The 70,040-nt window shown below is 57.8% G+C and overlaps 1 protein-coding gene and 2 pseudogenes across 1 annotated transcript; all 3 read left to right on the forward strand.

Annotated features, from left to right (window-relative positions):
- The first annotated feature begins 2,689 nt into the window (after positions 1-2,689).
- On the forward strand, positions 2,690-8,845 carry LOC149120349 (MAP/microtubule affinity-regulating kinase 4 pseudogene; annotated as a pseudogene).
- Positions 8,846-21,962: 13,117 nt separating this feature from the next.
- LOC149120350 (MAP/microtubule affinity-regulating kinase 4 pseudogene) lies at positions 21,963-27,738 on the forward strand (annotated as a pseudogene).
- A 14,444-nt stretch (positions 27,739-42,182) lies between these two features.
- Positions 42,183-43,850, forward strand: LOC138846857 (uncharacterized). The gene has a single exon (XM_089321966.1). It carries the CDS (start codon positions 42,183-42,185, stop codon positions 43,848-43,850), a length of 1,668 nt encoding a protein of 555 aa, XP_089178092.1.
- Positions 43,851-70,040: the final 26,190 nt, after the last annotated feature.

Genomic DNA, 70,040 nt, shown 5'->3' on the forward strand with positions numbered 1-70,040 from the left:
GGTATACATCCGGGAGGGCTGCTCTACACCCGGGAGTCCTTTTCTACATCCGGGAGGGCTTCATCTACACCCCGGGAGGCCTGGTCTACAGGTCTACAACCTGGGAGGCATGGGTTAGACTTGGGGATGGCAAGTCTACATCCCGGAGGGTTTGGTCTACACCCGGGAGGCCTGGTCTACAACCAGGAGGCCTGGTCTACACCCGGGAGGGATGTTCTACATCCCAGAGGGCTTGGTCTACACCTGGCAGGCCTGGTCTGCAGGCTGTGTTTGATCCTACAGGCAGCCTTGAGGAAGTCTCTGCTGCCCCTGAACCCTGTGTGGTGCTGGGCCCTGCACTGCTCTGGGGGGCTCCCTGCACCCTGCCAGCTCCCCTCGGGCTCCCTGTGCCCTCCTCTTGCTCTGGGAGGCTCCCTGCCGGCCCCCCTCGGGCTCCCTGCAGCCTTCCCTGCTCTGAGGGTCTCCCTGCACCCTGCCGGCCTCCCCAGGCTCCCTGCACCCTGCACTGCTCTGGGGGGCTCCCTGTTACCCCTCTCGGGCTCTCAGCTCTGTTCGCCCTGTAGCACCTCCCTGCTCCACCAGCCCACTGATGACGCGGCACAGAAGCCCAGCAATGGGCCTTCTGTCCACTGGTGCCCTCCGCGGATGTGTGCGGGGCTGGACCAGGCTGGAGCCAGGGCCTCGTCTGAGACTCCTGCGTGACCAAGCCTGGGAGCATCCCAGGTGCATTAGCTGGAAGCTGCCTCGGAGCCGAGCAGCCGGGACTCAGGCCAGGCATGTGGGTGAGGGCATCCGATTGGCAGCCTCACCTGCTGTGCCGTGGTGCCTGCCCGGTTCCCTTGTGGATGCCAGTTCGAGTTCTGGCTGCTCCACTTCCGATCCGGCTCTCTGCTGTGGCCCGGGAGGGCAGTGGAAGCAACCACGTGGGGCACCGGGAGGGAGCTCCTGGCTCCTGATAGCGCGGCTCTGGCTATTGCAGCCATCTGGGGGTGAACCAGTGGATGGAAGGCCTCTCTGTCTTTCCTCTCACTATCTATAACGCTACCTCTCAAATAAATAAAATCTTTAAAAATAAATAATTAAATATTAACAAGAGCTAAAAAATGTAATTAATCTATTTGAAAGACATACTTTCAGTGGGAGAAACGGAGGGAAGGGGAAAGAAGGGGATGGAGAGAGCAAGAGTGAGAACAACACCACTTTCATTTTGAAGATCTCATAAACACGTTTCACAGTCTGCATTGCAAGAACTCAGGAGCCTGGAGGAGCGACAATAGGTCCCTTATCTTCCCCAGGAATCCCCCCTCAGGAGGAAGACAGGGGCTGAGTGAGGCTGAGGCTGTAACCTGCTGTTCTATGGGGAAGGAAGCCTGGCTTGTTTGTGCAGCGTCTCCAGCAACATTGTTTCTATTCTCTCCGTGTGCTCTGAGTGTTTCACCTTCAGAAGACAGAGCAGCAGGCTGATGGTGGGCAGCACCACCAGAACTCAGTTTGCAAATGCTCAATTCCTCTAAAGGGACACCTTTATGCCTCTGTTTTTGTTTTTGAACATACAAGTACATATGTGTGTGAGTGGACGTATACATGAGTGAGGGAGCCACCATCTGTTCAAGCCATGGCAGAGCTTGGAAATCTTTTGGGACAATGAGCTGAGCCTGCCTGGGCTAAGATGAGCAGTTGACTCCTCTTACTGGACGTCTTTAATGGACAGGAACCAAGAGGAAATGAAAAAGGGGGTGGGAATAGAGACTGGAAGGATCAGTGCTTCTATACGTGTGTTGAAAGAATAGAAAAAGCCTGAAGAGGACTGTGCTAATTTATCAAATCCTAAGTACCGATCTCCACCACCAACTTAAGCCAAAAGCTTTTGGGGTCCTTTCTCTTTAACCAAGTAGAAAGTTTCTTGAGAAAACCAGCCTGGTGTGTCCCCAGCTGTGATTGGTCTAGAGCCTCCTCTGCCCTCAGGGGGGCCATTGTGATGTCATTCCAACTGCCTGAACAGTTTCCTGCTTGGGCTCGGTTCTGGTCAGTTGGCCCAGGAAGCTCTGTGGAGACTGCCTGAAGGATTGGACGACATCACTGGTTTCCCCTTGTCCTGTCATTTGTGGTGTTGTTTTGTCTCGTCTATTAGTTCTCCTTACCGTAGTGGTTCTTTAAGTTTTTCTTCTATTTTTTTTTTTGCTATTTTGTCAATTTCTCTCCCCCTCCCATTTTTACATTGTGTGCTTGTGTATTTTCTGTAAATATTTATTTATTTTTTGTTTTTTCTTTCACAGGCTAAATGTACTTGACGCTGTGTTGATTTTGTCCTCCTTGTGTTTTCTCCATTTTCTGACTGTTTTCTCATTTTTTGATCCTTTGATTTAGATAAGACTGTTATAAGACTTATTGATTAGCATTGTTACCATAGTTACCATAGTTGGTGTCGCTTTACATCACCATTTTTAGTATTCTCTGTGTTTTAAAACTTTTAATTCTTAATTTTCATACAGTGTTAGTGATTAGTATACCATAGTTCATAGAGTTAGCATAATCTATTAGAAATATTAGCATATTGAGTTGTTAATTTTGGTTTCCATTTAGCTTGTTTGATTTCTATTTGTTTCCCAGTTTTTGTTGTTACTTTAGGGGACTAGTAAGAGTTCCCAGTGTCAGAATGCAGGGTGGGGGGTGGGGTGGGGATCCCACCATGGAAGGCCTCACCGCCTTCAGCAGTGAGGAGGAGGTCCTGGATGGGTACCAGGTCCTCAGGGTCCTCGGCCAGGGCGGTTTTGGGCTGGTGATGCTGGCCTATCATTGGGAAAGCAGGACCCAGGTGGCTGTGAAGGTTGTGGAGAATGGTGGCCAGCACTCCTGCAGCTTCCAGCAGTTGTGCACAGAAGCAGAAATAATGAAGGGGCTGCATCACCCTCACATCATTCAACTACTGCAGGTCAGGCACACCACAGACAGGGGCTACCTTTTCATGGAATACGCAGTCAGGGGGGACCTTAGATGTTACATGGTAGAACGAGGGTACCTGCTGGATGGAGAGATTCGTCAGCTATTGAAACAAATTCTATCCGCTGTGCATTACTGCCATTCGCAGCACGTGGTGCACAGGGATTTAAAGTTAGAAAACCTGCTTCTCGACGCCCACCTAAACATTAAGTTGAGCGATTTTGGTCTCAGCTGCAAACTGGCTGGTGGAGAGCGCCTGAAGAGTCTGTGCGGGACCTTTGCCTACTGTGCGCCCGAGGAATTCTTAGGTGAGGAGTTCTGCGGATACAAGGCTGATGCCTGGAGTGTGGGCGTGATCCTGTACGCCATGGTGGCAGGCTCACTGCCTTTTGTTGGAGAGGATTGTGTGGAGCTGCGGGCAGCCATCCTGTCTGGATACTACAGAATCCCCCACTATGGAAACCCAGAGCTGTGTAACCTGGTGGACAGCTTACTGACCCGGGACCCTGAGGCCAGGCCCACAGTGGCAGACATCATGGGCCACCCCTGGCTCCATGCAGGACATGGAGCACCTGGAACCATTGATGAGTTTCTGTTTCTTCCCCAGGAGCAGGAAGTCTGGGAATTCCCATGGGGCCTCTGCCCTCCACTGTGGCTTCATGAATGGGATGACCCCTTGCCCCCTGTGCCACGCTGGGGGATCTCCCAACAGCAGGGCTTCAGCATCCCAGAAATACATAGACAGAGCCAAGTGGAGCCTGCAGCACCTCCTCAGGGTCCTGAAGCCCTAAGCTCCCTTGAGGACCTGGGATTGAAGCTGGGCTATCAAGCAGGCTCCCTGCCACCCAGGCTCCCAGCCAGTGCCTTGTGCCCAGGACTTCAGCAGGATCACAGCAAAGGGAAGCCCACGCCTCAGGCCATCCCTGGTGCTCAGAGCTGTCCCGCTCTCCAGTGCCTCCAGGGACACTCAGGCTGCAACAGCAGAGCCCGTGAGTGTGCCGCTCTCAGCTCCCAACCACTGGTGCTTGCAGGAGACCAGTCGGGGCAGACTCCTTGCCGCCATGGGACTCCCAGTGTGAGCAGCAGTGAGTCCTGCAGGACAGACAGTCCCCAACGGGCCGTGTGGACAAGGAGCCCCGCTGCCTGTGCAGTCCTCAGCCAGGATGCTCTGACCTCTCTCTCCACCACACTGAGCACCAACAGCAGTGGGGCTGATGGAGAAGTCAGGAGCTGCTCCCCGGGTGCCTCAGAGGAGCAGAGCATCCCAGGAATGCAGCAGCAGGAGGAGGAGCAGGAGGCAGGGACCACAGACAGGCAGGCCAGAAAGGGCAAGGGGCGCCTGGGGATTGGCAGGAGGATCATCCAATGCTTCAGCTGGATGTGTTGTGTCCTGCCAGCCCCAGAGGAAAGCCCTTGAGTGCAGAGAGGAAAGTGGCCTCTCAGTAGCCTCTTGGGAAATGCCCCCGAGGAGGGGCCCTTCCCTGAGGAGTGTAGCAATGAAGGGTAGTCAGGGACTCCTGTCTGGGAGGAGGGCAGGTGAGGAGGCAGTAAGAGAAACTGCAGGCAGAGAGGGAATATATAGTGTTACATTTTTCAGATGGCCATCAGGAAACATGTTTTCATGGTTAGGGGTCATGACCTTTTCCTAAGATAGAGGAACATGGTGTTGGATTTTGTTTAGAATTGATCCATGAATATCACTCCCTAGTTAAACTTCCTGTACCCAGACCTTATTGGGCCCCTCCCTTAGTCCCCCTTCTGGCTTGCAAGAGTATGATTTTCTCACGAAAACCTATTTTGCTTTTTCTCCCTCACCCTCATGATCCGTGTTGGGATTATGTGAGAGAAAGAATGGACTTGAACTTCCTGCAGCATCGTTGGTGCCGTGACGTGGATGGACTCAGCTCCATGGGAAAGGTGAGTAAGGCAGACTGCTCCTCTGGTGTTTGGAGAACCCCTGATCTTCTACATGGTCATTTATCTTTTAGATTCCCCAGGTCTCCGAGCCAGTTCAAAGCGATTGGTGTGGGATGCTGGTTGTAAGATACAGGGCCCACGTTGGATGACACTCTTGTCCTCCTCCCACTTTATTCTGTCTTTGATTATTGCCTGCACTCTCTGCTCAGGCGGCTCTCTGCCCTGGGAAGTCTTCTCACCCTGAGTTTCCTTCTCCAAGCCCAAGTTCCCAGGTCCCTGGATGAGAAACTCCTGCGACAACTTAGAGCTCCTAGATCTGAACTGAGGAGCCTGCATTGCAGACCGAGGTGGCCTCTCCCATTGAGCTGCCTTCTTGTGTGCCCCAAAGAACTCAGGACCCACATGTCTGGGAAGAAGTCACCTGGCACCTTAACTCGTGCCCATGCTTTCCGTTTTCCTGCCCAGGTTTTTCTTTGGCAAACAACATGTTGGAAGTCATTCCTTCCCAGAGCCATGCTCCTGAAGGTGACTCCCAGGGAAAATTTCTATCCTCAGGCCACACCCACGTTCCCCCTCTGCACATTCAACAGTTCTGCACTTGCCCACCCTCAAACTTTGGCCACAAGAGAGTTAGTTGAGACCCCCTTTGTAGAGCCTCATTTCCAAGTTCAGACATGATGCAGGGACAGCAGGAGTGCCAGAGGACAGAGGCAACGACTGCTAGGGGCAGCACGAACCTCAAAGACTCAGCGACTCCTGGGAGAATGGGGGGGGGTCCTAAAACTCAGCTGCTGTGGGGGGGTGAGGAAGGAGGAGGCAGCTTCTGGGGTCCACGTGGTGACCTAGTGATGAAGTGGCAGTGGGAGTGCCCAGGGAAGGAGCTGGTGGGGCCTGGGGGCCGTGTGGTGGGGCCTGGGAGTTACAAGAGGGCCCAGATAACCACAGGGGAGCCCAAGAAGAAGTAGGAAGAATCCTCGTGCAATCACAGGGAGGCTGCTGGGGACCGTGCTGGGGGCCCCATGACGGGTGGCTCCTGGTGGCTGCACTGGGGCATAAAGATGTGGCCTCACTCGGTGTGCCTGAGGAAGCAGAAGGAGGCAGCCAAGGCAGGCCATGAAGTGGCAGGTGCTGGGGAACCGTGCGGGCTGCCCAATGCTGCAGTGACAGCAGGGGCGCACAAAGATGGAGGCAGTGGCTGCTAGGGACCACCGAGTGACACCAGTGACTTATTGGCAGCAATGGGAGCCGGGCCCAGCCGCTTAAGGTAAGAGGTGAGCAGGGTAAGGCCCTGGAGGGTGAGGAGGGCAGCTGGGCCAGGTCGTGGAGGACAAGGAGGGGAGCAGGGTTTGGCCCTGATGGTGTTGAGGTTAGTGGGGCCTGGCCCAAGAGAGCAGCGTGCTGAGAGGGGCCCAGCCCTGTAGGGGGAAGAGGAGAGCGGTGCCCAGCCCTGGAGGGCGAGGAGGAGAGTAGGGTCTGGCCCTGGAGGGTGAGGAGGGGAACAGGGTCCAGCCTTGGAGGGCAGTGAGTGGAGCTGGGCCCAGGCTGTTTTCAAGGTGGGGAGCAGGGTCCAGCCCTGGAAGGTGGCGAGCAGAGTGGGCCCAGGCCTTGGAGGGCGAGGAGGCAAGCAGGGCCCGGCCATGGAGGGTGTTGAGGGTAGTGTGGCCTGTCCCTGTAGGGAAGCCCTGAAGTGGGGCCCAGGCTCTGGAGTGTGAAGGTTGGAGTGGGTCCCAGGTTCTGCAGGGCAAGGAGAGGTGCGGGACCCAGGCCCTGGAAGGCCAGGAGCGTAGCAGGGGCTGGCCCTGAAGGTGTGGAGGGAAGCGGGGTCTGGCTCTGGAGGGAGGACAGGGATGGGCCTGTGGGGAGCCTGGCTGTGGATGGGGAGGAGGGGAGCAGATCCAGACCAAGAGTGCGAGGAGGAGATTGGTGCCTGTGGGGAGCAACTCGGACTATACTGTTACTGGAATTAATACTTATTCTATACATCTGCTCTCCACAATATGGCGCTGGGAGAGGATCAAACAGCTTCTACCCAGCTGCCTCTCACCAACTTGATTGACTGAGCTGCAGGAGCTGATCTTGCTCCTGATTGGAGGAGAACAGCGTACTCGGCATGTGGGTAGCAGAGTTGGGATTGGTGGAAGAGGACTATAAAGGAGGAGAGAGACAACATGCACCAGGAACATCTAAGGGGAACATCTATCTGAAGGAACACCTGTGCAGCCCCCGAGAGAGCCGGCCGGCGGTGTGCCGCTCCCCCGCGGAAGTGGGGAATGTGGCAGGGGGAACCGCCCTTCCACGGAGGTGGAAGGGTCGGTAGCCACCCCGGGAAGAACCAGCAGCAAACCCGGGGAGGGCCGAGCAGACAAAAGAACAGCGCAGGGTCCTGTGTCGTTCCTCCATGAAGACGGGGAGCGACAGTGCCAGCCCTGGAGCATGAGGAGGGGAACACTGGCCCTGGAGGTGAGGAGGGGAGCACAGTTTGGCCCTGGAGGGAGGCCAGGGCCGGGCCTGAGGGGAGAAGGGCCCGACCCTGCAGGCTGAGGAGGGGATTGGGGCCCAGCTCTGGAATGTGGTGAGGGGAGCAGGGCCTGGCCCTGAAGGACAGCAATGGGAGCTGGGCCCAGGCTCTGGTGGGCAACTAGGGGAGTGGGGCCCAGGCCCTGGAGGACAAGGAGAGTGGGGCAGCCCTGCTGGGTGTCTAGTGCCACAACTGAAGGGAGCAGGGCCTGGCTCTGTAGGGCATGGAGAGGAGAAGGAGCCCAGCCCCAGAGGGTTGCCAGGGCCCTGCCTGAGGGGATCATGGCCCTGGAGGGCAAGGAGGAGAGAGGGGCATGTCACTGGAGCGTGGCCAGGGCCCTGCCTGTGCTCTGGAGCCTATGTCCTGTGGCCTGTGACCTGTGTCCTGAAATCTGTCCTGTGTCCTGTAGCCTGAGTCCTTTCGCCTGTGTTCTGTGTTGTGTAGCCTGTATCTTGTAGCCTGTGTGTTGTGTTGTAGGCGTGTGTCCTGTGGCCTGTATCCTGTGTCCTATGTTCTACAGCCTGTGTCCTGTAGCCTGTGTCCTGTGTCCTGTTTTGTGGCTAGTGTGTGTGTCCTGTGGCTTCTGTCTTCTTTCCTATAACTTGTGACCTATAGCTTGTCCTATAGAGTGTAGCTTGTGTGCTGTAGCCTGTAGTCTTTGTCCTAAAGCTGGTGTCTCTTTGTAGTAGCCTGTGTCCTGTGTCCTGAGCCTGTGTCGAGTGTCCTGTGTTCAGTGTCCTGTAGCCTTTGTATTATGTCTGATAGTCTGTTTCCTTTGTCCTTTGTCCTATAGGCTATATCCTATCCTCTGTGTCCCATGTCTTGTATCCTGTGATCTGTGTCCTGTAGCTGTGTCATGTGTTCCATATTCTGTGTCTTGTAGCCTCAGTCCTGTGTCCCGTGTCCTATGTTGTGTAGCCTGTGTCCAGTGTCTTGTAGCCTGTGGCCTATGTATGCAACCTGTGTCCTGTGGTCTCTGTCCTCTAGCTGGTGTCCTATGTCCCCTAGCCTGTGTCCCGTGTATTGAGCCTGTGTCCTGAGCCTGTGTCGAGTGTCCTGTAGTCTGTGTCCTGAGCCTGTGTCCTGTGTCCTGTGTCCTATATCCTGTGGCCTGTAGTCTTTGTCCTAAAGCTGGTGTCTCTTTGTAGTAGCCTGTGTCCTGTGTCCTGAGCCTGTGTCGAGTGTCCTGTAGTCTGTGTCCTGTGTCCTGAGCCTGTGTCCTGTGTCCTATAGCCTGTGTCCTGTAGTCTTTGTCCTAAAGCTGGTGTCTCTTTATAGTAGCTTATATCCTGTGTACTGAAGCTGGTTTCTTGTAGCCTGTGGACAATGTCCTGTAGTCTGTGTCCTGTGTCCTGTAGCCTGTGCCCTGTGCTCTGGATCCTATGTCCTGTGGCCTGTGACCTGTGACCTGTGGCCTCTGTCTTGTGTTGTGTAGCCTGTGTCCTGTATTCCGTGGCCTATGTCCCGTAGCTGTGGCCTTTGTCCTGTGGCCGGTGTGCTGTATGCTGTGGTGCAGGATATTGGATATGGCTACAGAACACAGGTTACAGGACACAGGACAGAGGCCACAGGTCACAGGCCACAGGCTACAGGATTCAGGGCATAGGCCAGAGGAAACAGGACACAGGATAGAGGACACAGAATACAGAACCAAGGACACAGGCTAGAAATCAGGCTATGGGACACAGGACACAGGCTACATGACACAGAACACAGGACATAAGATAGAGTCTATGGGACACAAGACACAGGACATAGGCCACAGGACACAGGCTACAGCACAGAGGCCACAGGCTACAGGACACAGGACATAGCCCAGATAACACAGGACAAGGGATATAAGACACAGAATACCGAACACAGGACACACGATACAGGACACAGGTTACAGGCTCAGGACATGGGCCAAAGGCTACAGGACACAGGTTACAGGCTACAGGAGACAGGACAAAGGCTAAAAAACATAGGACACAGGACACAGGCTACAGGACATAAGGACAGGCTACAGGACTCAGGACACAGGCTATATACATAGGACACAGGTCACAGGACAGAGGCTCAGGACAGAGGCTATGGGACACAGGACATAACTACAGATCAAAGGATACAGGCCACAGGCTACATGACACAGGATTCAGGCTACACGACACAGGCTGAAGGAAAGAGGGAACAAGACACCGGACACTGGTTATAGGATAGAGTGTCCTGTAGCCTGTGTCCCATAGCCATTGTCCTGTGGCCTGTGGCCTGTGTCCTAGATTGTGTAGCCTGTGTCCTGTGTCCTGTAGCCTCTGTCCTGTGTCCTGTAGCTTGTCGCCTATGTCTTGTGTCCTGCATCCTGTGTCCCGTAGCCTGTGTCCTCTAGGCTGTGTCCTGGTTCCATATTCTGTGTCCTATATCCTGTGTCTTGTGTCATCTGGGCTATGTCCTTTGTCCTGTAGCCTGTGTCCTCTGTCCTGTAGCCTTGGTCCTGTGTCCTGTAGCCTGTGGCCTCTGTCCTGTGACATCACAGACTACTGGACATAATACACAGGTTACAGGACCCAGAATACAGGACATAAGACACAGGCTATAGGACTCAAGACACAGGACATAGGCCAAAGGACACAGGCTACAGCACAGAGACCACAGGCTACAGGACACAGGACATAGCCCAGATGACACAGGACACAGGATATAGGACACAGAATACCGAACACAGGACACAGGCTATGGGACACAGGTTACATGATACAGGATATAGTCCACAATACACAGGAATTAGGCCACAGGCTACAGACCACAGGACATAGCCCAGATGACACAGGACACAGGATATAGGACACAGAATACCGAACACAGGACACAGGCTACTGGACACAGGTTACAGGCTACAGGACATGAGCCAAAAGCTACAGGACAGAGGTTACAGGCTACAGGAGCCAGGACTCATGTTAAACAACATAGGACACAGGACACAGGCTACAAGACACAGGGACAGGCTAAGGGCTCAGGATACAGGATAATGGATCAGGGTACATGAGCAGGCTAAAGGACAAGGACACTGGCTACAGGACAAAGCACAGAGGCCAAAGTGTAAAGTACACTGGCCGCAGGACAAAGGCCACAGCTACAGGATATAGCACAGACTACAGAACACAGGACACAGGGTTGAGGACATGAACACAGGCTACAGCACACAGGCTACAGGACACAGGCTACACAAGATAGAACACAAGCTACAGCATTCAGGGCATAGGCCAGAAGATACAGGACACAGGATACAGGACACAGAACACAGAACCCAGGACACAGGCTAGAACACAGGCTATAGGACATAGGTTACATCTAGAGGCCACAGGATTTAGAACACAGGATACAAGACATAGGACACAGGACACAGGACGCACGACAGAGGCTACAGGACACAGGACACAGGATCCTCAATGCATACATAGGCCATAGGCTACAAGACAGAGGACGCAGGCTACATGACACAGGATGAAGGACACAGGAAACAAGACACAGGACACAGGTTATATGACAAAGGCCACAGGCCACAGGACAAAGGCTGCATGGCATAGTCCACAGGCTACAGGAGCCGGGCTACAGGACACAGGATACACAACAAAGGACACAGGACACAGAATACAGGACACTGGTTAAGGAATACAGACTACAAGCTACAGGACACAGGTTACAGGACACAGCATACTCGATACAGGACACAAGCTACACGACACAGGCTGAAGGAACGAGGAAACAAGACACAGGATACCAGCTATAGGACAGAGGCCACAGGACACAGGACAAAGCCTGCATGGAAAAGGCCAAAGGCTACAGGCTATAGGCCACAGGACATAGGCCATAGATTACAGGACACAGGCTACACAACATATGACAAACATCACAGGATACAGGCTACAGGACCTAGGCCCCAGAGCTCAGAGAACAGGCTACAGGACACAGGACACACACTACAGGACATTGTCCACAGGCTACAAGAAATGGGCTTCAGGACACAGGACACAGACTACAGCAAAGAGGACACCAGCACTAGGACAAAAACTACAGGCCACAGGCTCAGGACACAGGACACAGGCTAGGGGACAGAGGTCACAGGCTACAGGACAGAGGCCACAAGATTCAGGATGCGTACATAGGCCACAGGGTACAAGATTCAGGACACAGGCTACACAACATAGGACACAGGACACATGACAGAGGATCCAGGACAGAGGCTATGGGACACAAGACAGACCACAGAACAAAGGATACAGGCTGCAGGCTACACGACACAGGATACAGGCTACACGACACAGGCTGAAAGAGAGAGGGAACAAGACACCGGACACTGGCTATAGGATAGTGTCCTGTGTCTTGTGGCCTGTGTCCTAGATTGTGTAGCCTGTGTCCTGTAGCCTCTGTCCTGTGTCCTGTAGCTTGTCGCCTATGTCCTGTGTCCTGCAACCTGTGTCCCGTAGCCTGTGTCCTATAGGCCGTGTCCTGGGTTCCATATTCTGTGTCCTATATCCTGTGTCCTGTGTCGTCTGGGCTATGCCCTGTGTGCTGTAGCCTGTGTCCTGTGTCCTCTGTCCTATCTCCTGTAGCCTGTGTCCTGTGTACTGTAGCCTTTGGCCTATGTCCTGTAGCCTGTGGCCTCCATCCTGTAGCATGTGTCCTGTGACTTATGTCACAAAGGACAAAGTCCAGTGCCTGCTCTCCTCCTCACCCACCACTGGTTGAATTGACACTTTCTTGTTGAGAAAAATAAAGCAGAGGAAAAGAGATAATATTGCGGGGAACCGAACCTTTTATTCTGTAACAGGGTTAGATCCAGAAAGGTCTCTGGACCTTGGACCTACAGGACACAAGACATAGGACATACGCGAAAGGACACAGTCTATAGGACAAAGGACAAAGGCCACTTCATGCTCACAGCCTCACTGTTGAGACCTCACCAAGCCATGAGAAATGTTTCCAAATCAAAGCAGAGATTGTCCAAGGTCCAGAGACCTTTCTGGACCTAACCCTGTTACAGAATAAAAGGTTCGGTTCCCTGCAATATTGTCTCTTTTCCTCTGCTTTATTTTTCTCAACAAGAAAGTGTCAGGTCAACCCTGGAGGGTGAGGAGGAGAGCTGGCACTGGCGTTGGAGGGCAAGGAGGGGAATGGGGCCAAGGCCCTGGAGGGTGAGGAGGGGTGTGGGGTCCGGCCATGGAGGGCGTTGAGGGGAGTGGGGCTGGGCCATGGATGGCAGCATGGGGAGTGGAATCCAATCCCTGGAGGTCTAGGAGTGGAGCAGGATCCAGCCCTGGAGGGCCTTGAGGGCAGTGGTGTCAGGCCCTGGAAGGCAAGGAGGGGAAGCAGGGTCCAGCCCTGGAGGGCAGCGAGCAGAGCGTGCCCAGGCCCTGGAGGGCGAGGAGGGGGGCAGTGTCTGGCCCTGGGGTGCCTTGAGAGGAGTGGGGCCCAGCCCTGGAGAGCAGTGTGGGGGCAGGGCCCAGGTCCTGAAGTGTGAGGAGGAGAGTGGGGTCTGACCTTGGATTGCAAGGTTGGGAGCAGGGCTGAGCCCTGGAGGGAGAGAATTGGAGTGGGGCCCATGTCCTGGAGGGTGAGGGGAATGGGGCGCAGGCCATGGAGGGTGAGGAGGGGTGTGCGACCCAGGCCCTGGAGGGTGAGAATTGGAGTGGAGCCCAGGCCCTGGAGGTCTAGGAGGGGAGCAGGGTCTGGCCCTATAGGGTGTTGAGGATATTGTGGCCCTTCCCTGTTGGGATGCATTGGGAAGGAGCCCGGCCTTGGCGAGGTGCAATTGGTGGGGGCCCAGGCCCTGGAGGGCGAGGAGGGAGTGGGGCCCAGGCCCTGAAGGGTGAGGAGAAGATTGGCGTCCAGCTCTGGAGGGCTTTGAGAAGAGCAGGGCCCGGCCCTGGAGGGCAAAAAGGGGAGCAGGGCTAGGCCCAGTAGGACGAGTAGTGGCACAGGGTCTGGCCCTATCGGGCACTGAGGGTAGTGGGGCCCGGCCTGGAGGGCTGGGAAGGGAGGGGTGCCCATGCCCTGGAAGGGGAGGAGGGGAGTGTGGCCCAGGCTCCCAGATGAGGGCCAGGATGCCCGGGTCCTGGTGAGCCCGCTGTGTCACAACCCCGTCCTGGTGAGAAGGGGCAGAGGCAGATGTGGTGGTGGGTGAGCCCATGAGCGGGGACTGCAGACGCCACCCTGGGAAGAGTCGGGAGCAGGTGCAGGGCTGCACCCCTGGTTTCCTGGGGAGGGGGGGATGGCCGGTTTCCTGAGAGCGAGCCCAGCAGGTGCCACATGGAACCCTGATGCCACATGGAGTGTCCTGTGTGTGTGTGATCGCAGGGTTTGGTTTCATTTTTTTAGCTTTCTTTTTATTTATTGGAAAGAGTGAAAGGATAGCTATATTCACTGGCTCACTCCCAAACACCCACAACTGGGAGCCGGGAGCTCCACCTGGTCTGGGGTGGGAGCAGGGACATGAGGACTTGAGCCCCCGCCTCAGGCCCTGCTGTGACTCAGCAAACATCGCCTTCCACCCCGCTCTGAGCTGGCTGCCCGGGAGGTGCGTGTGGATCTGCCTTTGGTGGGTCATCTGCCCAGGCCTTAATGAGGCCCCGTGGCCCCTGTTTAGGCTTCTCTTAGGGCTAGTCGTGTTCTCCAGAGGTGTTCTACCCCCTACCTGGGGGTCTGGCCCCTGGGAGCTCAGTGCAGAGGTGGCAGTGATCTTGGCGGCCGCGGTGAGCTGTCCCCTGCACTGCGCTCTCAGGACACCACGGCCCCGAGCTCACCACTTCCCCCGCACTGTGCTCCACCACAGCCCCCAGCTCACCATGGCCTCCAGGTCACCACCGCCTTCTGCTCTGTGCTCCACCATGTCCCCCAGCTCACCACTGCCCCCTCACTGTGCTCCCCCATGGCCCCCAGCTCACCACTTCCCCCGCACTGTGCTCCACCATGGCCCCCAGCTCACCACGGCCCCCAGAACTGTGCTCTCAGGACACCATGGCCCCCAGCTCACCATTGTCTCCGCACTCTGCTCCACCACAGCCCCCAGCTCACCATGGCCCCCAGCACTGTACTCCTTCACGGCCCCCAGCACTGTGCTCCATCATGGCCCCAGCACTGTGCTCCACCATGGCCCCAGCACTGTGCTCCACCATAGCCCCTAGCTCACCACAGCCCCCAGCACTGTGCTCCACCACGGCCCCCAGCTCACCACTGCCCCCAGCACTGTACTCCACCACGGCCCCTAGCACTGTGCTCCAACACGGCCCCCAGCTCACCACGGCCCCCAGCACTGTGCTCTCACGACACCACCGCCTCCGTGCCCCAAGCTCACCACTGCCCCCTGCACTTGTCTGTTACGCCCTCTCCTGATGCCTGCAGGAAGTCTTATGGCACTGGAGAGACGCCTGGTCTGTTTCCTTTTTTCTTTTAAGATTTATCGTGGGCCGGTGCCGTGGCTCACTAGGCTAAACCTCCACCTGTGGCGCCGGCACCCTGGGTTCTAGTCCCAGTTAGGGCGCCGGATTCTGTCCCGGTTGTCCCTCTTCCAGGCCAGCTCTCTGCTGTGTCCCAGGAGTGCAGTGGAGGATGGCCCAGGTGCTTGGGCCCTGCACCCACATGGGAGACCAGGAGAAGCACCTGACTCCTGGCTTCGTATCGGCACAGGGAGCCTTTGGTAGCAGCCATTTGGGGGGTGAACCAATAGAAAAGGAAGACCTTTCTCTCTGTCTCTCTCTCTGTCTCTGCCTAACTCTGTCTGAAAAAAAATTTATTGTGTTATTTGGAAGCGTTTCAGAGAGGGAGAGACAAACAGAGAGAGCTTCCATCCATTGGTTCACTCCCTAGATGGCCCCGGCAGCTGGGGCTGGGCCAGGCCAAAGCCAGGAGTTTCATTCAGCTCTCCATGTGGGTGCAGGGGTCCCAGCTCTTGGGCATCTTCCGGTGCTTTCCTGGGCCATCAGCAGGGAGCTGGAGCAGAGGTGGAGTAGCCGGGACCTGAACCAGTGTCCCACAGGATTAAGGACGCACAGGTGGCAGCCTCACTGCTGTGCCCAACACTGGCCCATGGAGCTATTTATCTATTTATTTTTTTGTTGTTGGAAGAGTTAAAGAGAGAGAGAGAGAAGTCTTCATCCGCTGGTTCACTCCCTGGTTGGCCACAATAGCTGGAGCTGGGCTGATCTGAGGCCAGGGGCCGGGGGCTTCCTCCGGGTCTCCTGTGCGGGTGCAGGGGCCCAAGGACTTGGGCCATCTTCCGCTGCTTTCCCGGGCTGTAGCCAGGAGCCGGATCATAGGTGGTGTGGCCGGGACTTGAGCTCGTGCCCAGATGGGGTGCTGGGACTGTAGGTGGCGGATTTGCGCACTATGCCACCTGGTGCTGGCCCCAGGAGCGGTTACTTAGACTTGAGACCTGTTGGGGCAGCTTCTCTGTCTGGAGCTTCCACAGTGACCTCTGTGGCCTTCCTGCCCCTCACAGCCTGACCTTGACCTGCCGTTGGTGGACACTGGGGTGCTGTGTCCCCCAGCTCAGGTGTGGGTGGTACTGTGGGTGGACACTGGCATGCTCTGTTCTCCAGATCAGGTGTGGGTGGTTTTGTGGGTGGACGCTGGGATTTCCTGTGTCCAGATCAGGTGAGGGTGGTGACGTGGGTGGACACTGGGAGGCTGTGTCCCCCAGCTCAGGTGTGGGTGGTGTCGTGGGTGGACACTGGGATGCTGTGTCCCCCAGCTCAGGTTGGGTGGGGCTGTGTGCTGGATACTGGGATGCTGTGTCCACCAGTTCAGGTGTGGGTGGTAGTGTGGGTGGACGTTGGGATGCTGTGTGATCCCCAACTCAGGTGTGGGTGGTGCCGTGGGGTGGACACTGGGATGCTCTTTTCTCCAGCTCAGGTGTGGGTGGTACTGTGGGTGGACGCTGGGATGCTGTGTGATCCCCAGCTCAGGTGTGGGTGGTGCCGTGGGGTGGACGCTGGCATGTTCTCTGTGTGTTGGAGACTCGTGCTGGGTGCTCTGTGAGGAAATCACAGTTTGCACCAGAGGTCCAGGAGTTTGCAGAGGGGCCCGGCACTTGGTGCAATGGGTGAAGCCGCCCGTGGCCCCGGCATCCCGCGTGGGTGCTGGATCGAGGACGGCTGCCCCACTTCTGTTCCCACTGCCTGCTGGTGGCCGGGGGAAGCCCTGGAAGACAGCCCAGGGGGTCCATCCCTGCACCCACGTGGGGGGCCCGGAGGGAGCTCCTGGCTCCTGCTCCTGCCCAGCGCATTGCGCCCATTTTGGGACTGAAGCAGCGGACACGAGCCGTCTCTCCACCTCCCTCTAATCTGGCTTTCAAGTAAAGGAAATAAACATAAATCTTTTTGATAAAGAAGTAGTTCACATACCTGCTTATTTTTGCCAGGGGAAACTCAGGATGGTGGGAACTCATGGGATTGCTCACGTGGTGGTGTGGACAGGCAGGAGTGAAGTCATGGGGGGGAACCACGGCTCTGCCATGCCTTCCTGTGCTTCGCTTACCAGAGCTGGACTGGGGGCGTGTACAGGCATGGCTGGCTCCGGCGTGACCACCAGAACCGCATCCGAGGGAAGAGGGATGGGCGGGAGGTTTTTCTAGAGTGAGCCGCCCGGTGTGCAGGGTTCACAGTCGCCACAGGGACGACTCAGCTGCTGGGTGCCTTCCGGCTCCTGGACCTCCACTCCCACCAGGAGGAGCCCTGAGCCCACTGGGACCCCAGCCCCTCAGTCCTGGCCGCACCGCTCTGCCTCCTGTCGCGGACGTTTCGTGGGAGAGGAGCCTGCTGCCTTCTGTGCCAGGCTTCCATCACTGATCCTGTCGTGTCTGTCCATGTGGCCACGCGTGTCTGTCCATGGTGGGGTCGTGTAGCGCTATGTGGAGGCAGAGCCTGGGGGCCATCGCTGCCTTTCAGTTCCTGTGGGTGGGGCTGTAGGAGGCAGGGCCTGGGCTGGGAGATGCAAGGTGGGGGGTTGGGGAGGGAGGGTTGGGGCTGGGGGAGGCAGGTTGGGGGCTGTAGGAGGCAGGGCCGGGGGGGGTGGGAGATGCAGGGTGGGGGGCTGCGAGAGGCTGGGTGCGGGGCTGGAGATGGCAGGGCCAGAGGCTGGGGGAGGCAGGGTAGGGGGCTGGGAGAGGCTGGGTGCAGGGCTGGGGGAGGCTGGGCCGGGGGCTGCCACCCCACAAAGGAGCTCCCAGCTAGGACCCAAGGTCTTGAAGTGCAGAGCCTGGGTGGTGCAGCAGGGTCAGGGGCACAGTGGATGAGTGACCCCAGCAGGCAGAGGCCGCAGTGACGTCCATGGGAAGATACCGTTCCCGGGATGGGGGTAGGAGGGCCACCCGCAGGGCATGGCTCATCTGGCGTAACTGACACAGTCAGGAGCTGTCGCACCGAGGCCGCCCTTGGCCAACACCGGAGAAAGTCCCGGGCCCTGGGGAGCTTGCCACTGAGATGGCCTTGGGCCGTGCCCATCCACTGCGATGCAGCCTGGGGCTCTTGGGGACGGATCCTGCGTGCCTCAGCGAGCCCAGAAAGAACACCCCTGGCGCAGTGGGTGTGCACGCGGGAGCAGGTGGCCCCCAGGCTGACTGTGGCTGGCTGGTAGGCAGGGCCTGGCCATGTGTGCCTGGCACTGGTCAACCATGGCCATCCCCCAGGAGGAAGGGCCCAGGCCATGTCAGGCAGCACAGACAGCAGCAGGTCCTCTGCCCTCTGGGGTTTTCCTTATGCAGCCGGGACCACCTGGCCACCCAATCCGGCCACCCACTCTGTAGAAGCCTTCGTACACCAGGACTGGGTTGGGGCCCTGCCCCATCCCTGCACCACCGACCCATTAGCTGCTAGTGTGACAGAGGGTTCGGAGGTCAGCACACGTGTGGGGAGGCCACCGCAGGTGGGCAGCAGTCCCAGCCACCCCGGTCTCCGTGCCGCCATGGGAGGCCCTGCTCCTGTGTCCAGCCTCAGCCCGGTGGCCCTCCTTGCTCCCTCAGAGGCTCTGTGGTGCAGCTGTGAGTGCCAGTGACGGCACGTGTCAAGTGGGAGCCCTGAGTCCTGGGGTAGGACAACTGGGCTGTCCCCGCATGAGAGAACTGGAGCCGGGTGCTCCCTGGGAGGCCAGCAGTTCCCCTTGTCCTGCCCAGGGCCTGTGCTCACTCCTGCCCGCACCACGCCGAAATGGACAGTGTCTCAGAGGACATCCCAGTGACCCCGTGTTGACCTCACACTAGTCAGGCCTGCTACGAGACTGACGGGGTGTGAGGTCTCCCCACCCTGCCAGGGGTCAGCTACAGGAGGAAGGGTTCCAGACATCCCATGGCCGGGGCCAAGCCACGCCCCCTGCTGCAGAGTGTGCCATGCAATGGCAGGAGGCTCAGTGAGCGGTTGCTGGAGGTGCCGTGGTGGCCCATGAAGCTGCCACATGGGGGAGGTATGAGCCACAGCTCTGCCACGAGGCGGGCATGCTGTCCTCTGCTGTCCTCTGGCCTGCAGGGGTGTAGTGTGTGAGCGGCGTCTCTGCCACATGGTGGGTGTGCTGTCCTCTGCTTCCCTCTGGCCTGTAGGGGTGCAGTGTGTGAGCCACAGCTCTGCCACGTGGTGGGCATGCTGTCCTCTGCTATCCTCTGGCCTGCAGGGGTGTAGTGTGTGAGCGGCGTCTCTGCCACGTGGTGGGCGTGCTGTCCTCTGCTATCCTCTGGCCTGCAGGGGTGCAACGTGTGTTGCGGCGGCTCTGTCCCAGGAGCTCCTCATCTAGAATGGGTTTCCCTTTTCTTCTCAGCTGCACCAGCAGGTCCTGGAGGGGCTTGGATGTGAGTTCAGAGACTGCGGTGGCCTGGTCTAGATCCCGGGGGGGCACTGGTCTACAGGTCTAGACCTTGGGAGGCCTGGTCTGCACCCAGGAGGGCTAGTCTACAAGTCAACACCCGGGACACCTTGCCTACACCCGGAAGGCCTGGTCTACATCTGGGAGGGCTTCATCTGCACACTGGGAGGCCTGGTCTACAGGTCTACACCCTGGGAGGCTTGGTCTAGACCCCGGGAGGGCTGGTCTACATCCCAGAGGGCTTGGTCTACACCCAGGAGTCATGGTCTACATCCGGGAGGCCTGGTCTACATCTGGGAGGGCTGGTCTACATCCCAGAGGGCTTGGTCTACACCTGGGAGGCCTTGTCTACACCTGGAGGCCTGGTCTACACCCGGGAGGCCTGGTCTACATCTGGGAGGTCTGGTCTACATCCCAGAGGGCTTGTTCTACACCTGGGAGGCCTGGTCTACACCCAGGAGGCCTGGCCTACACCCGGGAGGCCTGGTCTACACCTGGGAGGCCTGGTCTACACCTGGGAGGGCTGTTCTACATCCCAGAGGGATTGGTCTACACCAGGGAGGCCTGGTCTGCAGGCTGTTTTTGATCCTATAGGGCAACTTGAGGAAGTCTCTGCTGCCCCTGAACCCTGTGTGGTGCTGGGCCCTCCATTGCTCTGGGGGGCCCTGCACCCTGCACTGCTCTGGGGGGCTCCCTTTTGCCCTTCTTCGTGCTCCCCGCTCTGTTGGCCCCGTAGCACCTCCCTGCTCCACCAGCCCGCTGACGCTGCAGCACAGAAGGAGAGCAACGGACCTTCCATCCGCTGGTGCCCTCCCCGCATGTGTGCGGGGCTGGGCCAGGCTGGAGCCAGGGCCTCGTCTGAGACTCCTGCATGACCATGCCTGGGAGCGTCCCAGGTGCATTAGCAGGAAGCTGCCTCGGAGCCGAGCAGCCGGGACTCACGCCGGGCACGTGGGTGAGGGCATCCGAAGGCACCCATGGTGGGGACCGGGAGGGAGCTCCTGGCTCCTGATCAGCGCGGCTCTGGCCATTGCAGCCATCTGCGGGGTGAACCAGTGGATGGAAGGCCTCTCTGTCTGTCTTTCCCTCTCACTAACTGTAACGCTACCTCTCAAATAAATAAAATCTTTAAAAATAAATAAACAATTAAATATTAACAAAAGCTAAAAAATGTAATTAATCTATTTGAAAGACATACTTTCTGCGGGGAGGAACGGAGGGAAGGGGAGAGAAGGGGATGGAGAGAGCAAGAGTGAGAACAACACCACTTTCATTGTGAAGATCTCATAAACACGTTTCACAGTCTGCATTGCAAGAACTCAGGAGCCTGGAGGAGCGACAATAGGTCCCTTACCTTCCCCAGGACTTCTCCCTCAGGAGGAAGACAGGGGCTGAGTGAGGCTGAGGCTGTAACCTGCTGTTCTATGGGGAAGGAAGCCTGGCTTGTTTGTGCAGTGTCTCCAGCAACATTGTTTCTATTCTCTCCGTGTGCTCTGAGTGTTTCACCTTCAGAAGACAAACAGAGCAGCAGGCTGATGGTGGGCAGCACCACCAGAACTCAGTTTGCAAATGCTCAATTCCTCTAAAGGGACACCTTTATGCCTCTGTTTTTGTTTTTGAACATACAAGTACATATGTGTGTGATGAACGTAGACATGAGTGAGGGAGCCACCATCTGTTCAAGCCATGACAGAGCTTGGAAATCTTTTGGGACAATGAGATGACCCTGCCTGGGCCAAGATGAGCAGTTGACTCCTCTTACTGGACGTCTTTAATGGACAGGAACCAAGAGGAAATGAAAAAGGGGGTGGGAATAGAGACTGGAAGGATCAGTGCGTCTATACGTGTGTTGAAACAATAGAAAAAGCCTGAAGAGGACTGTGCTAATTTATCAAATCCTAAATACCGATCTCCACCACCAACTTAAGCCAAAAGCTTTTGGGGTCCTTTCTCTTTAACCAAGTAGAAAGTTTCTTGAGAAAACCAGCCTGGGGTGTCCCCAGCTGTGATTGGTCTAGAGCCTCCTCTGCCCTCAAGGGGGCCATTGTGATGTCATTCCAACTGCCTTAACAGTTCCCTGCTTGGGCTCGGTTCTGGTCAGTTGGCCCAGGAAGCTCTGTGGAGACTGCCTGAAGGATTGGACGACATCACTGGTTTTCCCTTGTCCTGTCATTTGTGGTGTTGTTTTGTCTCGTCTATTAGTTCTCCTTACCGTAGTGGTTCTTTTAGTTTTTCTTCTATTTTTTTTTTTTTTTTGCTATTTTGTCAATTTCTCTCCCCCTCCCATTTTTACATTGTGTGCTTGTGTATTTTCTGTAAATATTTGTTTATTTTTTGTTTTTTCTTTCACAGGCTAAATGTACTTGATGCTGTGTTGATTTTGTCCTCCTTGTGTTTCCTCGTTTTCTGACTGTTTTCTCATTTTTTGATCCTTTGATTTAGATAAGACTGTTATAAGACTTATTGATTAGCATTGTTACCATAGTTACCATAGTTGGTGTCACTTTACATCACCCTTTTTAGTATTCTGTGTGTTTTAAAACTTTTAATTCTTAATTTTCATACAGTGTTAGTGATTAGTATACCATAGTTCATAGAGTTAGCATTATCTAGTAGAAATATTAACATATTGAGTTGTTAATTTTGGTTTCCACTTTGCTTTTTTGATTTCTATTTGTTTCCCAGTTTTTGTTGTTACTTTAAGGGACTTGTAAGTGTTCCCAGTGTCAGAGTGCAGGGTGGGGGGTGGGGTGGGGATCCCACCATGGAAGGCCTCACCGCCTTCAGCAGTGAGGAGGAGGTCCTGGATGGGTACCAGGTCCTCAGGGTCCTCGGCCAGGGCGGTTTTGGGCTGGTGATGCTGGCCTATCATTGGGAAAGCAGGACCCAGGTGGCTGTGAAGGTTGTGGAGAATGGTGGCCAGCACTCCTGCAGCTTCCAGCAGTTGTGCACAGAAGCAGAAATCATGAAGGGGCTGCATCACCCTCACATCATTCAACTACTGCAGGCCAGGCACACCACAGAGAGGGGCTACATTTTCATGGAATACGCAGTCAGGGGGGACCTTAGATGTTACATGGTAGAACGAGGGTACCTACTGGATGGAGAGATTCGTCAGCTATTGAAACAAATTCTATCCGCTGTGCATTACTGCCATTCGCAGCACGTGGTGCACAGGGATTTAAAGTTAGAAAACCTGCTTCTCGACGCCCACCTAAACATTAAGTTGAGCGATTTTGGTCTCAGCTGCAAACTGGCTGGTGGAGAGCGCCTGAAGAGTCTGTGCGGGACCTTTGCCTACTGTGCGCCCGAGGAATTCTTAGGTGAGGAGTTCTGCGGGTACAAGGCTGATGCCTGGAGTGTGGGCGTGATCCTGTACGCCATGGTGGCAGGCTCACTGCCTTTTGTTGGAGAGGATTGTGTGGAGCTGCGGGCAGCCATCCTGTCTGGATACTACAGAATCCCCCACTATGGAAACCCAGAGCTGTGTAACCTGGTGGACAGCTTACTGACCCGGGACCCTGAGGCCAGGCCCACAGTGGCAGACATCATGGGCCACCCATGGCTCCATGCAGGACATGGAGCACCTGGAACCAGTGACGAGTTTCTGTTTCTTCCCCAGGAGCAGGAAGTCTGGGAATTCCCATGGGGCCTCTGCCCTCCACTGTGGCTTCATGAATGGGATGACCCCTGGCCCCCTGTGCCACGCTGGGGGATCTCCCAACAGCAGGGCTTCAGCATCCCAGAAATACATGGGCGGAGCCAAGTGGAGCCTGCAGCACCTCCTCAGGGTCCTGAAGCCCTAAGCTCCCTTGAGGACCTGGGATTCCAGCTGGGCCATCAAGCAGGCTCCCTGCCACCCAGGCTCCCAGCCAGTGCCTTGTGCCCAGGACTTCAGTGGGATCACAGCAAAGGGAAGCCCACGCCTCAGGCCATCCCCGGTGCTCAGAGCTGTCCCGCTCTCCAGTGCCTCCAGGGACACTCAGGCTGCAACAGCAGAGCCCGTGAGTGTCCCGCTCTTGAATCACAACCACTGGTGCTTGCAGGAGACCAGTCGGGGCAGACTCCTTGCCGCCATGGGACTCCCAGTGTGAGCATCAGTGAGTCCTGCCGGACAGACAGTCCCCAACGGGCCGTGTGGACAAGGAGCCCCGCTGCCTGTGCAGTCCTCAGCCAGGATGCTCTGACCTCTCTCTCCACCACACTGAGCACCAACAGCAGTGAGGCTGATGGAGAAGTCAGGAGCTGCTCCCCGGGTGCCTCAGAGGAGCAGAGCATCCCAGGAATGCAGCAGCAGGAGGAGGAGCAGGAGGCAGGGACCTCAGACAGGCAGGCCAGAAAGGGCAAGGGGCGCCTGGGGATTGGCAGGAGGATCATCCAATGCTTCAGCTGGATGTGTTGTGTCCTGCCAGCCCCAGAGGAAAGCCCTTGAGTGCAGAGAGGAAAGTGGCCTCTCAGTAGCCTCTTGGGAAATGCCCCCGAGGAGGGGCCCTTCCCTGAGGAGTGTAGCAATGAAGGGTAGTCAGGGACTCCTGTCTGGGAGGAGGGCAGGTGAGGAGGCAGTAAGAGAAACTGCAGGCAGAGAGAGAATATATTGTTGCATATTTCAGATGGCCAGTAAGGAAACATGTTTTCATGGTTAGGGGTCATGACCTTTTTCTAACACAGAACATGGTGCTGGATTTTGTTTAGAATATTAATCCATGAACATCACTCCCTAGTTAAACTTCCTATACCCAGGCCTTATTGGGCCCCTCCCTTAGTCTCCCTTCAGGCTTGCAAGAGTATGATTTTCTCACGAAAACCTATTTTGCTTTTTCTCCCTCACCCTCATGATTCGTGTTGGGATTATGTGAGAGAAAGAATGGACTTGAACTTCCTGCAGCATCGTTGGTGCCGTGACGTGGAGGGACTCAGCTCCATGGGAAAGGTGAGTAAGGCAGACTGCTCCTCTGGTGTTTGGAGAACCCCTGATCTTCTACATGGTCATTTATCTTTTAGATTCCCCAGGTCTCTGAGCCAGTTCAAAGCGATTGGTGTGGGATGCTGGTTGTAAGATACAGGGCCCACGTTGGATGACACTCTTGTCCTCCTCCCACTTTATTCTGTCTTTGATTATTGCCTGCACTCTCTGCTCAGGCGGCTCTCTGTCCTGGGAAGTCTTCTCACCCTGAGTTTCCTTCTCCAAGCCCAAGTTCCCAGGTCCCTGGATGAGACACTCCTGCGACAACTTAGAGCTCCTAGATCTGAACTGAGGAGCCTGCATTGCAGACCGAGGTGGCCTCTCCCATTGAGCTGCCTTCTTGTGCGCCCCAAAGAACTCAGACCCACATGTCTGGGAAGAAGTCACCTGGCACCTTAACTCGTGCCCATGCTTTCCGTTTTCCTGCCCAGGTTTTTCTTTGGCAAACAACATGTTGGAAGTCATTCCTTCCCAGAGCCATGCTCCTGAAGGTGACTCCCAGGGAAAATTCTATCCTCGTGCCACACCCACATTCCCCCTCTGCACATTCAACAGTTCTGCACTTGCCCACCCTCAAACTTTGGCCACAAGAGAGTTAGTTGAGACCCCCTTTGTAGAGCCTCATTTCCAAGTTCAGACATGATGCAGGGACAGCAGGAGTGCCAGAGGACAGAGGCAATGACTGCTAGGGGCAGCGCAAACCTCAAAGACTCAGCGACTCCTGGGAGAATGGGGGGGGGTCCTAAAACTCAGCTGCTGTGGGGGGGTGAGGAAGGAGGAGGCAGCTTCTGGGGTCCACGTGGTGACCTAGTGATTCAGTGGCAGTGGGAGTGCCCAGGGGAGGAGCTGGTGGGGCCTGGGGCCGTGTGGTGGGTCCTGGGAGTTACAAGAGGGCCCAGATAACCACAGGGGAGCCCAAGAAGAAGTAGGAAGAATCCTCGGGCAATCATAGGGAGGCTGCTGGGGACCGTGCTGGGGGCCCCATGACGGGTGGCTCCTGGTGGCTGCACTGGGGCATAAAGATGTGGCCTCACTCGGTGTGCCTGAGGAAGCAGAAGGAGGCAGCCAAGGCAGGCCATGAAGTGGCAGGTGCTGGGGAACCGTGCAGGCTGCCCAATGCTGCAGTGACAGCAGGGGCGCACAAAGATGGAGGCAGTGGCTGCTAGGGACCACCGAGTGACACCAGTGACTTAGTGGCAGCAATGGGAGCCGGGCCCAGCCGCTTAAGGTAAGAGGTGAGCAGGGTAAGGCCCTGGAGGGTGAGGAGGGCAGCTGGGCCAGGTCGTGGAGGACAAGGAGGGGAGCAGGGTTTGGCCCTGATGGTGTTGAGGTTAGTGGGGCCTGGCCCAAGAGAGCAGCGTGCTGAGAGGGGCCCAGCCCTGTAGGGGGAAGAGGAGAGCGGTGCCCAGCCCTGGAGGGCGAGGAGGAGAGTAGGGTCTGGCCCTGGAGGGTGAGGAGGGGAACAGGGTCCAGCCTTGGAGGGCAGTGAGTGGAGCTGGGCCCAGGCTCTGTTTTCAAGGTGGGGAGCAGGGTCCAGCCCTGGAAGGTGGCGAGCAGAGTGGGCCCAGGCCTTGGAGGGCGAGGAGGCAAGCAGGGCCCGGCCATGGAGGGTGTTGAGGGTAGTGTGGCCTGTCCCTGTAGGGAAGCCCTGAAGTGGGGCCCAGGCTCTGGAGTGTGAAGGTTGGAGTGGGTGCCAGGTTCTGCAGGGCAAGGAGAGGTACGGGACCCAGGCCCTGGAAGGCCAGGAGCGGAGCAGGGGCTGGCCCTGAAGGTGTGGAGGGAAGCGGGGTCTGGCTCTGGAGGGAGGACAGGGATGGGCCTGTGGGGAGAAGGGCCTGGCTGTGGATGGGGAGGAGGGGAGCAGAGCCAGACCAAGAGTGCGAGGAGGAGATTGGTGCCTGTGGGGAGCAACTTGGACTATACTGTTACTGGAATTAAGAGTTATTCTATACATCTGCTCTCCCACAATATGGCGCTGGGAGAGGAGCAAACAGCTTCTACCCAGCTGCCTCTCACCAACTTGATTGACTGAGCTGCAGGAGCTGATCTTGCTCCTGATTGGAGGAGAGCAGCGTACTCGGCATGTGGGTAGCAGAGTTGGGATTAGTGGAAGAGGACTATAAAGGAGGAGAGAGACAACATGCACCAGGAACATCTAAGGGGAACATCTATCTGAAGGAACACCTGTGCAGCCCCCGAGAGAGCCAGCCGGCGGTGTGCCGCTCCCCCGCGGAAGTGGGGAATGTGGCAGGGGGAACCGCCCTTCCACGGAGGTGGAAGGGTCGGTAGCCAACCCGGGAAGAACCAGCAGCAAACCCGGGCAGGGCCGAGCAGACAAAAGAACAGCGCAGGGTCCTGTGTCGTTCCTCCATGAAGACGGGGAGCGACAGTGCCAGCCCTGGAGCATGAGGAGGGGAACACTGGCCCTGGAGGTGAGGAGGGGAGCAGAGTTTGGCCCTGGAGGGAGGCCAGGGCCGGGCCTGAGGGGAGAAGGGCCCGACCCTGCAGGCTGAGGAGGGGATTGGGGCCCAGCTCTGGAATGTGGTGAGGGGAGCAGGGCCTGGCCCTGAAGGACAGCAATGGGAGCTGGGCCCAGGCCCTGGTGGGCAACTAGGGGAGTGGGGCCCAGGCCCTGGAGGACAAGGAGAGTGGGGCAGCCCTGCTGGGTGTCTAGTGCCACAACTGAAGGGAGCAGGGCCTGGCTCTGTAGGGCATGGAGAGGAGAAGGAGCCCAGCCCTAGAGGGTTGCCAGGGCCCTGCCTGAGGGGATCATGGCCCTGGAGGGCAAGGAGGAGAGAGGGGCATGTCACTGGAGCGTGGCCAGGGCCCTGCCTGTGCTCTGGAGCCTATGTCCTGTGGCCTGTGACCTGTGTCCTGAAATCTGTCCTGTGTCCTGTAGCCTGAGTCCTTTCGCCTGTGTTCTATGTTGTATAGCCTGTATCTTGTAGCCTGTGTGTTGTGTTGTAGGCGTGTGTCCTGTGGCCTCTGCCCTGCGTCCTGTATCCTGTGTCCTATGTTCTGCAGCCTGTGTCCTGTGTCCTGTTTTGTGGCTGGTGTGTGTGTCCTGTGGCATCTGTCTTTTTTCTTATAGCCTGTGACCTATAGTTTGTCCTATAGAGTGTAGCCTGTGTGCTGTAGCCTGTGTCCTCTATCCTGTGTCCTGTGTCCATTAGCCTTTTCATGTGGCCTGTGTCCTTGTCCTGTAGCCAGTGTCCCATTGCCTGTGTCCTATAGCATGTATCCTATAGCCTGTGTCATTTGTCCTGTAGCCTGTGTCCTGTGTCCTCTGGCCTGTTTCTTTTTGCATGTGTCCTGTGGCCTATGTCCTGTGTCCAGTGTAGTGTTGCCTCTGTCCTATAGCTGGTGTCCTGTGTCTTGTTCCCTCTGTCCTTTAGCCTGTGTCCTGTAGCCTGTGTCTTGTGTCCTGTTACTTGTTTCCTGTGGCCTATGTCCTGTGTCTTGTGTCCTGTAGCCTGTGTCTTATGTCTGATAATCTGTTTCCTTTGTCCTTTGTCCTATAGGCTATGTCCTATCCTCTGTGTCCTATCTCTTATATCCTGTGTTCTGTGTCCTGTAGCTGTGTCATGTGTTCCATATTCTGCATCCTGTAGCCTCGGGCCTGTGTCCCGTGTCCTATGTTGTGTAGCCTGTGTCCAGTGTCTTGTAGCCTGTGGCCTATGTATGCAACCCATGTCCTGTGGTCTCTGTCCTCTAGCTGATGTCCTATGCCCCCTAGCCTGTGTCCTGTGTATTGAGCCTGTGTCCTGTGTCCTGAGCCTGTGTCGAGTGTCCTGTAGTCTGTGTCCTGTGTCCTGAGCCTGTGTCATGTGTCCTATAGCCTGTGGCCTGTAGTCTTTGTCCTAGAGCTGGTGTCTCTTTGTAGTAGCCAGTGTCCTGTGTACTGAAGCCGGTTTCTTGTAGCCTGTGACAATGTCCTGTATTCTGTGTCCTGTAGCCTGTAGCCTGTGCCCTGTGCTCTGGATCCTAGCTCCTGTGGCCTGTGGCCTCTGTCTTGTCTTGTGTAGCCTGTGTCCTGTAGTCCGTGGCCTATGTCCTGCAGCTGTGGCCTTTGTCCTGTGTCCACTGTGCTGTATGCTGTTGTGCAGGATATTGGATGTAGGCTACAGAACACAGGTTACAGGACACAAGACAGAGGCCCAAAGCAAAGGCCACAGTCTACAGGATTCAGGGCATAGGGCAGTGGACACAGGACACAGGATAGAGGACACAGAATACAGAACCCATGACACAGGCTAGAACACAGGCTATGTGACATAGGTTGCACGCTACAGAACACAGGATCCAGGAGAAAGGACACAGGCTACAGAACACAGGCTACAGGACATAGGACACAGGCTACAGGGCACAGAAGAGAGGCTACAAGACACAGACTATGGGACACAGGACACAGGCTATGGGACACAGGACACAGGACATAAGATACAGGCTATGGGACACAAGACACAGGACAAGGCCACAGGACACAGAACACAGGACATAAGACACAGGCTATGGGACACAGGACACAGGCTACAGGACACAGAGCACAGGACATTAGACACAGGCTATGGGACACAGGACACAGGCTACAGGACACAGAACACAGGAAATAAGACCCAGGCTATGGGACACAAGACACAGGACATAGGCCACAGGACACAGGACATAGGACACAGGACACATACTACAGGACATTGTCCACAGGTACAAGACACCGGCTTCAGTATACAGTACACAGGCTACAGCAGAGAGGAAGTCAGCCCTAGGACAAAGAATACAGGCCACAGCTCAGGACACAGGACACTGGCTCAGGACACAGGACACCAGCTAGACGACAGAGGCCACAGAACACAGGTTGGATACATAGGCCTGAGGCTACAAGACATAGGACACAGGCTACACAACATAGAACACAGGATACAGGATACAGGACATAGACAAAAGGACATAGGCCACAGACTGCAAGACAAAGATAAACGACACAACACAGAGGCCACAGACTACACGACACAGGACACAGGCTAGACCACACAGTGTGAGGGAACCACTCAGGACACAGGCTAGAACACAGGCTACGGAACAAGGTTATAGCCTATAGATCACAGGATATAGAACACAGGATACAAGACATAGGACACAGGACACATACACAGGACAGAGGCTAAAGCACAGGACACAGCGACATCACACAGGATACAGGACATAGGCTATAGTAAAAAGGACAAAGGAAATAGACTATCAGACACAATACACTGGCTACAGGACCCCGAACACAGGACAGAAGACATAGGCTACAGGACTCAAGACACAGGACATAGACCACAGGACACAGGCTGCAGCACAGAGGCCACAGGCTACAGGACACAGGACATAGCCCAGATGATATGGGACACAGGATATAGGACACAGAATACCAAACACAGGACACAGGCTATGGGACACAGGTTACAGGCTACAGACAAGGACACAGGCTACAGGACACAGGGACAGGCTACAGGACTCAGGACACAGGCTATACAACATAGGACACAGGTCACAGGACAGAGGCTCCAGGACAGAGGCTATGGGACACAGGACAGAGCTACAGAACAAAGGATACAGGCCGTAAGCTACAGGACACTGACACATGCTACACAACACAGGCTGAAGGAAAGAGGGAACAAGACACCGGACACTGGCTGTAGGATAGAGTGTCCTGTAGCCTGTGTCCTGTAGCCACTGTCCTGTGGCCTGTGGCCTGTGGCCTAGATTGAGGAGCCTGTGTCCTGTGTCCTGTAGCCTCTGTCCTGTGTCCTGTAGCTTGTCGCCTATGTCCTGTGTCCTGCAATCTGTGTCCCGTAGGCTGTGTCCTCTAGGCTGTGTCCTGGGTTCCATATCCTATGTCCTATATCCTGTGTCCTGTGTCGTCTGGGCTATGTCCTGTGTCCTGTAGCCTGTGTCCTCTGTCATGTAGCCTGTGGCCTCTGTCCTGTAGCCTGTGTCTTGTATCCTCTGTCCTGTAGCCTGTGACCTGTGTCCTGTAGCCTGTGTCCTGTGACTTATCACAGACTACTGGACACAATACATAGGATACAGGACCCAGAACACAGGACATAAGACACAGGCTACAGGACATAGGCCACAGGACATAGGACACAGGACACAGGCTACAGCACAGAGGCCACAGGCTACAGGACACAGGACATAGCCCAGACAACACAGAACACAGGACATAGGACACAAAATACGGAACACAGGACACAGGCTACGGGACACAGGTTACAGGCTACAGGAGACAGGACAGAGGCTAAACAATATAGGACACAGGACACAGGATAGAAGACACAGGGACAGGCTACAGGACTCAGGACACAGGACACAGGCTACAGGACACATGATAAAGGCTAAATGATGAGGACACTGGCTACAGGACAAAGCACAGAGGCCAAAATGTACAGCACACTGGCCACAGGACAATGGCCACAGCTACAGGATATCAGACACAGACTACAGAACACAGGACACAGGGTTGAGGACATGAACACACCTGCAGCACACAGGCTACAGGACACAGGCTACACAAGATAGAACACAAGCTACAGCATTCAGGGCATAGGCCAGAGGATAGAGGACACAGGATACAGGACACAGAACACAGAACACAGAACACAGGACACAGGCTAGAACACAGGCTACGGGACATAGGTTACACGCTAGAGGCCACAGGATTTAGAACACAGGATACAAGACATAGGACACAGGACACAGGATGCAGGACAGAGGCTACAGGACACAGGACACAGAATACTCAATGCATACATAGGCCACAGGCTACAAGACAGAGGATGCAGGCCATACAGGCTGAAGGACACAGGAAACAAGACACAGGCTATAGGACAGAGGCCACAGGACACAGGACATAGGAAAAGGCTGCATGGCATAGTCCACAGGCTACAGGAGCCGGGCTACAGGACACAGGATACACAACATAGGACAGAGGGCACAGATTACAGGACACTGGTTGAAGGATATAGACTATAGGCTAAAGGACACAGGCTACAGGACACAGCACACTTGACACTGGACACAAGCTACACGACACAGGCTGAAGGAAAGAGGGAACAAGACACAGGACACCAGCTATAGGACAGAGGCCACAGGAAACAGGACAAAGGCTGCAGGGTAAAGGCCACAGGCTACAGGATATAGACCACAGGACAGTGGCCATAGATTACAGGACACAGGCTACAGGACATAGGACAAATGTCACAGGATACAGGCTACAGGACCTAGGCCCCAGAGCTCAGAGAACAGGCTACAGGACACAGTACACAGACTATGGGACATTGTCTACAGGCTACAAGAAATGGGCTTCAGGACACAGGACACAGAGTACAGCAAAGAGGACACCACACTAGGACAAAAACTACAGGCCACAGGCTCAGGACACAGGCTAGGGGACATAGGACACCAGCTAGAGGACAGAGGCCACAAGATTCAGGATGTGTACATAGGCCACAGGGTACAAGACACAGGACACAGGCTACACAACACAGGACACAGGACAGAGGCTCCAGGACAGAGGCTGTGGGACACAGGACATAACTACAGAACAAAGGATACAGGCCACAAGCTACAGGACACTGACACAGGCTACACGACACAGGCTGATGGAAAGAGCGAACAAGACAGCGGACACTGGGTATAGGATAGAGTGTCCTGTAGCCTGTGTCCTGTAGCCACTGTCCTGTGGCCTGTGTCCTAGATTGTGTAGCCTATGCTCTGTCTCCTGTAGCCTCTGTCCTGTGTCCTGTAGCTTGTTGGCTTTGTCCTGTGTCCTGCAACCTGTGTCCTGTAGCCTGTGTCCTCTAGGCTGTGTCCTGGGTTCCATATTCTGTGTCCTATATCCTGTGTCCTGTGTCGTCTGGGCTATGTCCTGTGTCCTGTAGCCTGTAGCCTGTGGCCTCTGTCCTGTAGCCTGTGGCCTCTGTCCTGTGACTTATGTCACAGACTACCGGACACAATACACAGGCTACAGGTTCCAGAAACAAGACCTAAGACAGAGTTAATAGGACTTAAGACACTGGATATAGGCCACAGGCTACAGCACAAGGGCCACACGCTACAGGACACAGGACATAGCCCAGACGACACAGGACACAGGATATAGGACACAGAATACAGAACCAAAAACACAGGGTTGTACACAGGCTACGGGACGTAGGTTACACGCTACAGGCCACAGGATATAGAACACAGGATTCAAGACATAGGACACAGGACACAGGATGCAGGACAGAGGCTACAGGACACAGGACACAGGATACTCAATGCATACATAGGCCGCAGGCTACAACACAGAGGACGCAGACAACATGACACAGGCTGCAGGACACAGGAAAGATGACACAGGACACAGGCTATAGGACAGAGGCCACAGGACACAGGACACAGGACGCAGGACAGAGGCTACAGGACACAAGACATAGGACATAGGTGAAAGGACATAGTCTGTAGGATAAAGGATAAAGGCCAGTGCATGCTCTTCTCCTCACCCGCCACATGTTGAGCTGACACTTTCTTGTTGAGAAAAATAAAGCAGAGGAAAAGAGATAATATTGCAGGGAACCGAACCTTTTATTCTGTAACAGGGTTAGTTTTAGAAAGGTCTCTGGACCGTGGACCTACAGGACACAAGACATAGGACATACGCGAAAGGACACAGTCTATAGGACAAAGGACAAAGGCCACTTCATGCTACATCCTCACTCTTGAGACCTCACCAAGCCATGAGAAATGTTTCCAAATCAAAGCAGAGATTGTCCAAGGTCCAGAGACCTTTCTGGACCTAACCCTGTTACAGAATAAAAGGTTCGGTTCCCTGCAATATTGTCTGTTTTCCTCTGCTTTATTTTTCTCAACAAGAAAGTGTCAGGTCAACCCTGGAGTGTGAGGAGGAGAGCAGGCACTGGGCTTGGAGGGCAAGGAGGGGAATGGGGCCAAGGCCCTGGAGGGTGAGGAGGGGTGTGGGGTCCGGCCCTGGAGGGCGTTGAGGGGAGTGGGGCTGGACCATGGATGGCAGTGTGGGGAGTGGAATCCAATCCCTGGAGGTCTAGGAGTGGAGCAGGATCCAGCCCTGGAGGGCCTTGAGGGCAGTGGGGTCCAGCCCCGGAAGGCCAGGAGGGGAAGCAGTGTCTAGCCCTGGAGGGCAGCGAGCAGAGCATGCCCAGGCCCTGGAGGGCAAGGAGGGGGGCAGTGTCTGGCCCTGGGGGGCCTTGAGGATAGTGGGGCCCAGCCCTGGAGAGCCATGTTGGGGGCAGGGCCCAGGCCCTGAATGGTCATGAGGGGAGCGGGGTCTGACCTTCGATTGCGTTTCGGGAGCAGGACCCAGCCCTGGATAGAGAGAATTGGAGTGGGGCCCAGCCCTGGAGGGAGAGGATTGGAGTGGGGCCCATGTCCTGGAGGGTGAGGAGGGAGTGGGGCCTAGGCCCTGGAGAGTGAGTATTGGAGTGGGGCCCAGGCCCTGTAGGTCTAGGAGGAGAGCAGGGTCTGGCCCAATAGGGTGTTGAGGGCAGTAGGGCCCGAAAATGGGGGTTGCAATGGGAGGGGCCCCAGGACATGAAGGGTGAGGAGAGAGTGGGGTCCAGGCCCTGGAGGGTGAGGAGGGGAGCAGGGTTCATCCCTGGAGGGCTTTGGGAGTATTGGGCCCAGCCCTGGAGGGCAGTGTGGGGTGTGAGGTATGGCCCTGGTGTGCAGCGTGGGAAGTTGAGCCCAGGCCCTGGAGGACGAGGATTGGAGTCGGGTACAGGCCCTGGAGAGTGAGGATTGGAGTGGGGACCAGGCCCTGGAGGGGTGCAGGTTGAGCAGAGCCCAGGCCCTGGAGGTCTAGGAGGGGAGCAGGGTCTGGCCCTATAGGGTGTTGAGGGCAGTGGGGCCTGGCCCTGGAGGGCAGTGTGGGGTGTGAGGTATGGCCCTGGAGGGCAAGGAGGGAGTTGGGCCCAGGCCCTGGAGGGCTAGGAGGGAGTTGGGCCCAGGCCCTGGAGGACGAGGAGGGGTGTGGGATACAGGCCCTGGAGAGTGAGGATTGGAGCAGAGCCCAGGCCCTGGAGGTCTAGGAGGGGAGCAGGGTCTGGCCCTATAGGTGTTGAGGGCAGTGGGATCCGGGCCTGGAGGGATATGATGGGAGGGGGCCCGGCACTGGAGGGATGTGATGGGAGGGGGCCCAGGCCCTGGAGGGCGAGGAGGCCGTGGGGCTCAGACCCTGGAGGGTGAGGAGGAGATTGGCGTCCAGCTCTGGAGGGCTTTGAGAAGAGCAGGGCCTGGCCCTGGAGGGCAAAATGGGGAGCAGGGCTAGGCCCAGGAGGATGAGGAGTGGTACAGGGTCCGGCCCTATACAGATGGCACTGAGGGTAGTGGGGCCCGGCCCTGGAGGGCTGGGATGGGAGGGGAGCCCATGCCCTGGAAGGGGAGGAGGGGAGTGTGGCCCAGGTCCCAGATGAGGGCCAGGATGCCCGGGTCCCGGTGAGCCCGCTGTGTCACAACCCCATCCTGGTGAGAAGTGGCAGAGGCAGACGTGGTGGTGGGTGAGCCCAGGAACGGGGACTGCAGACGCCACCCTGGGAAGAGTCAGGAGCAGGTGCAGGGCTGCACCCCTGGTTCCCTGGGGAGGGGGGGCGGCTGGTTTCCTGAGAGCGAGCCCAGCAGGTGCCACATGGAACCCTGATGCCACACGGAGTGTCCTGTGTGTGTGTGATCGCAGGGGGTTGGTTTCATTTTTTTAACTTTCTTTTTATTTATTGGAAAGAGTGAGAGATAGCTCCGTTCACTGGCTCACTCCCGAACACCCACAACAGCTGGGAGCCGGGAGCTCCACCTGGTCTGGGGTGGGAGGCAGGGACATGAGGACTTGAGCCCCCGCCTCGGGCCCTGCTGTGACTCAGCAAACATTGCCTTCCACACCGCTCTGAGCTGGCTGCCTGGGAGGTGCGTGTGGATCTGCCTTCGGTTGGTTGTCTGCCCAGGCCTTAAGGAAGGCCCCGTGGTCCCTGTCTGGGCTTCTCTTAGGGCTAGTCGGGTTCCCAGAGGTGTTCTACCCCCTGCCTGGGGGGCTGGCCCCCGGGAGCTCAGTGCAGAGCTGGCAGTGATCTCAGCGGCCGTGGTGAGCTGTCCCCTGCACTGCGCTCTGAGGACACCACGGCCCCGAGCTCACCACTGCCCCCGCACTGTGCTCCACCACAGCCCCCAGCTCACCATGGCCTCCAGGTCACCACTGCCCGCTGCTCTGTGCTCCACCATGACCCACAGCTCACTACTACCCCCGCACTGTGCTCCCCCACGGCCCCCAGCTCACCACTGCCCCCGCACTGTGCTCCACCACGGCCCCCAGCTCACCACTGCCCCCACACTGTGCTCTACACAGCCCCCAGCTCACCACTGCCCACACACTGTGCTCCATTACAGCCTCCAGCTCATCACGGTCCTGCACTGTGCTCCACCACGGCCCCCTGCACTGTGCTCCACCACAGCCCCCTGCACTGTGCTCCAACACAGCCCCTAGCTCACCACGGCCCCCAGCACTGTACTACACCATGTCCCCCAGCTCACCATGGCCCCAGCACTGTGCTCCACCATGGCCCCCAGCTCACCACGGCTCCAGCTCACCACGGCCCTCAGCACTGTGCTCTCACGACACCACGGCCCCTGAGCCCCAAGCTCACCACTGCCCCCTGCACTCGTCTGTTACGCCCTTTCTGCTGCCTGCAGGAAGTATTCTGGCACTGGAGAGACGCCTGGTCTGTTTCCTTTTTCTTTTAAGATTTATCGTGGGCTGGCGCCGCGGCTCACTAGGCTAATCCTCCAGTTAAAGAGAGAGAGAGAAGTCTTCATCCGCTGGTTCACTCCCTGTTTGGCCACAATAGCTGGAGCTGGGCTGATCTGAGGCCAGGGGCCGGGGGCTTCCTCCAGGTCTCCCGTGTGGGTGCAGGGGCCCAAGGACTTGGGCCATCTTCCGCTGCTTTCCCGGGCTGTAGCCAGGAGCCGGATCATAGGTGGGGTGGCCGGGACTCAAGCTCGTGCCCAGAGGGGATGCTGGGACTGTAGGCGGCGGATTGGCCCACTATGCCACCTGGTGCTGGCCCCAGGAGCGGTTACTTAGACTTGAGACCTGTTGGGGCAACTCCCCTGCCTGGAGCTTCCACAGTGACCTCCATTGCCTTCCTGCCCCTCACAGCCTGACCTTGACCTGCCGTGGGTGGACACTGGGATGCTGTGTCCCCCAGCTCAGGTGTGGGTGGTGCCATGGGCTGGACACTGGGATGCTGTGTCCCTCAGCTCAGGTGTGGGTGGTGCCGTGGGTGGACACTGGGATGCTGTGTCCCCCAGCTCAGGTGTGGGTGGTGCTGTGTGTGGACACTGGGACTCTCTGTTCTCCAGCTCAGGTGTGGGCGGTGGTTTGGGTGGATGTTGGGATGTCCTCTGTCCAGCTCAGGTGTGGGTGGTGGTGTGGGTGGACACTGGGATGCTGTGTCCCCCAGCCTAGTTGTGGGTGATACTGTGGGTGGACGCTGGGATGCTGTGTCCCCCAGCTCAGGTGTGGGTGTTGGCGTGGGCTGGACACTGGGATGCTCTGTTCTCCAGCTCAGGTGTGGGTGGTGCCGTGGGGTGGACGCTGGCATGTTCTCTGTGTGTTGGAGACTCGTGCTGGGTGCTCTGTGAGGAAGTCACAGTTTGCACCAGAGGTCCAGGAGTTTGCAGAGGGGCCCGGTGCTGTGGTGCAGTGGGTGAAGCCGCCCGTGGCCCCGGCATCCCGCGTGGGTGCTGGATCGAGGACGGCTGCCCCACTTCTGATCCCGCTGCCTGCTGGTGGCCTGGGGGAAGCCCTGGAAGACGGCCCAGTGTGTTCTGTCCCTGCACCCATGTGGGGGGCCCGGAGGGAGCTCCTGGCTCCTGCTCCTGCCCAGCCCTTTGCAGCCATTTTGGGACTGAAGCAGCGGACACGAGCCGTCTCTCCGCCTCCCTCTAATCTGGCTTTCAAGTAAAGGAAATAAACATAAATCTTTTTGATAAAGAAGCAGTTCACATACCTGCTTATTTTTGCCAGGGGAAACTCAGGATGGTGGGAACTCATGGGATTGCTCACGTGGTAGTGTGGACAGGCAGGAGTGAAGTCATGGGGGGGAACCACGGCTCTGCCAAGCCTTCCTGTGCTTCGCTTACCTGAGCCAGACTGGGGGCGCGTACAGGCTTGGCTGGCTCTGGCGTGAGCACCGGAACCGCATCCAGGGGCAGAGGGGATGGGCGGGAGGTTTTTCTAGAGTGAGCCACCCGCTGTGTGGGGTTCACAGTCGCCACAGGGAGGACTCAGCTGCTGGGTGCCTTCCGGCTCCTGGACCTCCACTCCCACCAGGAGGAGCATGAGCCCACTGGGACCCCAGCCCCTCAGTCCTGGCCGCACCGCTCTGCCTCCTGCCGCGGATGTTTCGCGGGAGAGGAGCCTGCTGGCTTCTGTGCCAGGCTTCCTTCACTGATCCTGTCGTGTCTGTCCATGTGGCCACGCGTGTCTGTCCACGGTGGGGTCGTGTAGCACTGTGTGGAGGCAGAGCCTGGGGGCCGTCGCTGCCTTTCAGTTCCTGTGGGTGGGGCTGGCAGAGGCAGGGAGATGCAGGGCCGGGGGCTGGGGGAGGCTGGGTGCGGGGCTGGGAGAGGCAGGGACGGGGACTGCCACCCCACAAAGGAGGTCCCAGCTAGGACGCAAGGTCTTGAAGCGCAGAGCCTGGGTGGTGCAGCAGGGTCAGGGGTGCAGTGGATGAGTGACCCCAGCAGGCAGAGGCCGCAGTGACGTCCATGGGAGGATACCATTCCCGGGATGGGAGTGGGAGGGCCACCCGCAGGGCAGGGCTCATCTGGAGTAACCGACACAGGAGCTGTCACACAGAGGCCAACACCGGAGAAAGTCCCGGGCCCTGGGGAGCTTGCCACTGAGCTGGCCTTGGGCTGCGCCCATCCACTGCGATGGAGCCTGGGGCTCTTGGGGACGGATCCTGCGTGCCTCAGCGAGCCCAGAAACAACACCCCAATCGCAGTAGGTGTGCACGCGGGAGCAGGTGGCCCCCAGGCTGACTGTGGCTGGCTTGTAGGCAGGGCCTTGCCACGTGTGCCTGGCACTGGTCAACCATGGCCATCCCCCAGGAGGAAGGGCCCAGGCCATGTCAGGCAGCACAGACAGCAGCAGGTCCTCTGCCCTCTGGTTTCCTGCAGCCGGACCACCTGGCCACCCAATCCGGCCACCCTCTCTGTAGAAGCCTTCGTACACCAGGACTGGGTCGGGGCCCTGCACCATACCTGCACCACCGTCCCTTTAGCTGCTAGTGTGACAGAGGGTTCGGAGGTCAGCACACGTGTGGGGAGGCCACCGCAGGTGGGCAGCAGTCCCAGCCACCCCGGTCTCCGTGCCGCCATGGGAGGCCCTGCTCCTGTGTCCGGCCTAAGCCCGGCACCCTCCTTGCTCCCTCAGAGGCTCTGTGGTGCAACTGTGAGTGCCAGTGCCGGCACGTGTCGAGTGGGAGCCCTGAGTCCTGGGGTAGGACAACTGGGCTGTCCCCGCACGAGAGAACTGGAGCCGGGTGCTCCCTGGGAGGCCAGCAGTTCCCCTTGTCCTGCCCAGGGCCTGTGCTCACTCCTGCCCACACCACGCCGAAAGGGACAGTGTCTCAGAGGACATCCCAGTGACCCCGTGTTGACCTCACACTAGTCAGGCCTGCTACGAGACTGACAGGGTGTGACATCTCCCCACCCCTTCCAGGAGTCAGCTACAGGAGGAAGGGTTCCAGGCATCCCATGGCCTGGGCCAAGCCACGCCCCCTGCTGCGGAATGTGACATGCAATGGCAGGAGGCTCAGTGAGCGGTGGCTGGAGGTGCCGTGGTGGCCCATGAAGCTGCCACATGGGGCAGGTGTGAGCCACAGCTCTGCCATGAGGCGAGCATGCTGTCCTCTGCTATCCTCTGGCCTGCAGGGGTGCAGTGTGTGAGCCACAGCTCTGCCACGTGGTGGGCGTGCTGTCCTCTGCAATCCTCTGGCCTGCAGGGGCGCAGCGTGTGAGCCACAGCTCTGCCATGTGGTGGGGGTGCTGTCATCTGGTATTCTCTGGCCTGCAGGGGTGCAGCGTGTGAGCGGCGGCTCTGTCCCAGGAGCTCCTCATCTAGAACGGGTTTCCCTTCCTAGCTGCACCAGCAGGTCCTGCGAGGGGCTTGGATGTGAGTTCGGAGACTGCGGTGGCCTGGTCTAGACCCCGGGAGGGTGGTCTACAGGTCTAGACCTTGGGAGGCCTGGTCTACACCCAGGAGGGCTAGTCTACAAGTCAACACCTGGGACGCATGGCCTACACCCGGGAGGCCTGGTCTACATCTGGGAGGGCTTCATCTACACGCTGGGAGGCCTGGCTACAGGTCTACACCCTGGGAGGCATGGTCTAGACTCCAGGAGGGCTGGTCTACATCCCAGAGGGCTTGGTCTACACCTGGGAGGCCTTGTCTACACCTGGAGGTCTGGTCTATACCCGGGAGGCCTGGTCTACATCTGGAAGGTCTGGTCTACATCCCAGAGGGCTTGTTCTACACCTGGGAGACCTGGTCTACACCTGGGAGGCCTGGTCTACACCCGGGAGGGCTGTTCTACATCCCAGAGGGATTGGTCTACACCAGGGAGGCCTGGTCTGCAGGCTGTTTTTGATCCTATAGGGCAACTTGAGGAAGTCTCTGCTCCCCTGAACCCTGTCTGGTGCTGGGCCCTGCACTGCTTTGGGGGGCCCTGCTCCCTGCACTGCTCTGGGGGGGCTCCCTGCACCCTGCCGGCCCCCCTCAGGCTCCCTGCACCCTCCACTTTCTCTGGGGGACAGCGGCCCGGCCCCCCTCGGGCTCCCTGCACTGCTCTGGGGGGCCCTGTACCCTGCACTGCTCTGGGGGGCTCCCTGTTGCCCTTCTTCGTGCTCCCCGCTCTGTTGGCCCCGTAGCACCTCCCTGCTCCACCAGCCCGCTGACGCTGCAGCACAGAAGGAGAGCAATTGACCTTCCATCCGCTGGTGCCCTCCCCGGATATGTGCGGGGCTGGGCCAGGCTGGAGCCAGGGCCTCGTCTGAGACTCCTGCGTGACCATGCCTGGGAGCACCCCAGGTGCATTAGCAGGAAGCTGCCTCGGAGCCGAGCAGCCGGGACTCAGGCCGGGCACGTGGGTGAGGGCATCCGAAGGCACCCATGGGGGGGACCGGGAGGGAGCTCCTGGCTCCTGATCAGCGCGGCTCTGGCCATTGCAGCCATCGGGGGGGTGAACCAGTGGATGGAAGGCCTCTCTGTCTGTCTTTCCCTCTCACTAACTGTAACGCTACCTCTCAAATAAATAAAATCTTTAAAAATAAATAAATAAATATTAACAAAAGCTTAAAAATGTAATTAATCTATTTGAAAGACATACTTTCCGCGGGGAGAAACGGAGGGAAGGGGAGAGAAGGGGATGGAGAGAGCAAGAGTGAGAACAACACCACTTTCATTTTGAAGATCTCATAAACACGTTTCACAGTCTGCATTGCAAGAACTCAGGAGCCTGGAGGAGCGACAATAGGTCCGTTACCTTCCCCAGGACTTCTCCCTCAGGAGGAAGACAGGGGCTGAGTGAGGCTGAGGCTGTGACCTGCTGTTCTATGGGGAAGGAAGCCTGGCTTGTTTGTGCAGTGTCTCCAGCAACATTGTTTCTATTCTCTCCGAGTGCTCCCAGTGTTTCACCTTCAGAAGACAAACAGAGCAGCAGGCTGATGGTGGGCAGCACCACCAGAACTCAGTTTGCAAATGCTCAATTCCTCTAAAAGGACACCTTTATGCCTCTATTTTTGTTTTTTTTTAACATACAAGTACATATGTGTGTGATGAACGTAGACATGAGTGAGGGAGCCACCATCTGTTCAAGCCATGACAGAGCTTGGAAATCTTTTGGTACAGTGAGCTGAGCCTGCCTGGGCTAAGATGAGCAGTTGACTCCTCTTACTGGACATCTTTAATGGACAGGAACCAAGAGGAAATGAAAAAGGGGGTGGGAATGGGGGTGGAAATAGAGACTGGGAGGATCAGTGCTTCTATACGTGTATGGAAACAATAGAAAAAGCCTGAAGAGGACTGTGCTAATTTATCAAATCCTAAATACCGATCTCCACCACCAACTTAAGCCAAAAGCTTTTGGGGTCCTTTCTCTTTAACCAAGTAGAAAGTTTCTTGAGAAAACCAGCCTGGTGTGTCCCCAGCTGTGATTGGTCTAGAGCCTCCTCTGCCCTCAGGGGGGCCATTGTGATGTCATTCCAACTGCCTTAACAGTTCCCTGCTTGGGCTCGGTTCTGGTCAGTAGGCCCAGGAAGCTCTGTGGAGACTGCCTGAAGGATTGGACGACATCACTGGTTTCCCCTTGTCTTGTCATTTGTGTAGTTGTTTTGTCTCGTCTATTAGTTCTCCTTACCGTAGTGGTTCTTTTAGTTTTTCTTCTATTTTTTTTTTTGCTATTTTGTCAATTTCTCTCCCCCTCCCATTTTTACATTGTGTGCTTGTGTATTTTCTGTAAATATTTATTTATTTTTTGTTTTTTCTTTCACAGGCTAAATGTACTTGATGCTGTGTTGATTTTGTCCTCCTTGTGTTTCCTCGTTTTCTGACTGTTTTCTCATTTTTTGATCCTTTGATTTAGATAAGACTGTTATAAGACTTATTGATTAGCATTGTTACCATAGTTACCATAGTTGGTGTCGCTTTACATCACCATTTTTAGTATTCTGTGTGTTTTATAACTTTTAATTCTTAATTTTCATACAGTGTTAGTGATTAGTATACCATAGTTCATAGAGTTAGCATTATCTATTAGAAATATTAACATATTGAGTTGTTAATTTTGGTTTCCACTTTGCTTGTTTGATTTCTATTTGTTTCCCAGTTTTTGTTGTTACTTTAGGGGACTAGTAAGAGTTCCCAGTGTCAGAGTGCAGGGTGGGGGGTGGGGTGGGGATCCCACCATGGAAGGCCTCACCGCCTTCAGCAGTGAGGAGGAGGTCCTGGATGGGTACCAGGTCCTCAGGGTCCTCGGCCAGGGCGGTTTTGGGCTGGTGGTCCTGGCCTATCATTGGGAAAGCAGGACCCAGGTGGCTGTGAAGGTTGTGGAGAATGGTGGCCAGCACTCCTGCAGCTTCCAGCAGTTGTGCACAGAAGCAGAAATAATGAAGGGGCTGCATCACCCTCACATCATTCAACTACTGCAGGCCAGGCACACCACAGGGAGGGGCTACCTTTTCATGGAATACGCAGTCAGGGGGGACCTTAGATGTTACATGCTAGAACGAGGGTACCTGCTGGATGGAGAGATTCGTCAGCTATTGAAACAAATTCTATCCGCTGTGCATTACTGCCATTCGCAGCACGTGGTGCACAGGGATTTAAAGTTAGAAAACCTGCTTCTCGACGCCCACCTAAACATTAAGTTGAGCGATTTTGGTCTCAGCTGCAAACTGGCTGGTGGAGAGCGCCTGAAGAGTCTGTGCGGGACCTTTGCCTACTGTGCGCCCGAGGAATTCTTAGGTGAGGAGTTCTGCGGGTACAAGGCTGATGCCTGGAGTGTGGGCGTGATCCTGTACGCCATGGTGGCAGGCTCACTGCCTTTCGTTGGAGAGGATTTTGTGGAGCTGCGGGCAGCCATCCTGTCTGGATACTACAGAATCCCCCACTATGGAAACCCAGAGCTGTGTAACCTGGTGGACAGCTTACTGACCCGGGACCCTGAGGCCAGGCCCACAGTGGCAGACATCATGGGCCACCCCTGGCTCCATGCAGGACATGGAGCACCTGGAACCAGTGACGAGTTTCTGTTTCTTCCCCAGGAGCAGGAAGTCTGGGAATTCCCATGGGGCCTCTGCCCTCCACTGTGGCTTCATGAATGGGATGACCCCTGGCCCCCTGTGCCACGCTGGGGGATCTCCCAACAGCAGGGCTTCAGCATCCCAGAAATACATGGGCGGAGCCAAGTGGAGCCTGCAGCACCTCCTCAGGGTCCTGAAGCCCTAAGCTCCCTTGAGGACCTGGGATTCCAGCTGGGCCATCAAGCAGGCTCCCTGCCACCCAGGCTCCCAGCCAGTGCCTTGTGCCCAGGACTTCAGCAGGATCACAGCAAAGGGAAGCCCACGCCTCAGGCCATCCCTGGTGCTCAGAGCTGTCCCGCTCTCCAGTGCCTCCAGGGACACTCAGGCTGCAACAGCAGAGCCCGTGAGTGTCCCGCTCTTGAATCCCAACCACTGGTGCTTGCAGGAGACCAGTCGGGGCAGACTCCTTGCCGCCATGGGACTCCCAGTGTGAGCATCAGTGAGTCCTGCCGGACAGACAGTCCCCAACGGGCCGTGTGGACAAGGAGCCCCGCTGCCTGTGCAGTCCTCAGCCAGGATGCTCTGACCTCTCTCTCCACCACACTGAGCACCAACAGCAGTGGGGCTGATGGAGAAGTCAGGAGCTGCTCCCCGGGTGCCTCAGAGGAGCAGAGCATCCCAGGAATGCAGCAGCAGGAGGAGGAGCAGGAGGCAGGGACCACAGACAGGCAGGCCAGAAAGGGCAAGGGGCGCCTGGGGATTGGCAGGAGGATCATCCAATGCTTCGGCTGGATGTGTTGTGTCCTGCCAGCCCCAGAGGAAAGCCCTTGAGCCCAGAGAGGAAAGTGGCCTCTCAGTAGCCTCTTGGGAAATGCCCCCGAGGAGGGGCCCTTCCCTGAGGAGTGAAGCAATGAAGGGTAGTCATGGACTCCTGTCTGGGAGGAGGGCAGGTGAGGAGGCAGTAAGAGAAACTGCAGGCAGAGAGGGAATATATAGTGTTACATTTTTCAGATGGCCATCAGGAAACATGTTTTCATGGTTAGGGGTCATTACCTTTTCCTAAGATAGAGGAACATGGAGTTGGATTTTGTTTAGAATTGATCCATGAACATCACTCCCTAGTTAAACTTCCTGTACCCAGACCTTATTGGGCCCCTCCCTTAGTCCCCCTTCTGGCTTGCAAGAGTATGATTTTCTCACGAAAACCTATTTTGCTTTTTCTCCCTCACCCTCATGATCCGTGTTGGGATTATGTGAGAGAAAGAATTGACTTGAACTTCCTGCAGCATCGTTGGTGCCGTGACGTGGAGGGACTCAGCTCCATGGGAAAGGTGAGTAAGGCAGACTGCTCCTCTGGTGTTTGGAGAACCCCTGATCTTCTACATGGTCATTTATCTTTTAGGTTCCCCAGGTCTCCGAGCCAGTTCAAAGCGATTGGTGTGGGATGCTGGTTGTAAGATACAGGGCCCACGTTGGATGACACTCTTTGTCCTCCTCCCACTTTATTCTGTCTTCGATTATTGCCTGCACTCTCTGCTCAGGCGGCTCTCTGCCCTGGGAAGTCTTCTCACCCTGAGTTTCCTTCTCCAAGCCCAAGTTCCCAGGTCCCTGGATGAGACACTCCTGCGACAACTTAGAGCTCCTAGATCTGCACTGAGGAGCCTGCATTGCAGACCGAGGTGGCCTCTCCCATTGAGCTGCCTTCTTGTGTGCCCCAAAGAACTCAGACCCACATGTCTGGGAAGAAGTCACCTGGCACCTTAACTCGTGCCCATGCTTTCCGTTTTCCTGCCCAGGTTTTTCTTTGCCAAAGAACATGTTGGAAGTCATTCCTTCCCAGAGCCATGCTCCTGAAGGTGACTCCAAGGGAAAATTTCTATCCTCAGGCCACACCCACATTCCCCCTCTGCACATTCAACAGTTCTTCACTTGCTCACCCTCAAACTTTGGCCACAAGAGAGTTAGTTGAGACCCCCTTTGTAGAGCCTCATTTCCAAGTTCAGACATGATGCAGGGACAGCAGGAGTGCCGGAGGACAGAGGCAATGACTGCTAGGGGCAGCGCGAACCTCAAAGACTCAGCGACTCCTCGGAGAATGGGGGGGTCCTAAAACTCAGCTGCTGTGGGGGGGTGAGGAAGGAGGAGGCATCTTCTGGGGTCCACGTGGTGACCTAGTGATTCAGTGGCAGTGGGAGTGCCCAGGGAAGGAGCTGGTGGGGCCTGGGGGCCGTGTGGTGGGGCCTGGGAGTTACAAGAGGGCCCAGATAACCACAGGGGAGCCCAAGAAGAAGTAGGAAGAATCCTCGGGCAATCACAGGGAGGCTGCTGGGGACCGTGCTGGGGGCCCCATGACGGGTGGCTCCTGGTGGCTGCACTGGGGCATAAAGATGTGGCCTCACTCGGTGTGCCTGAGGAAGCAGAAGGAGGCAGCCAAGGCAGGCCATGAAGTGGCAGGTGCTGGGGAACCGTGCGGGCTGCCCAATGCTGCAGTGACAGCAGGGGCGCACAAAGATGGAGGCAGTGGCTGCTAGGGACCACCGAGTGACACCAGTGACTTAGTGGCAGTAATGGGAGCCAGGCCCAGCCACTTAAGGTAAGAGGTGAGCAGGGTAAGGCCCTGGAGGGTGAGGAGGGCAGCTGGGCCAGGTCCTGGAGGACAAGGATGGGAGCAGGTTTTGGCCCTGATGGTGTTGAGGTTAGTGGGGCCTGGCCCAAGAGAGCAGCGTGCTGAGAGGGGCCCAGCCCTGTAGGGGGAAGAGGAGAGCGGTGCCCAGCCCTGGAGGGCGAGGAGGAGAGTAGGGTCTGGCCCTGGAGGGTGAGGAGGGGAACAGGGTCCAGCCTTGGAGGGCAGTGAGTGGAGCTGGGCCCAGGCTCTGTTTTCAAGGAGGGGAGCAGGGTCCAGCCCTGGAAGGTGGCGAGCAGAGTGGGCCCAGGCCTTGGAGGGCGAGGAGGCAAGCAGGGCCCAGCCATGGAGGGTGTTGAGGGTAGTGTGGCCTGTCCCTGTAGGGAAGCCCTGAAGTGGGGCCCAGGCTCTGGAGTGTGAAGGTTGGAGTGGGTGCCAGGTTCTGCAGGGCAAGGAGAGGTACGGGACCCAGGCCCTGGAAGGCCAGGAGTGGAGCAGGGGCTGGCCCTGAAGGTGTGGAGGGAAGCGGGGTCTGGCTCTGGAGGGAGGACAGGGATGGGCCTGTGGGGAGAAGGGCCTGGCTGTGGATGGGGAGGAGGGGAGCAGAGCCAGACCAAGAGTGCGAGGAGGAGATTGGTGCCTGTGGGGAGCAAATTGGACTATACTGTTACTGGATTTAAGAGTTATTCTATACATCTGCTCTCCCACAATATGGCGCTGGGAGAGGATCAAACAGCTTCTACCCAGCTGCCTCTCACCAACTTGATTGACTGAGCTGCAGGAGCTGATCTTGCTCCTGATTGGAGGAGAGCAGCATACTCGGCATGTGGGTAGCAGAGTTGGGATTGGTGGAAGAGGACTATAAAGGAGGAGAGAGACAACATGCACCAGGAACATCTAAGGGGAACATCTATCTGAAGGAACACCTGTGCAGCCCCCAAGAGAGCCGGCCGGCGGTGTGCCGCTCCCCCGCGGAAGTGGGGAATGTGGCAGGGGGAACCGCCCTTCCACGGAGGTGGAAGGGTCGGTAGCCACCCCGGGAAGAACCAGCAGCAAACCCGGGGAGGGCCGAGCAGACAAAAGAACAGCGCAGGGTCTTGTGTCGTTCCTCCATGAAGACGGGGAGCGACAGTGCCAGCCCTGGAGCATGAGGAGGGGAACACTGGCCCTGGAGGTGAGGAGGGGAGCAGAGTTTGGCCCTGGAGGGAGGCCAGGGCCGGGCCTGAGGGGAGAAGGGCCCGACCCTGCAGGCTGAGGAGGGGATTGGGGCCCAGCTCTGGAATGTGGTGAGGGGAGCAGGGCCTGGCCCTGAAGGACAGCAATGGGAGCTGGGCCCAGGCCCTGGTGGGCAACTAGGGGAGTGGGGCCCAGGCCCTGGAGGACAAGGAGAGTGGGGCAGCCCTGCTGGGTGTCTAGTGCCACAACTGAAGGGAGCAGGGCCTGGCTCTGTAGGGCATGGAGAGGAGAAGGAGCCCAGCCCTAGAGGGTTGCCAGGGCCCTGCCTGAGGGGATCATGGCTCTGGAGGGCAAGGAGGAGAGTGGGGCATGTCACTGAAGCGTGGCCAGGGCCCTGCCTGTGCTCTGGAGCCTATGTCCTGTGGCCTGTGACCTGTGTCCTGAAATCTGTCCTGTGTCCTGTAGCCTGAGTCCTTTCGCCTGTGTTCTATGTTGTGTAGCCTGTATCTTGTAGCCTGTGTGTTGTGTTGTAGGCGTGTGTCCTGTGGCCTGTATCCTGTGTCCTATGTTCTACAGCCTGTGTCCTGTAGCCTGTGTCCTGTGTCCTGTTTTGTGGCTAGTGTGTGTGTCCTGTGGCTTCTGTCTTCTTTCCTATAACTTGTGACCTATAGCTTGTCCTATAGAGTGTAGCTTGTGTGCTGTAGCCTGTGTCCTCTATCCTGTGTCCTATGTCCATTAGCCTTTTCATGTGGCCTGTGTCCTTGTCCTGTAGACAGTGTCCCATTGCCTGTGTCCTATAGCATGTGTCCTATAGCCTGTGTCCTTTGTCCTGTAGCCTGTGTCCACTGGCCTGTTTCTTTCTGCATGTGTCCTGTGGCCTATGTCCTGTGTCCAGTGTAGTGTTGCCTCTGTCCTCTAGCTGGTGTCCTGTGTCTTGTTCCCTCTGTCCTTTAGCCTGTGTCATGTTGCCTGTGTCTTGTGTCCTGTAGCTTATTTCCTGTGGCCCATATCCTGTGTCTTGTGTCCTGTAGCCTGTGTCTTATGTCCTGTGTTCAGTGTCCTGTAGCCTTTGTATTATGTCTGATAGTCTGTTTCCTCTGTCCTTTGTCCTATAGGTTATATCCTATCCTCTGTGTCCCATGTCTTGTATCCTGTGATCTGTGTTCTGTAGCTGTGTCATGTGTTCCATATTCTGTGTCCTGTAGCCTCAGTCCTGTGTCCCGTGTCCTATGTTGTGTAGCCTGTGTCCAGTGTCTTGTAGCCTGTGGCCTATGTATGCAACCTGTGTCCTGTGGTCTCTGTCCTCTAGCTGGTGTCCTATGTCCCCTAGCCTGTGTCCCGTGTATTGAGCCTGTGTCCTGAGCCTGTGTCGAGTGTCCTGTAGTCTGTGTCCTGAGCCTGTGTCGTGTGTCCTATAGCCTGTGGCCTGTAGTCTTTGTCCTAGAGCTGGTGTCTCTTTGTAGTAGCCAGTGTCCTGTGTACTGAAGCCGGTTTCTTGTAGCCTGTGACAATGTCCTGTATTCTGTGTCCTGTAGCCTGTAGCCTGTGCCCTGTGCTCTGGATCCTAGCTCCTGTGGCCTGTGGCCTCTGTCTTGTCTTGTGTAGCCTGTGTCCTGTAGTCCGTGGCCTATGTCCTGCAGCTGTGGCCTTTGTCCTGTGTCCACTGTGCTGTATGCTGTTGTGCAGGATATTGGATGTAGGCTACAGAACACAGGTTACAGGACACAAGACAGAGGCCCAAAGCAAAGGCCACAGTCTACAGGATTCAGGGCATAGGGCAGTGGGCAGTGGACACAGGACACAGGATAGAGGACACAGAATACAGAACCCATGACACAGGCTAGAACACAGGCTATGTGACATAGGTTGCACGCTACAGAACACAGGATCCAGGAGAAAGGACACAGGCTACAGAACACAGGCTACAGGACATAGGACACAGGCTACAGGGCACAGAAGAGAGGCTACAAGACACAGACTATGGGACACAGGACACAGGCTATGGGACACAGGACACAGGACATAAGATACAGGCTATGGGACACAAGACACAGGACAAGGCCACAGGACACAGAACACAGGACATAAGACACAGGCTATGGGACACAGGACACAGGCTACAGGACACAGAGCACAGGACATTAGACACAGGCTATGGGACACAGGACACAGGCTACAGGACACAGAACACAGGACATAAGACACAGGCTATGGGACACAAGACACAGGACATAGGCCACAGGACACAGGACATAGGACACAAGACACATACTACAGGACATTGTCCACAGGTACAAGACACCGGCTTCAGTATACAGTACACAGGCTACAGCAGAGAGGAAGTGAGCCCTAGGACAAAGAATACAGGCCACAGCTCAGGACACAGGACACTGGCTCAGGACACAGGACACCAGCTAGACGACAGAGGCCACAGAACACAGGTTGGATACATAGGCTTGAGGCTACAAGACATAGGACACAGGCTACACAACATAGAACACAGGATACAGGATACAGGATATAGACAAAAGGACATAGGCCACAGACTACAAGACAAAGATAAACGACACAACACAGAGGCCACAGACTACACGACACAGGACACAGGCTAGACCACACAGTGTGAGAGAACCACTCAGGACACAGGCTAGAACACAGGCTACGGAACAAGGTTATAGCCTATAGATCACAGGATATAGAACACAGGATACAAGACATAGGACACAGGACACATACACAGGACAGAGGCTAAAGCACAGGACACAGCGACATCACACAGGATACAGGACATAGGCTATAGTAAAAAGGACAAAGGAAATAGACTATCAGACACAATACACTGGCTACAGGACCCCGAACACAGGACAGAAGACATAGGCTACGGGACTCAAGACACAGGACATAGACCACAGGACACAGGCTGCAGCACAGAGGCCACAGGCTACAGGACACAGGACATAGCCCAGATGATATGGGACACAGGATATAGGACACAGAATACCAAACACAGGACACAGGCTATGGGACACAGGTTACAGGCTACAGACAAGGACACAGGCTACAGGACACAGGGACAGGCTACAGGACTCAGGACACAGGCTATAAACATAGGACACAGGTCACAGGACAGAGGCTCCAGGACAGAGGCTATGGGACACAGGACAGAACTACAGAACAAAGGATACAGGCCGTAAGCTACAGGACACTGACACATGCTACACAACACAGGCTGAAGGAAAGAGGGAACAAGACACCAGACACTGGCTGTAGGATAGAGTGTCCTATAGCCTGTGTCCTGTAGCCACTGTCCTGTGGCCTGTGGCCTGTGGCCTAGATTGAGGAGCCTGTGTCCTGTGTCCTGTAGCCTCTGTCCTGTGTCCTGTAGCTTGTCGCCTATGTCCTGTGTCCTGCAATCTGTGTCCCGTAGGCTGTGTCCTCTAGGCTGTGTCCTGGGTTCCATATCCTATGTCCTATATCCTGTGTCCTGTGTCGTCTGGGCTATGTCCTGTGTCCTGTAGCCTGTGTCCTCTGTCATGTAGACTGTGGCCTCTGTCCTGTAGCCTGTGTCTTGTATCCTCTGTCCTGTAGCCTGTGACCTGTGTCCTGTAGCCTGTGTCCTGTGACTTATCACAGACTACTGGACACAATACATAGGATACAGGACCCAGAACACAGGACATAAGACACAGGCTACAGGACTCAAGACACAGGACATAGGCCACAGGACACAGGCTACAGCACAGAGACCACAGGCTACAGGACACAGGACATAGCCCAGACAACACAGAACACAGGACATAGGACACAAAATACGGAACACAGGACACAGGCTATGGGACACAGGTTACAGGCTACAGGAGACAGGACAGAGGCTAAACAATATAGGACACAGGACACAGGATAAAAGACACAGGGACAGGCTACAGGACTCAGGACACAGGACACAGGCTACAGGACACATGATAAAGGCTAAATGACGAGGACACTGGCTACAGGACAAAGCACAGAGGCCAAAATGTACAGCACACTGGCCACAGGACAACGGCCACAGCTACAGGATATCAGACACAGACTACAGAACACAGGACACAGGGTTGAGGACATGAACACACCTGCAGCACACAGGCTACAGGACACAGGCTACACAAGATAGAACACAAGCTACAGCATTCAGGGCATAGGCCAGAGGATAGAGGACACAGGATACAGGACACAGAACACAGAACACAGGACACAGGCTACGGGACATAGGTTACACGCTAGAGGCCACAGGATTTAGAACACAGGATACAAGACATAGGACACAGGACACAGGATGCAGGACAGAGGCTACAGGACACAGGACACAGAATACTCAATGCATACATAGGCCACAGGCTACAAGACAGAGGATGCAGGCCATACAGGCTGAAGGACACAGGAAACAAGTCACAGGACACAGGCTATAGGACAGAGGCCACAGGACACAGGACATAGGAAAAGGCTGCATGGCATAGTCCACAGGCTACAGGAGCCAGGCTACAGGACACAGGATACACAACATAGGACAGAGGGCACAGATTACAGGACACTGGTTGAAGGATATAGACTACAGGCTAAAGGACACAGGCTACAGGACACAGCACACTCGACACAGGACACAAGCTACATGACACAGGCTGAAGGAAAGAGGGAACAAGACACAGGACACCAGCTATAGGACAGAGGCCACAGGAAACAGGACAAAGGCTACAGGGTAAAGGCCACAGGCTACAGGATATAGACCACAGGACAGTGGCCATAGATTACAGGACACAGGCTACAGGACATAGGACAAATGTCACAGGATACAGGCTACAGGACCTAGGCCCCAGAGCTCAGAGAACAGGCTACAGGACACAGGACACAGACTACGGGACATTGTCTACAGGCTACAAGAAATGGGCTTCAGGACACAGGACACAGAGTACAGCAAAGAGGACACCACACTAGGACAAAAACTACAGGCCACAGGCTCAGGACACAGGCTAGGGGACATAGGACACCAGCTAGAGGACAGAGGCCACAAGATTCAGGATGTGTACATAGGCCACAGGGTACAAGACACAGCACACAGGCTACACAACACAGGACACAGGACACAGGACAGAGGCTCCAGGACAGAGGCTGTGGGACACAGGACATAACTACAGAACAAAGGATACAGGCCACAAGCTACAGGACACTGACACAGGCTACACGACACAGGCTGATGGAAAGAGCGAACAAGACAGCGGACACTGGGTATAGGATAGAGTGTCCTGTAGCCTGTGTCCTGTAGCCACTGTCCTGTGGCCTGTGTCCTAGATTGTGTAATCTATGCTCTGTCTCCTGTAGCCTCTGTCCTGTGTCCTGTAGCTTGTTGGCTTTGTCCTGTGTCCTGCAACCTGTGTCCTGTAGCCTGTGTCCTCTAGGCTGTGTCCTGGGTTCCATATTCTGTGTCCTATATCCTGTGTCCTGTGTCGTCTGGGCTATGTCCTGTGTCCTGTAGCCTGTAGCCTGTGGCCTCTGTCCTGTAGCCTGTGGCCTCTGTCCTGTGACTTATGTCACAGACTACCGGACACAATACACAGGCTACAGGTTCCAGAAACAAGACCTAAGACAGAGTTAATAGGACTTAAGACACAGGATATAGGCCACAGGACACAGGCTACAGCAGAAGGGCCACACGCTACAGGACACAGGACATAGCCCAGACGACACAGGACACAGGATATAGGACACAGAATACAGAACCAAAAACACAGGGTAGTACACAGGCTACGGGACGTAGGTTACACGCTACAGGCCACAGGATATAGAACACAGGATTCAAGACATAGGACACAGGACACAGGATGCAGGACAGAGGCTACAGGACACAGGACACAGGATACTCAATGCATACATAGGCCGCAGACTACAACACAGAGGATGCAGACTACATGACACAGGTTGCAGGACACAGGAAAGATGACACAGGACAGAGGCTATAGGACAGAGGCCACAGGACACAGGACACAGGATGCAGGACAGAGGCTACAGGACACAAGACGTAGTACATAGGTGAAAGGACATAGTCTATAGGACAAAGGACAAAGGCCAGTGCGTGCTCTCCTCCTCACCCACCACTGGTTGAATTGACACTTTCTTGTTGAGAAAAATAAAGCAGAGGAAAAGAGATAATATTGCGGGGAACCGAACCTTTTATTCTGTAACAGGGTTAGTTTTAGAAAGGTCTCTGGACCGTGGACCTACAGGACACAAGACATAGGACATACGCGAAAGGACACAGTCTATAGGACAAAGGACAAAGGCCACTTCATGCTACATCCTCACTCTTGAGACCTCACCAAGCCATGAGAAATGTTTCCAAATCAAAGCAGAGATTGTCCAAGGTCCAGAGACCTTTCTGGACCTAACCCTGTTACAGAATAAAAGGTTCGGTTCCCTGCAATATTGTCTGTTTTCCTCTGCTTTATTTTTCTCAACAAGAAAGTGTCAGGTCAACCCTGGAGTGTGAGGAGGAGAGCAGGCACTGGGCTTGGAGGGCAAGGAGGGGAATGGGGCCAAGGCCCTGGAGGGTGAGGAGGGGTGTGGGGTCCGGCCCTGGATGGCGTTGAGGGGAGTGGGGCTGGACCATGGATGGCAGTGTGGGGAGTGGAATCCAATCCCTGGAGGTCTAGGAGTGGAGCAGGATCCAGCCCTGGAGGGCCTTGAGGGCAGTGGGGTCCAGCCCCGGAAGGCCAGGAGGGGAAGCAGTGTCTAGCCCTGGAGGGCAGCGAGCAGAGCATGCCCAGGCCCTGGAGGGCAAGGAGGGAGGCAGTGTCTGGCCCTGGGGGGCCTTGAGGATAGTGGGGCCCAGCCCTGGAGAGCCATGTTGGGGGCAGGGCCCAGGCCCTGAATGGTCATGAGGGGAGCGGGGTCTGAACTTGGATTGCGTTTCAGGAGCAGGACCGAGCCCTGGATAGAGAGAATTGGAGTGGGGCCCAGCCCTGAAGGGAGAGGATTGGAGTGGGGCCCATGTCCTGGAGGGTGAGGAGGGAGTGGGGCCTAGGCCCTGAAGAGTGAGTATTGGAGTGGGGCCCAGGCCCTGTAGGTCTAGGAGGGGAGCAGGGTCTGGCCCAATAGGGTGTTGAGGGCAGTAGGGCCCGAAAATGGGGGTTGCAATGGGAGGGGCCCCAGGACATGAAGGGTGAGGAGAGAGTGGGGCCCAGGCCCTGGAGGGTGAGGAGGGGAGCAGGGTTCATCCCTGGAGGGCTTTGGGAGTATTGGGCCCAGCCCTGGAGGGCAGTGTGGGGTGTGAGGTATGGCCCTGGTGTGCAGCGTGGGGAGTTGAGCCCAGGCCCTGGAGGATGAGGATTGGAGTCGGGTACAGGCCCTGGAGAGTGAGGATTGGAGTGGTGACCAGGCCCTGGAGGGGTGCAAGTTGAGCAGAGCCCAGGCCCTGGAGGTCTAGGAGGGGAGCAGGGTCTGGCCCTATAGGGTATTGAGGGCAGTGGGGCCTGGCCCTGGAGGGCAGTGTGGGGTGTGAGGTATGGCCCTGGAGGGCAAGGAGGGAGTTGGGCCCAGGCCCTGGAGGACGAGGAGGGGTGTGGGATACAGGCCCTGGAGAGTGAGGATTGGAGCAGAGCCCAGGCCCTGGAGGTCTAGGAGGGGAGCAGGGTCTGGCCCTATAGGGTGTTGAGGGCAGTGGGGCCTGGCCCTGGAGGGATATGATGGGAGGGGGCCCGGCCCTGGAGGGATGTGATGGGAGGGGGCCCAGGCCCTGGAGGGCGAGGAGGCCGTGGGGCTCAGACCCTGGAGGGTGAGGAGGAGATTGGCGTCCAGCTCTGGAGGGCTTTGAGAAGAGCAGGGCCTGGCCCTGGAGGGCAAAATGGGGAGCAGGGCTAGGCCCAGGAGGATGAGGAGTGGTACAGGGTCTGGCCCTATACAGATGGCACTGAGGGTAGTGGGGCCCAGCCCTGGAGGGCTGGGATGGGAGAGGGGCCCATGCCCTGGAAGAGGAGGAGGGGAGTGTGGCCTAGGCTCCCGGATGAGGGCCAGGATGCCCGGGTCCCGGTGAGCCCGCTGTGTCACAACCCCATCCTGGTGAGAAGTGGCAGAGGCAGACGTGGTGGTGGGTGAGCCCATGAACGGGAACTGCAGACGCTACCCTGGGAAGAGTCGGGAGCAGGTGCAGGGCTGCACCCCTGGTTCCCTGGGGAGGGGGGGATGGCCGGTTTCCTGAGAGCGACCCAGCAGATGCAACGTGGAACCCTGATGCCACACAGAGTGTCCTGTGTGTGTGTGTGTGTTATTGTAGGGGGTTGGTTTCATTTTTTTAGCTTTCTTTTTATTTATTGGAAAGAGTGAAAGAGATAGCTCCGTTCACTGGCTCACTCCCGAACACCCACAGCAGCTGGGAGCCGGGAGCTCCACCTGGTCTGGGGTGGGAGGCAGGGACATGAGGACTTGAGCCCCCGCCTCGGGCCCTGCTGTGATTCAGCAAACATCGCCTCCCACCCCGCTCTGAGCTGGCTGTCCGGGAGGTGCGTGTGGATCTGCCTTCGGTTGGTTGTCTGCCCAGGCCTTAAGGAAGGCCCTGTGGTCCCTGTCTGGGCTTCTCATAGGGCTAGTCGGGTTCTCCAGAGGTGTTCTATCCCTGCCTGGGGTCTGGCCCGCGGGATCTCATTGTAGAGGGTGACAGTGAGTTCTGTGGCCGTGGTGAGCTGTCCCCTACACTGCGCTCTTAGGACACCACAGGCCCGAGCTCACCACTGCCCCAGCACTGTGCTCCTCCATGGCCCCCAGCTCACCACGTCCCCTGCACTGTGCTCCTCCATGGCCCCCAGCTCACCACGGCTCCCTGCACTGTGCTCCTCCATGGCCCCCAGCTCACCACGGCTCCCTGCACTGTGCTCCTCCATGGCCCCCAGCTCACCACGGCCCCCAGCACTGTGCTCTCGGGACACACTGTCCCTGTGCTGTGCTCTCACGACAGCACGGCCCCCGAGCCCCGAGCTCACCACAGCCCCATTCACTCATCTGTTACGCCCTCTCCTGCTGCCTGCAGGAAGTCTTCTGGCACTGGTGAGACTCCTGGTCTGTTTCCTTTTTCTTTTATAATTTATTGTGGGCTGGCACCGTGGCTCACTAGGGTAATCCTCCACCTGCAGCGGCAGCACCCTGGGTTCTAGTCCCAGTTTGGTCGCTGGATGCAACAGCTACAGAATATAGGACACAGACTACAGAACACAGGACACAGGGTAGAGGACATGGACACAGGCTACAGCACACAGGCTACAGGACACAGGCTACACAAGATAGAACACAAGCTACAGCATTCAGGGCATAAGCCAGAGGATACAGGACACAGGATACAAGACACAGAACACAGAACCCAGGACACAGGCTATGGGACATAGGTTACACACCATAGACCACAGGATATAGAACACAGGATACAAGATACAGGGCACAGGACACAGGATGCAGGATACTCAATGTATACATAAGCCACAGGCTACAAGACAGAGGATGCAGGCTACATGACACAGGCTGAAGGACACAGGAAAAAAGATACAGGACACAAGTTTTGGACAGAGGCCACAGGTACAGGACAAAGGCTGATGGCATAGGCCACAGGCTACAGGAGACTGACTACAGGACACAGGATACACAACAGAGGACACAGGGCAAGATTAAAGGACACTGGTTAAAGGATACAGACTACAGGACACAGGATACATGACCCAGGATACACAACACAGGACACACGACACAGGACACACGACACAGGACACAGGCTACACGATACAGACTGAAGGAAAAGGGGAACAAGAAACAGGCCACCGGCTATAGGTTAGAGGCCACAGGACACAGGACAAAGGCTGCAGGGTAAAGGTCACAGGCTACAGGACACAGGACATAGTCTTGAGGACAAAGGACACATGCTGCAGTGTATAGGCCAGAGGACAGAGGCCACAGACTACAGGACACAGGCTACATGATATAGGACAAAGGCTACAGGACACAGGCTGCAGGCCACAGGACCTAGGAACCAGAGCTCAGAGAACAGGCTACAGGACGCAGGACACACACTACAGGGCATTGTCCACAGGCTACAAGAAACCAGGTTCAGGACACAGGACACAGACTACAGCAAAGGGGAATCCAGCTAGGACAAAGACTAAAGGCCACAGGCTCAGGACACAGGACACAGGCTAGGGGACACAGGACACCAGCTAGAGGACAGAGGCCACAAGATTTAGGATGTGTACATAGGCCACAGGGTACAAGACACAGCACACAGGCTACACAACACAGGACACAGGACACAGGACAGAGGCTCCAGGACAGAGGCTGTGGGACACGGGACAGAGCTACAGAACAAAGGATACAGGCCGCAGGCTACATGACACAGAACATAGGCTACATGACACAGGCTGAATGAAAGAGGGAACAAGACACCAGACACTGGCTATAGGATAGAGTGTCCTGTAGCCTGTGTCCTGTAGCCACTGTCCTGTGGCCTGTGTCCTAGATTGTGTAGCCTGTGTCCTGTCTCCTGTAGCCTCTGTCCTGTGTCCTGTAGCTTGTCGCCTATGTCCTGTGTCCTGCAACCTGTGTCCTCTAGGCTGTGTCCTGGGTTCCATATTCTGTGTCCTATATCCTGTGTCCTGTGTCGTCTGGGCTATGTCCTGTGTCCTGTAGCCTGTGTCCTGTGTCCTTCAGCCTGAGTCCTTTCCTGTGTCCTGTAGCCTGTGACCTCTGTCCTGAACATGTGTCCTGTGACTTATGTCATAGACTACCAGGCACAATACACAGGCTACAGAACCCAGAACACAGGACAGAATACACAGGCTACAGGACTCAAGACACAGGACATAGTCCACAGGACACAGGCTACTGCACAGAGGCCACAGGCTACAGGACACAGGACATAGCCCAGATGACACAGGACATAGGACACAGAATACCGAACACAGGACATAGGCTACGGGGCACAGGTTACAGGCTACAGGATATAGTTCACAGGCCACAGGACACAGGAGACAGGACAAAGGCTAAACAACATATGACACAAGCTACAGGACACAGGACAAGGGTAAAGGACACAGGCTACATGCTATATGAACAGGTTAAAGGACGAGGACACTGGCTACAGGACACAGGAAGTCGGCACAGCATACAGCACACTAGCCACAGGACAAAGGCCACAGCTACTGGACATAGGACACAGACTACAGAATACAGGACACAGGACATAGGACACAGGCTACAGGACGCAGGATACAGGACATAGGACACGGGCTACAGGACATAGGTTATAGGACAAAGGACAAAGGCCAGTTCATGCTCACAGCCTCACTGTTCAGACCTTACTGAGCCATGAGCAATGTTTCAAAATCAAAGCAGAGATTGTCCAAGGTGCAGAGACCTTTCTGGAACTAACCCTGTTACAGAATAAAAGGCTCAATTCCCCGCAATATTATCTCTTTTCCTCTGCTTTATTTTTCTCAACAAGAAAGTGTCAGCTGAGCCAGGGGTTTGGGGCCAGAGACTCTGAGCACCATGTGTGCTGCCACCCTCTCCGCGAGTGTCCCTCATCGTCCAGTCTCCTTCCCTTGGGTATCGGGTTGTTCCTCTGTTGTCAGGTCAAAAGAGCAGTTTCAGTTCTCAACCACAAAATTCTCTGGAAGTGTCTTCAGCGACTGTTCATCCTCATCCAAGGGCTGAGTCAGGAGGCAGGCAGTGGTGTCTACGGAGGGGCCTGGTTTGCAGCACCATGTGGGTCCTCCAAGCGGTGCCTCCTGTTCTCCTGGCTTTCATGCTGAGTGCCCACTTTGAGCTGCCGCACTTACGTGGCCTTGCTGTAGCCTTCCTGTGGCTCCTTCCTGGGCAGGCTGGGAGTGGGTGGAAAGGGGCATCTCTAAGGCCCTCCTCTTCCTGCTTCCTAGGAGCCTGTAAAATGGATGCATCCTGATGCTTCCAGTACAACCGCAAGATTCTCCCCTGGACCTGGGCGGAACAGCTGCTCCCAGCAGGCAGTCGTGTTCTTCGAGGTGTTGCTTTCCAGGTGGCCTCTGGCCGCATCAGTGGGTGGGGCCTAGACAGGACCCATGAGTGAGAACTTGGGGGCCTGGGTGTAGCCTTGATTATACATTAACTAATATGACATGAGCTTCTGCTAGAGCCTGACTCTCATCCCCATACACGAGGGACTACACGAAGAGATGAGTATAAAAGAAAGAAAAACTACACCTTCTAGACCTTACCGTCTAGCTGAAGAATGGGTCATTACAAGACACAAGGTACAGGCCGGCACTGTGGCTCACTTGGTTAATCCTCCGCCTGTGGTGCTGGCATCCCATATGGGTGCCGGGTTCTAGTCCCAGTTGCTCGGCTTCCAGTCCAGCTCTCTGCTGTGGCCCAGGAAGGCAGTGCAAGTGTTTGGGCTGCTGCACCCACATGGGAGACCAGGAAGAAGCACCTGGCTCCTGGCTTCAGATTGGTTCAGCACCGGCAATAGCAGCCATTTGGGGAGTGAACCAATGAAAGGAAGACCTCTCTCTCTCTCTCTCTCTCTCTCTCTCTCTTTCTCTCTCTCTCTTTCTCTCTCTCTTTCTCTCTCTCTCTTTCTCTCTCTCTCTCTCTCTCTCTCTCTCTCTCTCTCATTGTCTATATCTCTACCTGTCAAATAAAAGAAAAACACAAGGTACAATACATGAAGGAGACAACAGGAGGGAGCTTGTCACAGCCACAGGAGGATCCAACGTGCCACCCAGCATGTTCCCCGGGGCAGTGACTTACACGGAGACCCCCAGAGATACGTTGGAGTCGTCCAGATGATTGGGACAAGGAATATGGAGGACCATGGAGGCTCGGGACAGAGGGCACAGGAGGGAGGGTGAACCAGAGGCGGGGGGAGGAGAAGGTTGTCCCTAACAAGGCAGAGAGGTAGTAGGAGCCAGGTTGCACAGAGAAAGACGATCCAGTGATGACAGGGCTCCTGGTGGGATGAAATGAGATCATAAATGCAAATCAGTTAGTGCCGTGCACGTACACAGGACAGGTTTGAAGAACAGGAGGGACTTGCACGTTCAAACCACATGGAGGACCAGCCTGTACTCCCCGGGACAGGCAGCTACCAAGCATGGGAGAATGAGGCACTCAGGGAGAGGAGTGGGTACCGGCCCTGGAGGGCAGTGTGGGGAGCTGAACCCAGGCCCTGGAAGGCAAAGAGGGGAGCGGGGTCCATCCCTGGAGGTTGGTGAGGGGAGTGGGGTGTGGCCCTGGAGGGCAGCAATGGGTGCTGGGCGCAGGCCCGGGTGGGCAAGGAGAGGAGTGGGGCCCAGAACTCATGGGTGGCTAATTCAGTGCCCAAGGGGAGCCAGGCCCTGCTCAGTATCGCATGGAGAGAAGGGTCCATTGCTGGGAGTTGGCCAGGGCCCTGCCCTGGAGTGTGAGGAGGAGAGCAGGCCCTGGCCCTGGGTGGTGAGGAGGGGAGTGGGGCCCGGCCCTAGAGAGTGAGGAGGGGAGCGGGGTCTGGCCCTGGAGGGTGTTGAGAGGAGTGTGGCCTGGCCCTCCAAGGCAGCATGGGGAGTGGAGTCCAATCCTGGAGGTCTAGGAGTGCAGCAGGGTCTGGCCCTATAGGGTGTTGATGGCAGTGGGCCCGACCGTGGAGGGCTGGGAGGGGAGCAGGGACCAGGCTTGGAGGGCAAGGAGTAGAGCAGGTCCCAGAGCCGGGAGGACGAGGAGAGGGGGGTCAGCTCTGGAGGGCTTTGAGCAGGGCAGGGCTCAGCCCTGAAGGGCAAGGAGGGGAGCTGGGTCTGGCCCAGGGGGGTGAGGAGTGGAGCAGGCCCCAGGCCATGGAGGGCATTGAGGGTGGTGGGGTCTGGCCCTGGAGGGCAGCGTGGGTAGTGGGGACTGGCGCTGGAGTGTGGCCATGGCCATACCTCAGCAGAGCAGGGCCTGACCCTGCAGGGCAAGTATGGGAGTGAGCCCCAGCCCTGGAGGTTGGACAAGGCCATGCCTGAGGGGAGCTGGGCCCATCCCAGGAGGCCAAGGAGTGCAGCAGAGCCCAGCCTAGGAGAGCAGGCCTTGGAGTGGGGTTCGGCCTGGGTGGTGTTGAGGGCAGTGGGGCCAGGCCCTAGAGGGCCGTGTGCAGATAGGAGCCCAAGCCCTGGGGGGTGAGGAGGAGAGTGAGTTCCAGCTTTGGTGGGCATTGAGGGGAGTTGGTTCCAGCCTTGGAGGGCAGCGGAGATAGTGGGGCTCAGGCCCTGAAGGGCCAGGAAGGGATCAGGGTATGGCCCTAAGGGAGCTGAGGGCACTGGGGTCTGGACCTGGAGGGCATTGAAAAGAGCAGGGCCCAGGCCCTGGAGGGAGAGAGGGGTGCGGGGACCAGGCCCTGGACGGCCAGGAGGGGAACAGGGTCTGGCCCTGGAGGGGGGTGAGGTGAGTGGGTCCAACCCTGGAGGGCAAGGAGGGCAGCAGTGTCTGGGCCTGGAGGGCCTTGAGGGTAGTGGGGCCCAGCCCTGGAGAGCAGCGTCAGGTGACAGGGCCCAGGCCCTGGAGGGTGAGGAGGGGAGCAGGGCCCGGACTTGGAGGGCTAGGATGGGAGTAGGGCCCTTGTCCATGAGGGTGACCAGGGGTGTAGGTGTGGGAACCAGGCCCTGGAGGGCCAGGAGGGGAGCAGGGCCTGGCCCTGGGGGGCAAGAAGGGGAACAGGGACAAGCCCTGGAGGCCATTGAGGGTATTGGAGCCTGGGCCTTGAGGGCAGTCTGGGGAGTGGGGCCTGGCCCTGGAGCTTGAGGAGGGGAGCAGGGTCCAGCCCTATAGGGTCTTGAGGGAAGTGGGGCATGACCCTGGAGGGCTGGCATGGGAGTGGGGCCCAGACCTGGAGGGTGAGGAGGGCAGCATGGCCCAGGCCATGGGGGATGAGTTGGTGAGTGGGGTCCTCCTCTGGACGAATTGAGCAGTGCGGGGCAGGCCCTGGAGGGTGAGGTGGGGAGTGGGGCCCAGGCCATGGGGGATGAGTTGGTGAGTGGGGTCCTGCTCTGGACGGCTTTGAGTAGTGCGGGGCAGGCCCTGGAGGGTGAGGTGTGGAGTGTGGCCCAGGCCATGGGAGATGAGGTGGTGAGTGGGGTCCTGCTTTGGATGGCTTGGGGCAGTCCCTGGAAGGTAAGGTGGGGAGCCGAGCCCGGCCCTGGAGGGCAAAGATGGAGCAGGGTCCAACCCTGGAGGGCATTGAGGGCAGTGGGGCCCGGCCCTGGAGGTCAGTGTGTGGAGTGGGTTTTGGCCCTGGAGGGCAGCATGGGGAGCGGAGCCCAGGCCCTGGAGGGTGAGGAGGGGAGCTGGTCCTGGCCCTGGAGGGTGTTGAGGGGAGTGGGGCCGGGCCCTGGAGGGCAGCGTGGGGAGTGGAGTGCAATCCCTGGAGATCTAGGAGTGGAGCAGGTCCAGTCCTACAAGGTGCTGAGGGCAGTGGGTCTTGGCCTTGGTGGGCAGTGTGGGGAGTAGGCCGAGGCCGTGGGGGGCAAGGAGGAGAGCAGGCACTGGCCCTGGGCGGCGAGGAGGGCATTGGGGCCCGGCCCTGCAGAGCAGCATGGGGAGAAGCGCCCAGGCCCTGGAGGGCGAGGAGTGGAGCAGGGTCTGGCTCTAGAGGGCGTTGAGGGCAGTGGGCCCAGCCATGGAGGGCTGCGATGGGAGGGGGCCCAGGCACTGGAGGGCGAGGAGGGGAGCAGGCATTGGCACTGGGGATCGAGGAAGAGAGCAGGACCTGAGAGAGGAGGGCGAGGAGTGGAGCAGGGCCCAGCCTGGAGGGCGATGAGGGCAGTGGGGCCCGACACTAGAGGGCAGCAGTGGGAGTCGGGCCCAGGCCATAAAAGGCAAGTGGAGATCAGGGTGTGGCCCTGGGAGGAGGCCAAAAACAATCTAAGGGGAGCAGGGCCTGGCTCTGGAGGGCGAGGAGGGGAGCAGGCATTGGCACTGGAAGGCAAGGAGGGGAGCAAGGCCTGGCCTTGGAGGGTGAGGAGGGGAGCGGGGCCTGGCCCTAGTGGGCAGCAATGGGAGCCAGGGCCCAGGCCATGACAGGCAAGCAGGGAGCAGGTCTGGCCCTGGATGGAGACCAGGGACATACCTGATGGGACAGGACCTGACTCTGGGGGGCGGGGAGAGAAGCAGGCCCGGCCCTGCAGGGCGAGGAGGCGAGTGGTGTCTTGCCCTGGAGCTCGAGGAGTGGAGCAGGGTCTGGTCCTGGAGGGTGTTGAGGGTAGTGGGGCCCAGCCCTGGAGGGCAGTGTGAGGGGCTGGGCCCAAGCCCTGGAGGGTGAGGAGGGGTACAGGGCTTGGCCCTGGTGGGTGTTAAAGGCAGTGGGGCCCGGCCCTGCAGGGCAGCGTGGGGAGTGTGGCCAGGCCCTGGAGGGCAAGGAGGGGAGCAGAACCTGACCTTGGAGGGTGAGGAGAGGACCGAGGTCTGACCTTGGATTGCGAGGTCGGGAGCAGGGCCCAGCCTTGGAGTGTGGTGAGGGGAGTGGGGCCTGGCCCTGGAAGGCAGTGTGGGGAGTAGTACTTGGCCCTGGGGGGCAGCATGAGGAGATGGGCCCAGGCCTGGAGGGTGAGGAGGGGAGGGGGGCCCAGGCTTGGAGGACCAGGATTGGAGTGGGGCCTTGCCCTGGAATAGGCCAGCAACTGCTTGAGGGAGCAGGGCCCGATCCTGCAGGGCAAGAAGGGGAGGGGTGCTGAGCCAGAGAAGGTGGCCATGGCCATGCCTGAGGGGAGCAGGGCTGAACCCAGGAGGGCAAGGAGGGGTGCGAGGCCCAGCCCTAAGTGTGAGAAGGAGAGCAGGCCCTGGCCCTGGGTGGTGAGGAGGGGAGTGGTGCCCGGCCCTAGAGAGTGAGGAGGTCTGGCCCTGAGGGTCTTTAGAGGAGTGTGGCCTGGCCCTCCAGGGCAGCATGGGGAGTGGAGTCCAATCCCTGGAGGTCTAGGAGTGCAGCAGGGTCTGGCCCTATAGGGTGTAGATGGCAGTTTGTCCGACCGTGGAGGGCTGGAATGGGAGCGGGACCAGGCTTGGAGGGCAAGGAGTAGAGCAGGTCCCAGAGCCGGGAGGACGAGGAGGAGAGAGGGTTCAGCTCTGGAGGGCTTTGAGCAGGGCAGGGCTCAGCCCTGAAGGGCAAGGAGGGGAGCTGGGTCCGGCCCAGGAGGGTGAGGAGTGGAGTGGGATCCGGCCCTGGGTGGTGTTGAGGGCAGTCGGGCCCGTCCTTAGAGGGCCATGTGCAGATAGGAGCCCAAGCCCAAGGGCGAGGAAGACAGCAGGGTCCTGCACTGGAGGGCACTGAGGGGAGTGGGGTCCAGCCTTGGAGGGAAGCGGGGGGAGCAGGGCTCAGGCCCTGAAGTGTCAGGAAGGGATCAGGGTGTGGCCCTATAGGGCGCTGAGGGCACTGGGAACAGGAACTGGAGGGCATGAACAGAGCAGGTCCCAGGCCCTGGAGGGCGAGGAGGGGTAGGAGGACCAGGCCCTGGACAGCTAGGAAGGGAACAGTGTCTGGCCTTGGAGGGGGGTGAGGTGAGTGGGTCCAGGCCCTGGAGGGCAAGGAGGGGAGCAGTGTCCGGGCCGGGAGGGCCTTGAGGATAGTGGGGCCCGGCCCTGGAGAGCAGCATGGGGGGCAGCGCCCAGGCCCTGGAGGGTGAGGAGGGGAGCAGGGCCCAGCCTTGGAGTGTGAAGATGGGAGAGGGGCCCTTGTCCACGAGGGTGAGCAGGGGTGTGGGTGTGGGAACCAGGCCCTGGAGGCCAGGAGGGGAGCAGGGCCTGGCCCAGGGGGGCAAGAAGGGGAACAGAGACCAGCCCTGGAGGGCGTTGAGGGTATTGGGGCCTGGGCCTGGAGGGCAGTGTGGGGAGTGGGGCCTGGCCCTGGAGCTCGAGGAGGGGAGCAGGGTCCAGCCCTATAGGGTGCTGAGGGAAGTGGGGCACGACCCTGGAGGGCTGCCATGGGAGTGGGGCCCAGACCTGGAGAGTGAGGAGGGGAGCATGGCCCAGGCCACGGGGGATGAGGTGGTGAGTGGGGTCCTGCAATGGACGGGTTTGAGCAGTGCGGGGCAGGCCCTGGAAGGTAAGGTGGGGAGCCGGGCCCGGACCTGGAGGGCGAAGAGTGGAGCGGGGTCCAATCCTGGAGGGCATTGAGGGCAATGGAGCCTGGCCCTGGAGGTCAGTGTGTGGAGTGGGTTTTGGCCCTGGAGGGCAGCGTGGGGAGCAGAGCCCAGGCCCTGGAGGGTGAGGAGGGGAGCTGGTCCTGGCCCTGGAGGGTATTGAGGGGAGTGGGGTCGGGCCCTGGAGGGCAGCGTGGGGAGTGGAGTGCAATTCCTGGAGATCTAGGAGTGGAGCAGGTCCAGTCCTACAAGGTGCTGAGGGCAGTGGGTCTTGGCCTTGGTGGGCAGCGTGGGGAGTAGGCCGAGGCCGTGGGGGGCAAGGAGGAGAGCAGGCACTGGCCCTGGGGGGCGAGGAGGGCATTGTGGCCCGGCCCTGCAGAGCAGCATGGGGAGAAGAGCCCAGGCCCTGGAGGGCGAGGAGTGGAGCAGGGTCAGGCTCTAGAGGGCGTTGAGGGCAGAAGGGCAGCCATGGAGGGCTGCGATGGGAGGGGGCCCAGGCCCTAGAGGGCGAGGAGGGGAACAGGCACTGGCACTGGTGGGCGAGGAGGGGAGCAGGACCCGACCCAGGAGGGTGAGGAGGGGAGCAGGACCCGACCAAGGAGGGCAAGGAGTGGAGCAGGGCCCAGCACTGGAGGGCAAGGAGCAGAGCGTGAAAGCCCTAGAGGGCAGAATTGAGAGTTGGGCCCAGGCTGTGAAAGGCAAGTGGGGAACAGGGTGTAGCCCTGGAAGGAGGCCAGGAACAATCTAAGGGGAGCAGGACCTGGCTCTGGAGGCCGAGGTGGGGAGCAGGCATTGGCACTGGAAGGCAAGGAGGGAGCGAGGCCTGGCCATGGAGGGTGAGGAGGGGAGCGGGGCCTGGCCCTAGTGGGCAGCAATGGGAGCCAGGGCCAGGCCATGACAGGCAAGTAGGGAGCGGGTCTGGCCCTAGATGGAGACCAGGGACATACCTGACGAGAGCAGGACCTGGCTCTGGGGGGCGGGGAGAGAAGCAGGCCCGGCCCTGCAGGGCGAGGAGGTTAGCGGTGTCTTGCCCTGGAGCTCGAGGAGTGGAGCAGGGTCTGGTCCTGGAGGGTGTTGAGGGTAGTGGGGCCCAGCCCTGGAGGGCAGCGTGAGGAGCTGGGCCCAAGCCCTGGAGGGTGAGGAGGGGTACAGGGCTTGGCCCTGGAGGGTGTTAAAGGCAGTGGGGCCCGGCCCTGCAGGGCAGCGTGGGGAGTGGGGCCAGGCCCTGGAGGGCAAGGAGGGGAGCAGAACCTGACCCTGAAGGTTGAGAAGGAGAGCCAGGTCTGACCTTGGATTGCGAGGTCGGGAGCAGGGCCCAGCCTTGGAGTGTGGTGAGGGGAGCGGGGCCTGGCACTGGAGGATAGTGTGGGGGTAGGACTTGTCCCTGGAGGGCTGCATGAGGAGATGGGCCCAGACCTGGAAGGTGAGGAGGGGAGGGGGACCCAGGCCTGGAGGGCCTGGATTGGAGTGGGGACTCGCCCTGGAATAGGCCAGCAACTACTTGAGGGGAGCAGGGCCCGATCCTGCAGGGCAAGGAGGGGGCGGGGCTGAGCCCTGGAATGTGGCCATGGCCATGGTTGAGGGGAGCAGGGCTGAACCCATGAGGGCAAGGAGGGGAGCGAAGCCCAGCCCTGGAGTATGAGGAGAATAGCAGGCCCTGGCCCTGGGTGGTGAGGAGGGGAGCGGGGTCTGGCCCTAGAGAGTGAGGAGGGGAGCGGGGTCTGGTCCTGGAGCGTGTTTAGAGGAGTGTGGCCTGGCCCTCCAGGGCAGCATGGGGATTGGAGTCCAATCCCTGGAGATCTAGGATTGGAGCAGGTCCAGTCCTACCAGGTGCTGAGGGCAGTGGTCTTGGCCTTGGTGGGCAGCGTGGGGAGTAGGCCGAGACCCTGGGGGACAAGGAGGAGAGCAGACACTGGCACTTAGGGCGATGAGTACAGCAGGGTCAGGCTCTAGAGGGCATTGAGGGCAGTGGGCACGGCCATGGAGGGCTGCGATGGGAGGGGGCCCAGGAGGGCGAGGAAGGGAGCAGGACCTGACCCAGGAGGACAAGCAGTGGAGTGCTGCCCAGGCCCTGGAGGGCGAGGAGGGAAGCAGGCATTGGCACTGGGGGGCGAGAGGCGAGCAGGACCCGACCCAGGAGGGTGAGGAGGGGAGCAGGACCGGACCCAGGAAGGTGAGGAGGAGAGTAGGCCCTGGCCCTGGGTGGTGAGGAGGGGAGTGGAGCCCGGGCCTAGAGAGTGAGGAGGGGGTGTGGGGTCTGGCCCTGGAGGGTGTTGAGAGGAGTATGGCCTGGCCCTCCAGGGCAGCCTGGGGAGTGGAGTCTAAGCCCTGGAGTTTTGGAGTGCAGCAGGGTCCGGCCCTATAGGGTGTTGATGGCAGTGGGTCTGACTGTGGAGGGCTGGGATGGGAGCAGGGCCCAGGCTTGGAGAACAAGGAGTAGAGCAGGTCCCAGAGCCGTGAGGACGAGGAGGAGAGAGGGGTCAGCTCTGGAGGGCTTTGAGCAGGGCAGGGCTCAGCCCTGAAGGGCAAGGAGGGGAGTTGGGTCCGGCCCAGGAGGGTGAGGAGTGGAGCAGGCCCCAGGCCATGGAGGGCGTTGAGGGCAGTGGGGTCTGGCCGTGGAGGGCAGCGTGGGGCATGGGGACTGGCGCTGGAGTGTGGCCATGGCCATACCTCAGGGAAGCAGGGCCCGACCCTGCAGGGCAAGTATGGGAGAGAGCCCCAACCCCAGAGGTTGTCCAAGGCCATGCCTGAGGGGAGCTGGGCCCAGCCCTGGAGGCCAAGGAGTGCAGCGGTGCCCGGCCTAGGAGGGTGAGCAGTGGAGAGGGGTCCGGCCCTGGGTGGTGTTGAGGGCAGTGGGGCCAGGATCTAGAGGGCCGTGTGCAGATAGGAGCCCAAGCCCTGGAGTGTGAGGAGGAGAGTGGGGTCCAGCTTTGCAGGGCATTGAGGGGAGTGGGTTCCAGCCTTGGAGGGCAGTGGGGGGAGTGGGGCTCAGGCCCCGAAGGGCCAGGAAGGGATCAGGGTGTGGACCTATAGGGCGTTGAGGGCATTGGGGTCTGGACCTGGAGGGCATTGAACAGAGCAGAGCCCATGCCATGGAGGGCGAGGAGGGGTGCGGGGACCAGGCCCTAGACGGCCAGGATGGGAGCAGGGTCTGGCCCTGGAGTGGGGTGAGGTGAGTGGGCCCAGGGTCTGAATGGTGAGCAGGGGAGCAGAGCCCGGCCTTGGAGGGTGAGGATTGGAGAGGGGCCCTTGTCCACGAGGGTGAGTAGGGGTGTGGGTGTGGGAACCAGGCCCTGGAGGGCCAGGAGGGGAGCAGGGCCTTGCCCTTGGGGGCAAGAAGGGAAACAGGGACCAATCCTGGAGGGCGTTGAGGGTATTGGGGCCTGGGCCTGGAGGGCAGTGTGTGGAGTGGATTTTGACCAAGGAGGGCAGCGTGGGGAGCGGAGCCCAGGCCCTGGAGGGTGAGGAGGGGAGCTGGTCCTGCCCTGGAGGGTGTTGAGGGGAGTGGGGCCAGGCCCTGGAGGGAGCGTGGGGAGTGGGGTGCAATCCCTGGAGATCTAGGAGTGGAGCAGGTCCAGTCCTACAAGGTGCTGAGGGCAGAGGGTCTTGGCCTTGGTGGGCAGCATGGGGAGTAGGCCGAGGCCCTGGGGGACAAGGTGGAAAGCAGGCATTGGCCCTGGGGGGCGAGGAGAGCATTGGGGCCCGGCCCTGGAGAGCAGCATGGGGAGAAGAGCCCAGGCCCTGGAGGGCGAGGAGTGGAGCAGGTCTGGCTCTAGAGGGCGTTGAGGGCAGAGGAACAGCCATGGAGGGCTGTGATGGGAGGGGGCCCAGGCCCTGGAGGGCAGGAGGGGAGCAGGACCAAACCCAGGAGGACAAGCAGTGGAGTGGGGCCCAGGCCCTAGAGGGCGAGGAGGGGAGCAGGACCTGATCCAGGAGGGCAAGGAGTGGAGCAGGGCCCAGCACTGGAGGGCGAGGAAGGCAGCTAAGCTAAGCCTGGGAGGGCAACAGTGGGAGTCTGGCCCAGGCCGTGAAAGGAAAGTGGGGAGCAGGGTGTGGCCCTGGAAGGAGGCCAGGAACAAGCTAAGGGGAGCAGGGCCTGGCTCTGGAGGGCGAGGAGGGGAGCAGGCATTGGCACTGGAAGGCAAGGAGGGGAGCAAGGCCTGGCCTTGGAGGGTGAGGAGGGGAGCGGGGCCTGGCCCTAGTGGGCAGCAATGGGAGCCAGGGCCAGGCCATGACAGGCAAGTAGGGAGTGGGTCTGGCCCTGGATGGAGACCAGGGACGCACCTGACCAGAGCAGGACCTGGCTCTGGGGGGCGGGGAGAGGAGCAGGCCCGGCCCTGCAGGGCGAGGAGGCGAGCGGTGTCTTGCCCTGGAGCTCAAGGAGTGGAGCAGGGTCTGGTCCTGGAGGGTGTTGAGGGTAGTGGGGCCCAACCCTGGAGGGCAGCGTGAGGAGCTGGGCCCAAGTCCTGGAGGGTGAGGAGGGGTACAGAGCTTGGCCCTGGAGGGTGTTAAAGGCAGTGGGGCCCGGCCCTGCAGGGCAGCGTGGGGAGTGTGGCCAGGCCCTGGAGGGCAAGGAAGGGAGCAGAACCTGACCTTGGAGGGTGAGGAGAAGAGGCACTGGCCCTGGGGGCTAGGAGGGGAATGGGGTCAAGGCCCTGGAGGGTGAGGAGGGGTTTGGGGTCCGGCCCTGGAGGGCAGTGAGCAGAGCATACCCAGGCCCTTGAGGACGAGGTGGGGAGCGGGGCCCGGCCCTGGAGTGCAGTGTGGGGGGCAGGGCTCAGGCCCTGAAGGGTGAGGAGGGGTCTGATCTTGGATTGCGAGGTCGGGAGCAGGGCCCAGCCTTGGAGTGTGGTGAGGGGAGCGGGGCCTGGCCCTGGAGGGCAGTGTGGGGAGTAGGACTTGGCCCTGGAGGGCAGCATGAGGAGATGGGCCTGGGCCTGGAAGGTGAGGAGGGGACGGGGGCCCAGGCCTGGAGGGCCAGGATTGGAGTGGGAGTCGCCCTGGAATAGGCCAGCAACTGCTTGAGGGGAGCAGGGCCCGATCCTGCAGGGCAAGGAGGGGAGGGGGGCTGAGCCCGGGAAGGTGGCCATGGCCATGCCT

The sequence above is a fragment of the Oryctolagus cuniculus genome, chromosome 19, assembly GCF_051225735.1.
Source record: "Oryctolagus cuniculus isolate XC-2025 breed Fujian yellow rabbit chromosome 19, ASM5122573v1, whole genome shotgun sequence".
In the NCBI taxonomy this organism is placed as follows: domain Eukaryota; kingdom Metazoa; phylum Chordata; class Mammalia; order Lagomorpha; family Leporidae; genus Oryctolagus; species Oryctolagus cuniculus.

Bases quoted from the DNA above. Each gene is read 5' to 3' on its own strand.
- LOC138846857 (XM_089321966.1), top strand. From the start codon at position 42,183: ATGGAAGGCCTCACCGCCTTCAGCAGTGAGGAGGAGGTCCTGGATGGG.